Source organism: Canis lupus, chromosome 11, assembly GCF_011100685.1.
Source record: "Canis lupus familiaris isolate Mischka breed German Shepherd chromosome 11, alternate assembly UU_Cfam_GSD_1.0, whole genome shotgun sequence".
NCBI lineage: Eukaryota > Metazoa > Chordata > Mammalia > Carnivora > Canidae > Canis > Canis lupus.
In genome coordinates this window covers 14,931,850-15,003,938 of record NC_049232.1, presented here as the reverse complement: position 1 = coordinate 15,003,938, position 72,089 = coordinate 14,931,850, and the positions used below count along the sequence as shown (strand labels likewise).

Genomic DNA, 72,089 nt, shown 5'->3' with positions numbered 1-72,089 from the left:
TGATCCCAGGATCATGACCTGAGCCAAAGGCAGATGGTTAATCAACTGAGCCATCCAGGCAACTGACATTTTTGATTCATAAAACGGTAGTCTTAGCTTTATTTTTACATTCCTATTACTATCGCCTCTCTTAGCAAAAACTACTGTCCTAAATTTAGAGTGTTTTATATTCGAATGTGATTCTATACATTTGCCATATATCTAGTCAAAAAATATAGGGTATTTATAGTTACAGTTTTTCATAAATATTATCATCCTTTCCATAATCTTTGATGAATTACTCTGTTCATTCAGTGTTATGTTTTGGGTTTCCCTGTATTGCTGTATTTTAATTACTTTAAAGTATTCCCCTTTGCATAAGCATCAGCAGTAGCTTATTCACTCATTTTTCCATAAATGAACAATTCTTCCCAATTTTTTGCTTGAAATATGTGCTAAAATTATGCTCCTTACATATGATTCATTGTACTTGTGTTGGATTTTCCACATTGAATATATATAGAAGTATAATTGCTGAGTACTATGGTTTGCACATCTTGAATTCAAATAGGTGTTGTCAAATTTCTCTCAGATGTAGCTGTACATTCCCATAAGCAATTGGACCCATTCAGTTTTGCCAAGTAAATCAATATGACATGGTATTTCCTTGTTTTAATTTGTACTGAGAATCCACAAGGATGAATCACTCTTCATATGATCATTGGAATATTCAAGTTTCTTTTATAAACTATCTTTATATATCTTGCTTTTCTACTGGATTCTTTATATTGATTTTTGGATTTGTTTACATATTCTAAGTATAGCTCTAAATCAATTAAATTGCAAATAACTTTGACTTGTCTATGAACTTGGTTTATAGTGTCTTTTGTCATGAGGATTTTTTATATTTTAATTTGTAATGTAATATAACAATAGTTTCTATGGATTTGCACTTTATATGTCTTGTTTAAGAAATACTTTTCTTGGGGATCCCTGGGTGGCGCAGCGATTTGGCCCCTGCCTTTGGCCTAGGACGAGATCCTGGAGACCCGGAATCGAATCCCACATCGGGCTCCCGGTGCATGGAGCCTGCTTCTCCCTCTGCCTATGTCTCTGCCTCTCTCTCTCTCTGTGACTATCATAAATAAATAAACAAACAAACAAATAAATAAATAAATAAATACTTTTCTTGGGCAGCCTGTGTGGCTCAGTGGTTTAGCACCGGCTTCAGCCCAGGGCCTGATCCTGGAGACCCGGGATCAAGTCCCACGTTGGGCTCCCTGCATGGAGCCTGCTTCTCCCTCTGCCTGTGTCTCTGCCTCTCTCTCTCTCTCTCTATGTCTCTCATGAATAAATAAATAAAATATTAAAAAAATTTTTTTTAAAAAGAAATACTTTTCTTTACTCATATAATACATATATTTTACTGTGTTTTACTTGTTAGTATTCAGCTTTTAATCCCTCTAAGATTTGTGTATATGTGTGTTTGTATTTGTAGAGTGAAATATGGTTGTGGCTTTATATTATTCTAGCATTAGTTATGGAATTGTCCATTCTTTCCAAGTGATTTGGAATGGCATTTCCCTCATATATCACTTTTTGTTATATGATATGTGTATGTCTGTTTCTTGGCCCTTAATCCAGTTCATTTTAATTCTACATACCTCACTGAGTTGACTGGTATAGCTTTGTGATTTTAATTATGAGGGAGTGGTCCACCATTCTTTTCCTTCTTGAAAATTATCTTTGCCATTATATTTACTCTTTGATTCACTCTGATCTGATTTCTTTGGCCATTATTTTTTTAAAACACATTTTTGCAGTAATCATCAAGAAACCCCTATTAATAATATGGATTTTTTTTAAATATGTTCTCAATTGAACCGCTAAGCAACATTGAATACAAATTGACTGCTCTCTTCTTTACCAAAAAAAAAAAAAAAAAAAAAAAAAAAAAAAACCTCTTGGCAGGTATTCAAGGTCATCTACCATCTATGTTCAAGCTTCCAGTCTATCCTCCTCTACATTCCCTGGCCCCTCCCCACATTTCAAGCCCTAACACCCCTGTTACAATGCACTTCCATTCGTTCATTCCTTTGTGATTTTTTCTGTGCCTGAAGCAGCATCCCATCCAGCCTAGTAAAAACATGTACTTCCAAAAAGGCCACTTTGAACCTTTCCCAAATAGCCTTCAAGATGGATTTTTAAAAATAAAAATAAAATAAAAAAAAAACCAAAATTACATCACAGCTAGTTACAAAAGCATTCTTTACTTGAGAAGTTGTGAACAACTTGAAAGCAAGAACCACATGTTTTTGCTTTGGTTTCCTTAACATGCTACATGGTTCAGAGCAAACATTCTTTCATTTATTCATTCACACAACAAATGCCTACTGAGATCTACTGTGTACCAAATATTTTTCTACGCACTTGAGATACATCAGTGTATGAAATAGACAAAAGTCCTTGTTCAAAATCAGGGGGAAAGCTGAATTATACCATACCATATGCTAAATGTATTTCCTGATGTATAATTTTCTTATCTTCCTTTCATGTGAAGGGTGGCATCTGTATTTACAAAGCAATTATCATTTAAAATGTTTTAAGAGGTTTTTCTCACTAGTTGTAATTCTGAAGTTAAATTTAGAAAACTCCAGCATTAAAAAAAAGAAAAATTAATCATCAAAGGAATTAGATGAAAACAATGATTGATAGAATTTCTAAGTGCAGTAAGAAACTCTTGACCATAAACTTGCTTCCTATAGCAAGTATTTGTGTCTTTTGAATATGCTTCTGTTTTTATTTTTGTGACTCACCAATCAAATGATATTCAAACAGCAAATATGCAAAACCAAAGTCATTAAATGTGTATTTGTATTTGTAAGCTCAAAGGGAATGCTTTAAACAACAGATAGATCTATGGCCTAAGAGAGCTAAAAATTGCTTTTCTTTGTCCTAAACAGAACTCTGAAATTATTTTGGGGACAAACCCCCCACAAACTGTAATTTATAAAAACATTGTTCTGTTTATATATGCAAACTAACAATTGTTTGGCCAGGTCGTGTCTGAAAATACCTTTATCTCTTTCCATTCAGTAATTGCTGGACCGAGAAAGACCTTCATACAGGTCACGTTATTGCTTAATTAATTTAGCATTAAAGCATGACAGGGCGTGTTTTAGTGTCTATTAATGCACGCCTTGGGTGCCTTCAACTGCTTGAGGCATGTATTAATAGCCCAGTAAAGCATGCCCTAGAGTCACCTAGTGTCATTATAAAATGGTTATTTAATTTGGAGTTTTATTTTTAAACCTTATTTTCCAATGAATTTACACTCTGTATTCTTCCACTGCATGAAATAATTCTTACAGTTAGAATCCTTTTTCAAATTAATTTGCCATACAAGGGGGGAAAAGTCAGCAGCATTTAGCTTCCATGGTGTGAATATGTTATATATTTCTACACTTGCTACATAAACAGAAACAGAACAGTCAAGGAGGGTTTTGCCTACTATATAAATGTTTTTAGAAAAATTGTCTGATGAGCAGAGGAATAATTTTCTATTCAGTAGAACTGAGTTTTCTGTCACTAATCACTTTTATTGTTAGCCCTTATCTCAGTGACATAATTGGCTAGCTCTTTTCTTCTCTCTGAAATGCTGCTATAGGTTGAATAATAGCATCATATAACTTAAATAATGTAATGAAAGCATATGAGGGGAGTATTGGATACCCCAGTGCCTCATATTCCACTGATGATCCGTTGTCCGAAGCAATAACCCTCTCCCACCACGCCCCCTCATCTTGCTCAGGCAGTCCCGTTTGTGCCTAAAGCCTTCAGATTGACCTTACCTGGAATCGTCACCTTTGAAGTGAAAATCAGGACTTTTCAAGCTCCACCTCTACCAGTCCTCAGACCTGTATCAAAAGTCACATCACACAGAATGCTCTAGAGGGACTGAAATTTGTAACACCAAGTACAAAATCAAATCTGAGAGATGATAGCTTGCATATCAAAGCCATTGAGAGATTGCTTTTCTGTATATCAGCAAACATTTGGAAAATGTGTTTGACAAGGAGTGCTGAGGAGGTGGGTTGAGGGAAGGAAGACCATGATTTCTATCAGTGTAAAGTTTTAGGGAAGTACGCATAAGATAGATGACGCAATAATTACGTCCTGGCTTAAGTGTTGGAAATGGTTTGTTTGCCTGAATGATGATGTCTATCAAAATCTCTTAAACTCACATGGTAGACCTGTGCAGAAGGCACATGGGTCTGGCACAATGACAGTGATTATCATGAGCTTAATTAGGCCATATCTTCCATTGCAGCTGTTATTGTATATGTGGGCAAATCAACCCAGGCTCTGGTAACTGTTACACAGCTGCTGAGCTGGAAAATCTTTTTCCTTTTTTAACACTTACGTCAATGAGCAAAGAATATCGGAAGCCATGACTTTTACCTGGCAGATGGTTATTTAGATTCGTCAATCACATGAAGGCCACAACAGCTATAGTGATATGTCTATAGGACCTGGAAAGTAGTGTGTATTCTAGAATCCATGAAAGATAACATGACTGCTAGAGAGTAGAAAATAAATTCCATTAAAATAGTTAGAATTCTGGGAACTAGATGATGTTTCTGGACCCTGTTTATGTCAAAGTGCCTTTTTAAAGTGAAAGTTGGTTGCTATATCTTATATCCACTACCCTTTAAATAAACAAGCAAACAATAGAATGTTTTGTAGATCTGTTTGATGTTTGGAATCAGTTTATACCTGATAGATGAACAGAGTTTGGGAAATGCTTCCTGCTGGTCTGGGCTACAAGGCAAGGCACTGTGTCCTCTGAACCAGTGACTTGATGGTGCTAGGGTGTTTATAGGAGATTAGGAAGCTGTCTGAATTGGTAGAAAGACACAGCAGAATACTTACCATGGACACCCAATGATTTTGGAGCAAAGCCGTGCCTCTTCTCCTTATGAAAAACAGCTCCTGGCTTTGCCCTGGTCACACATGTAGACTGGATGCCTGGTCATCAGTTAACAGCTGCCTATGTAATCTGAGGTTTCCATTTTGAACTTTCCAGGAAGCAATAAAGTCAGAAGGCTAGCAACAGTTTATTATGAATTATAGTGATATACAGAGACCTAGCTTAAAAGCACAGATAACTTATGTGAGCATTCCCAATGGGCACACTTCTCTCAGATTGCCATCCCTACCCCAGTCAATACCTATGGCTTCATAGGTAGTTTCCATGACCTGAAGGGGATGTCTCTGAATTTGGATAACAGAAAATGTTGCACTACATGCTGACAGCCAGAGGCAGGTTATCGAGACTTTTGTAGCTATGGAGGTCTGAAAAACACTGGAAAAGGTCACCCTCCCTGTGGGCATAATTCCAAGTGGTGAATTTCATTATCCATTTTGTCTGATAAAGAGATGTCTGAAGCTACATATCTTCACTGATACAGAGCAGCAGCTAATTGTGTAATTGTGGAAGGAGTAGAATTTGGGGCGGGAGGGTGTTATTTTGTGAAAAAGAAGATTGTGTAAGAATGATCTGGGTGAGCTTCTGAGTTTAAAAATACGTATTTTTCCATGTGAGTGATCATGATGAGGCTCTGGTGTGGAAAAGAATTTCAACACTCGGGTAGATAGTGACATCCATACAACACTACGGTATGTATATCAGTCAACTTCTTTCCTGGCAGAAAAGGTGCTTCAGTGTTTTCTGAAAGAGTCATAAACAATGTAGCCATGGTATGAGGAATAAAATTTTGCATGAGTTCACCAATAGATATTTACTGTCACTGAGGCTGATTATCATCATTCATAGAGGACCAGTTGGCCAACAACAGTGACCAAGGCTGAGACTGGATACAGTCCTCTACCTTAGATGAGTCAGCCAGCCATATGACAATAGTTCAAATATATCCTTCTTCTTCTGGAATAGATGACTATATGTATTTATGTTCCCTTTATTTGTCTACCATGCTTCCGCTGAAGACCCTACCTGTGGACTTATTAAATGGCTTGTTTATCATCATATATGAAATATTTGGCCTTATGAAATGATGATAGATCTTTTGAAACCTGATTTCTGCAATTTCTGGAGGACTTTGTGAGATGGGCATCTGTTCTCTAGAATCTGGCATAGAACAAACCAGTGGCTGGTATTTTGTGATCATTCTCCTATGGCCAAAACACATGGGTCTGGGCAAAAAAGGGACAGAAGCAAGAGTAACTCCTTACTCTTACAGTCAATGATACACTTTCCAAATTTTGTTCCACATCATCTTTACCCTAGACTCTACTGATGTGGAGATATTAGGGCTTAATGTATGAATGCTTCCACCAGGGGACAATGGTTCCATCAAATTAGAAGTGGAGTCTGAGGGCACCTGGGTTGAGCATCTGCCTTTGGCTCGGGTCATGATCCTGGAGTCCTGGAATTGAGTCCCACATCAGGCTCTCCATGTGGAGCCTGCTTCTCCATCTGCCTATGTCTCTGTCTCTGTCTCTCTCTCTCTCATGAATAAATAAATAAAATCTTGAAAAAAAAAAAAGAAGCTGAGTCTGCCCATGGCCGCTGAACAAATAGGCAAAAAGGGAGTTTCTATACTTACTGGGGCACTTTTTCCTAGTTATCAAGAAAAATAAGATAACTGCTAAGCAATGGTAAAGAAGAATATTCCCTTGGGCAGGGACTGACTCTTAGAAATTATATAATATCCAATGCAGGCAGATTTCTTATGAATGAAGTTTTAAATAACCTCACCAGGCAAAGAATCTCAAATTAGCCGAGGTGCTACTGAAGGAAAATGAGTATAGAATGGGTAGCGGAAGAGGGAACTTACTAGTGCCAGCTATATCACCCAAATAATCCCAGAAATAAAGATTATTGTTTTTACAATACTTGCTGTGATTCTCCACCCACCCCTTACCTTCTCTTCTCTTCTTTCCTCGCTATCTTATGCAGGGTATATTGGAGATGATTAATATCACAATAGCTTTTAGTTGCAATTCTGTCATTATGTAGTGATAGAACTGGAGGGAGAGTGCTAGATTTGTTAACTGATGAGAATTTTGATTGTGCCTCTACGGGGAGAAGAAAAGTAAATTTGTGTTAAGCACTGGCATGTTATGGGGATGTTTAAGATGGAATATATTAATGTGGACAAAGCCAAAGCCTAGGCTTGAGTTGACATTTGTTATGTTTGCTAGTTGCCCAGAACCATTTGACTACCCTTCCTATGTTTGGTGAAGTTCCTGTAAGTACTTTGGAGAGATGGTGCTTAAACATCCCAGTAACTGTCTTTCCCAGCTTCCTTGGGCAGTATGACCAAAACCCTGTCAGTCTGACTATTAACTACAAGTTAACCCTTATTTACTATTAACCGTTAAATGAACTAGTTTTGACACTTATTGGGTATAGTACAACTGGGTTCTTCTTGGCTACAAAGATTTTTTTCACTGTTCGTGTATTGGAGATCCTAAACTGTAAAGAAGAGGATTGTTTGTTATACTTTCTCTTAAAAACAAGACAGATTTCTATGTCACATATTTCTTTTATTCAAATTGAAATTTCTACTTCATATGTAAGAATATACTGTTATCAAAAGACTCAGACCTCCACAAACTAATCTAAGTCCTACAGCTAGAACTACATTGAAGATTTTTTTTTCCCCACAAAGCTATTTTGCTTGGAGAAGCATCTCCAAAGCTGTTCTTATTATATTTGGAAGAGACCAAGAAGTGTGAACAAGTAAGTACTTGCTTTTGAGTTATGCCAAGAATTAGTCTAGCATTTTAGATTTCCGTGCAAAATAATTTCACAGGCTCTTGAATGAGACATGAACATGAATGCAACAAATCCCTTTATTATTACTCTTTCTTCACTTACTTGCCATGGTTTTTCAAATTGCTTGGGAAAAAATGCAGAACATTCCAGAACACTCTAGAGTTCTGTATTTTCTTTAAGGTTAATCCACTGTATCCATTTTGAAAACACTATTTTTAGAACAGTTAATATTCAAGTATTTATTATTGTCTTGGGTTTACATTAGAATAAAAGCATTTTTCTAGAAAAAAAAGTGATTTTGGCATCATTCATTAAATTATCTAAAATATAATCTGGCAACAGTATTGTGCAAAAAGTCAACTCTTAGAGGTTCCCAGGTTCAGAGTTGAGGATGAGCCAATATTTTTTTTTCCAAACACAAAGCTTTTTTTAGGGTTAATCACAGAGAAAATAATAACAGTACCAAAAGAATAAAAGTTGGAGTTGGTCTGTCTTTGGATATTAGGAAGCAAGTATGGGTATTATGCTGGGTACTTAGTGGTTTGAGAAGAGTCATGTGATAAGACGATACCAAAATAAGTTTTAAGTTAATCTGTTATTTTTTACCTAGCATGTGAGAAATGCAAAAGCTACAATCTATGACTTCATTCTTTATAGATTAAACCTGTTTTCTTAAAGGAGTCTGTCTGTCTCTTATTCTCTCTCTCTCTCTCTCTGGCTCTCTCGGGCTCTTCCTGGCTCTTTCTAACTCTTCTGGCAAACCTTAGTTTGAAGTTAAGTTTGAGTTGAGCCTGAGAAATTTCTGGCTTAGGACACATTTGGCTTAGAAAGAAGATTCCCATTCAACCTTTAGATCCAAGAAATCCTGCTGGACCAAAACAAATACCACTGCCGCCTACATACTTTTATTCCCTGACTTTCTAGTTCTCAGAGGTCAAGAGCAAGCATTATTAAAATGGGCATGCTAGGAAAGGGTAAATTCCATTTTACCGTAATTTATACTTTAATCTGCTCTGTCAATTGCAAATAGCTTGGTCTTACTTTACCTCCTTTTGTAAAATATCATACCCCTTATGAAACACAAATTTTATTTTTATTTAATCACAGCTGATTCCAAATCTATATGAGAATCTTTCCAGTGCTACATGGCAGTCATGTTGGTTTAAATGCCTGTAAAGTCTCCCTAGATAATCAGACTTCTCTTATGTCATCACATAGGCTTCCTGGGAAGAATGTTTAGAGAACTAAAGCAGGGGGGAGGGGAGGAGAGTTCTCAAGAACATTTCGTTGGAAATACAACTCTCTCCACTTTATAGCTGACTGAATATTGCGAATAACATAGGAACTAGCACACACACATCTTTGCAATATATTACTTTGTTTTTTCTCTCTGGCACATTTTTGGTAATTCTTCTGTCTCTATTCAGCAGTAGCTCCCCATATGTTGGCGGTGTCTCACATTCATTAGTCAGGCTGGGTCCTCTGTGACTTACAGTGTTTTCTTTCACAATAGCCATTGTGCTATGTATTTCTTGAACAGGGAACTAAAGCAATGCTTCCCATTTTCCTTCAATCACTAGCAGATGCACAACAGTCAGATCATTTCTCTTTAACTGGCCTAAGGGACTAAAGGAATTCAGAGGCATTCTAAACCAAGTGGTTCCTCCGCATTGCTTGAACCTAAGGCTAAGAATCTAGGGTAATATGATCTGACTCCTTCTGAAGTATTCATTTCCTTTCCTTTGTTTTTCTTCTGAGCATCAAACTTTGTAAACTCATTTATCTTTAAGCATTCATGCTACATGTGAATTGGTGTTGGAAGTACAGCATTGAAAACTAATATTGAACGTTCTACTAATGCCTATTAATGTTTTTGAAAAGATTCTCCAGCTTCGAATACCAGGCAGGTCCTTGCAGTCAAGAGGTCTAGGGTCAATTTATGCTCTGCAATCAGCCCCTAGATGACTTAAGACTGATAGAATTCTTAGGTCTCTAATTCCTCATCCATAGACTATGGCTTTTAGACACCAAAACCACGACCTTCCTCTTCCTTGTCACCCTGGCCTAACTCCTACCATTCAAAGTTACTATTAATTGCAAATCTGTATATGTGTGTATAAATGCGTACACACATACACACACCCATTAGGTCCCCACATGGATCTCGGAATCTAGAAAGGAGGAGGATTCAAGGGAGAATTTGAAAAAGAATATGATGAAGGAGAAATTAATGAAATTGGAGAGGCTTTGGACATGATTTTTGCACATGGATATTTGAGAAAACAGAAAAAAGAAGAGAAGGAAGGAATAGCCTAGAAAAGACAAAATAGAAGTATAAGAAGAAAAGAAATCCCAAACCTCATTTTTCTCCACTTTTTTTCTCTAACAAGAAAATTCTAGTGTAGAGACTTTTATTGATTTATCTCTGGCTTGAACACTGAACTCTAAGTTCTGTCCAAGAAAGAAAATTCCCTGTTGAGGATGGAGACCACATTTCTTTGCTGCTAGTAGTAACTGGTTAAACACAGAATATATTGGGGCCTGTAAGACTTAGATCATTCAATGAGTGTATTTTCCAAAAGTCACTTTACATGACATAGCCATTGAATTAGAATTACTCTCTGAGTTCCACAATTCTCACAGAACAGGCTTTTGTGATTTAGGGTGTTGATGTGAACCAAACCTTATTATTTTGCCAAGCAAATTGGCTCTTATTTTTAAAGCTATCCATATTCTTTTAAAAAAAAAAACCTGCTAAGTATTTCCTATTAATTTGCTTTTAACTTGCTATATGATTGTTTGGTAAATATTTGAGGTTCAGAGGTATTTCAGACAGTTTTGTTAGTCCTAGTTCAAGAGATAGGAAATTGTGTCCTGTAGTTTTGCACAGTACTTATGGGATCAGTACAAGTTGTGAGTCCAAATTTATAGTTAAAAAAAAAGCAATTCAAACATCTAAAATGCTATGTTATTTCCAAGCAAACTTATGATAATCCAGAAAACTGTTCCTAAAAACCATGCATTTACTGATACAATTAAATATTTTCTCCAATGTGTTGGTTTCCATTTTGCAAAAACCTTAATTTAGAAAAAAACTGTGCAGTTTTGATCACAGTCATGCACTTTCCTGAATGAAGCTTTTTTATTTCTGATTACTTGTTGAGAAAGGTAAACATTACATACATCAAACATGAAAGTTTAAAAATGCCATAGTTGTTTAAAAACAGTGCTCCTCATTGATGTTTAATTCATAGCTAATTACGTATCACAATGTAGGGAATGTCCAGTGTTAAAACTAGGAGTTTGGGTATCTCTATTGGTTTACATGTTTCCTGTGTCTGTTGCATATAAACTACTGGCTGAAATTGTTTGGCACACAATGTTTCTCTTACAGTACAGATATGTATTTCATTCTTAATTTTTTTTTTTACCGGACACAAACAAAAAGAAATAATATAGCTTAATAATACACGTAGATTCTACTTCTTGTTTTCTTGCTTTGCCCTTAATACACACAGCCAAACTTTTTCTATGCCAATATTATTTGGGGTTAGAAATTTTTAGAATGACATATAGCAGTTTATTAGAATGACAATTTGTACTGATAATTTACTGTAATAATACATTCATTATTATGAATTCATGCATGTAAAGTGCTCAGAACAGTGCTAGTCAATAACTTTAGCAAATTTTGTTGTATTTTGTTACTGTTAACCTGATTATCTTTACCTCCCTAGCCCCTACCCATTCCAAACAGGAAAGCAAAGTGGAAATCAGCCTGCCCAATCCATAAAAGAGAAAGGACAGGAGAGAATGGATTGCAGAATGAATTTAGGTGCATGGGGCATTCTTAGTAAGAGCTAACATTATTTTTGAGCACTTAGGTGTGCTTTTCATGAATTTCATTAGAGATTTCTCAAAAGAGCTCCAGGAAGTAGGTGTTATTGTTATTTCTATTTTAAAGATGAAGAAATTGAGATTGAAAGAGGTTAAATTGTCCATGGTTGCAAATTAGTAAATCAAAGAGCTGGAACCCAAGTCAAAAATTTTCACAGCCAAAGCTCCAAGCTTTTCTATACTGCCTTCTTGGGGCACCTGGCTGGCTCAATCTGTAGAGCATTCGACTATTGATTTTAGGGTTGTGAGTGCAAGTCCCACATTGGGCATGGGACCTATTTTTAAAAAAAGACTGCTTCCTTGTTCTAATCACTAGCTATGTTCTCAATTCTGTAGCTAACCCCGCACAGTGCCTAGCACATAGTTGGTGCTCAGTGAATTTGTGTTGAGTTTATTTGGTCCCCATGATGTATGTGGTTGTATATTTTATTATTTTGTAAGACATGATGAGTTGTAACATCAGCTATGGTTTAGACACAGCCAGGATGGAACACAGGGCTCTTACATCATGCTGCCCAAGAGGGTTGGCCTTTGTTATGAAGTATCCGTGGGTGTCAAAGAGTTTATCACTTTAATATCCCCAGTACATAAGACAGTGCTAGGTACCTGTAGTATCTTAATAAACATTTGTGCATCCGTGCACTTTAACAGATTATTTTCTCCCATGTTCATATCCCGACTTTTATCTATAGCATTCTCTGCCCTCATCCTTCTCTATCCTGCTTGGTGATCTTTCCCATCATTCTTGGATGCCTGACCCTTTCCTTCTCCAACCTTAAAACCCATAACTTTTCAGCTATGCAAACGTTTCCCAGGCCACCCCACTGGAAAACAATGCTTCCTCCTCTGAAATCTGAGAGCCTTTATTCTTTACACCACTCACTTGGCACTTATTGCTGACTGTAGCTGGCAATTTTCCAAATTTTGTAAGCTTTTTTTCCCTCCTCACTAGTTCTAAGTGCCTCCAGGGCCGGAACTATTTTATATAAATGTGTGTTTAACATAGTCACCAAATTAGTGCTTTTTACGTAGTGAGTTTTCAGTTTACTACAAAGACAGCTTTATTACCTGGTACGTTTCTGTGTGGAGGAAAAACATTTGATCCATGTAGCTCTTCAGTTAACTCAGGTGCAAAATGAAATTTCCATCTTAAAGAAGAACATTTCAGTCAAAGTCAGGCTGTGTGTGTATGTGTGTAAATAGTCTGAATGTATGTATTTAGGTTAAAAAAACTAAAATTGCAGAATTTTTTAAAGAAGCTTGTGCTGAATGACACATCATCAGGTCAAATTAGTACTTAGTAATTTAGGGAAGGGTGATAACAGCCCCAGTGAAATGAAATTTGGGTCTAGATGGCAGCATTTTCTATGCTACTATCACAATGGATATTTCACTACTAAATATAGTAAGAATGTTCTAAAAGTGATTTATTAATCCCAAGGGCTGGGGATGCTAAAAGACTTTGATCTTACCTATACATTGTAGTAGTTTTTTTTTTTTTAACCCTAAGATTAACCTCAAACCACAGTTAGTTCAAAGGACATTAAATTTGAAAAAAAAAAAGACATATAAATAGTCATCTCAATTATTGCCCAACCTCTACACCGTAATTCTTTATGTATTATTTTCTAGGGTTGATGCCTTTTACTTTGAGTCATCTATTCAGCTTCTCTAGGGATCCTGCTCAGAACGAAAGGCAAGAGCATGCTTCAGAGTAGATAAATCCATGCCTTCTGCTAGTCACTCTCCAGCAGAGTCTGCTCCTGACATCCTTTTAAATCATTTCTACTCTTTTATCCTGCATCCTTTTCCTTTTTAAACTTCTGTTCTTATCACAGAGTCCTTCTGCTAGGAAGTAGTGATTGTGCTAATCTCCACCTTTATAGGGAGTTGAAGATTTTATGTTTGTTTTGGTTTTGGTTAATTGGGTTACTTTATAGTGTATCCAAGTCTATTATATGAAAATGGATTAAACTTTTTACATACAGAAAAGCACAGTTAATTCTATATAAAGATAATTTCTTTCAAGTAAGTCAGCCCTATTTGAGTATCAGTGAAAGCAAATGCTGATTTAGAAGGATCAACAATCAATCCCAGGTTTCAAAACACTGCATTCTTAAAATGCCCCTGGCAATATATCATCACATACAAAAACTTCCAGATTCACCTGCTTTCTTAGTTTAAATGCGAAATGATTCCATACCACTGTTACCATTTTACTCCTCCAAACCTCCACCAATAAAAAAAAAAAAAATGGGAGGTACGATTGCTCTATGATTAATGGTTTATGCTTAGAATTTTCATAAAGCTAGTCGATCTGGCCTGTCTGAATTCTCTTCATCTTACCCTTTTTCTAGTCACTATATTTCATATTGCTTTGGATTTGGAAAGTTGTTCTGATTCCAGGTCAATATATAAGTAGGATATAGGGTATATTTTGGGGGCTTTCCAAAGTGTTTTTGTTTTGGAGAACTTTTTATAGTAGGATTAGCTTCTGGGAAGCTTGTACTTTTCAAAGGCCTTAGAACCAGTAAGTACAGTCACACCACAATTCCTTAATAGTAGAATGGGTGTGAATTTTGCATTTAGAAAACACCAGAAATACATTGGTCTTTCTGATCTACTTTCCTTCATCATAAATCTAGTACCACTTGGAAGGTAAATAAGAAGAAATATTGTCAAGACTCCAGTTTATCTTTTGCTGAAAGTATAGAAGGATACATAGAGAAAAATAACCTCTTGTTATCTTTCTCTTGTTTTCTCTCTGTAAGTTCCTCTCAAATTGTAGTTATAATGAAACATCACAAAGCTATTATGTTAAACAGCCAGAAAGAAGCTATTCACTTTGAAACCTCAGGGAAATTTACATTTTCTAAACATGGAAATCTTTCCTATATTTTCCAGTTATAAAGACACACACACACACACACACACACACACACGATATTGAAGTCTTTAGCAGACTGGTGAATCATTTCTCAGTAGAAAGTACAATTGTGGCCAATGGACTTACCTAAAGAAAGACAAATGATACAAAAAGACCTTCTGTTGTGACCAGCACCTGCAAGAGTTAAGTGCTGCTTCCCTCCTTCCTTCATATTGCATCCCACTGATCTGGAGCTCAGCCTATTGCCTGTTCAATACAGCTCCTAGCTTTTGCTTTGCCAGTGTCTGCCAAGATTTATCAGTTTTGGACAAAAATTGAGATTACATGAAGCTAAAGCAAGATGTGAGAGATGTGAACCCTAAAGTGACAGGGTCTTCCTTGGAGATGTTAATAGTCAACACATTCAGAAATATCATGGAAAAGGGATTGGATATGCCAGGGCCTATCTCTATCTTCTACACAGTGGCAGCTTTAATACTGAACATATATACAGAGAGCTTCAAACCTTTTCTTTCTCTTTTGTGGAGTGGGATTTTTTTTTTTCAACGGACTGGCAAAACAGAACCATATGGTTTTAGCAGTATAAGGGAAAAATCCTTTGTGGCTGCCTTATACTGAATTGCACTCCCTGAACTTGTTGTGTGTGCTACTGTGCATGAAAGGGGGCATATTTTACGCCCCTGTCCCCAAATAGGAGAGAGAGAGTTTAGGGGAGGTAGATTTTGAATTTGAGACAAAAATGATGGTGCTCTATTTTTTTATGAAATATACAGGGCAGAGAAGTCTACTGCTTGGAATATTTTTTAAAAAGAAAAGAAACCTCAACTGAATCGCATCAAAAAACAGACCCACAATAGTCCAGCTAAAATCTAACGGTGTCAAGTGTGTTAAGCCACTGGACAGCTTTGTCTTAGAGCTCCAAGAGCATTTTCTTGGTACAGAGGGGCAAGGTTTGTACTCAAAACTCACACCCCATGTCACATCACGGCTGCCCCAGGCTTCGTCTCATCTTTTCACTGTGTTCTCCATGCCTCAGAAATGAAAGGAAGAAACAAGAAAACTTGTCCCCCATAAGGCTGGTGTGAAGCAGGAGGGGGGAGGTGGGGCTGCAGGGGAGGAAGGAGGTTATGCCGTTCGCTGTCAGTCAGCACCAGAAAATGCCATTTATGTGGATCCAGTGCTCACTCAGGAAGCAGAAATCAAGTGCTCTGATGTGCCCCCCCTCCCCACCCCCCTACCCCCCCGCCGCACTTTGGCTCATTACCACTCTTTCTTTAAACTGCTGGGTAGACAGCTGGCAGCCAGTGCCTCAGAGGAGGCTGGGGTAAGGGAGCATATAAATTACTGTTGCATTTTACAGCGAAGATAAACTCAAACTGCAGGGTTATAGCCTGAAATGACATGAAGGGAAGGCTCCAGCAGGCCTCTCAAAAGAACAAGGAATGGAAAATGGATAGAAAGAGTTATTCAGGGAATATGGGATCATGGAGAAGGAAAAAAAAAATCTAAACAAGTTGTGCAAAATCTGCTGCTTTAGTGGGTCTTAAAGAGCTTATGTCAGCTTAATTCTGTGTGGTAGCATAATGTAAATCTATGGGAAATGGGGCTTTAGGCATCTCTGCTCTATTCCATTTCTGCAGATTGCCAAGCATGGCAATAAATGTCAAGTGATTATTTATTTGATCATTAGAAACTTCATTAGATTTTGATTTGATGCTCTTCAACCTCCCCGTTCCCTACCACCACCACCAAAAGGAAAGCTCAGTCTTGAAATTCAATCCAGCTAGTTTGATTGGAAAAAAAAATGTTATGAAATAAAATCTAGTAAATACCAGCATCTAGATGACAACATTCTGCATAAATATAGAACCTCCTCTCCAAGGAGCTTACAGCACTTCGCTGACGCGATGAGAGACACATTTTGGCAAGAGCGGTACAATTTTTGGAAGCCTTTTTTTAGTATTTTGTTAGATGGAAGGCTGTTTCTGAGGTGAGATCAAACCCCTCTGGCTACAGACAGAGTCTGATTGTATGTTCTTGGCTTAACAGTCTTAGCTTATAATGTATTTGAACTTTCACTCAGCTTTCTTGGACTTGATTTATTTGCAGATTATATTACCTGGGAAAAAGAGTTTGCAGGCCTTTAGTTGGCATGGGTAATTTGGTACTCGGCTGTCTGGTGCCTGCATGTTGGTCTGACCCTTGCTCAAAGCACAGAACCTGAGCCTTATTATCTTCATAAAAAAAGTGGGGGGGTCTTTTTACTGTCGACAACAGTGTCAGATATATGTTTACAACTGACTTTTTCACTGCAGTGTCAGTTTCTCCTGTGCCTTTCACACTACAATTTTCCTAGGGATCATGTATAGTGTGGAACACAAAGGAAGGAAGAGAGAAAGCACTGCAACTGGCTTGCTTCCTCAGGGAACAGTACTTGCATGTCAAAAGACCCACCAAATAGGAATTGGACTGACTTTCATAAAACCAGGGATTTAAGCACAGTGTGGGGTATGTATTATTGCCACAGAGCACATGCTGCAAAGAAGCATAAAGAGACAGGCTTTATCTCTCTGCCTGAAACCTTCTTGGAACCTTCTGGGAGTACACATTCTAAATCAAGAATCAAAACGTTTTCCTGGCACAACTGCAAATTGAAAATAGGCACTTGAACAACACAGGCAGAGATGTAGAAGAAGAATAACTTTGAAATGCCTACAACCCACCCCAAGCCACCCTGGGTCTTTCTGTAGACATGAGCAGTATTCATCTCCGCTAAAGGGTATGTAGCACTCGGTAGAAACAAATGACAGCTGACAAAAAGATCCATTAGATGCCTGAACTTGCCCCTTGCCAGCACAGAGTATTTTTCTTTTCTGTTTTTTTCCATCATAAAGAAAGGGCAGATATTTTTATTTCAAGGAGCACCCTATAGTCCTAGGGTTTTTTTTTTTCCCCCTAGGGTTGTTTTTTTTTTTTTTTTGATATTTTTTTGTTTTGTTTTCCCCTAGCACTTGCTAGTATATCACAATGGAAACAAGGACCCAAAAGGATGCATTTTTTCCATTAGTCTAAGTTGTATGAAACATGGAGGAAAACAAGCTTAGGAATGTATAATTGTGCTGCCTGTTTTAAAACAATAACAAGTTGGAAGTTAGGAAGTCCATCCCCTTTTTGTGGGGGAAGTTGCTATCAGAAACAAAACAAAACAAAACAAAATGTTTACTACTGCATATTGATCAATGACATTTATCAACTATGTTCCTGATGAAGAGCCCTGCACTAGGCTCAGCCAGCATAATGGAAAAGCAACAAGGGTCTGGGTCTAGTAAAGAAAATAAACAACCCAGGTGGAGCAGGTGAGTCCTTCCTGAGCAAAATCTTTGCTGAAGAAAAAGGGAAGTCAAACTTAAAGGGAGAGTGTGAGGCCAGAAGCCTTCCTGAGCAGACAAAGGGAGGTTAGGTGAGTGGTTCCTCCTTTGTGTCTGGGTTATTTGGAAGGATCTCAAAACCTTCTGGTGGAGACAACAGGAGAGAAGGAACACAATGTGCTAAGGCCAGAGGAAGGGGTGTGTCCTGGATAAGGAACAGGGAACCGCTGAGTTTTAACTGGATTATGGGATTCTATGGAGAATTCTATGGATTCTGTGGATTCTATGGGAGAAAAGTAATACCATCCATGAGAAAGGCAGGAGTCTGGGCAGAAGGCCCCTATAGCCAAGTTGAGACATGTCAGTCAGATACAGTAGGCAACAGGGAGCAATTATGATTTTGTGTCTAAAGCTTCTCTTCTATAGGAATGTGGGCAGGAGGGATCTTTGAACTAGGCTTTTTAAGACACAGATCAGCTACTCTATCTATGCATTTTGTTCTAGATGAATTGTCGATGAACATATTGTGTCCCTACATTCAATCTTGTGGGAGTGAGACATACAGGCTTAACTAATGCAGGGAGGTGACCAAGGATGTAGGGGAAAGAGCAGAGGGAGGATGAGAGCTGCAAGAAACAGACCTCACTAACTCAGAGCAGCCCTGAGGCTGGGACACAGGGAAAGCAGTTTCTCAATTCTGGGTCCAAAGGCAGTATGGGTGGAGAGGTGAAAGTAGCATGATGGAAGAGTCAGGAGATTTAAGGGTAAAATAAGCCAGTAGATATGGGTGGATTCTAAAGCTGTGTGAGCCAGCAAGTAAGAATGAACGCATAATCTGGTGTCTTGCCACAGATGAAATTTTTGTCCTTTTGTGTGTGTGTGTGTGTGTGTGTGTGTGTGTGTGCATGTTCCCTCTAACCAGGGAGGTTCCTACCAGATGATGAGATTCCAGATGATGGAGAAGACAGAAAATGACCTTTTTTTGAAAAAAAAAATTTTTATTTATTTATTCATGAAAGACTCAGAGAGAGAGGCAGAGGCTTAGGCAGAGGGAGAAGCAAGCTTTCTATTGGGAGCCCGATGTGGGGCTCCATCCCAGGACCCTGGGATCATGCCCTGAGCCAAAGGCAGATGCTCAACCACTCAGCCTCCCAGGTACCCCAGAAAATGACCTTGAGACAAGTGTTCCTTGCTCTTTGAAGGGCTACTAGGGTACTTATATAAATATAGAGCAAATATTTGTATAAATACTTAGGTATTTATAATATTTATAAATATTTATTTACATAGATATTTAGATAGTTACATAAATATAGAACAAGTTGTCATGTGTGTTAGCCTATTAAGACACATGTATTTTGAGTGACTTTTTAAAAACTTCTTTATTGATTATAATTGTTGAAGCTAGGTAAAGTGTATGTGAAAAGTCTTATATTATTCCCTTAACATGTGCATATATTTTGGATATTAACATTAAAATATGTATATGTGTAGATATGTAGCCAATATCTCTATAGAAAATGTGTGTATATATAATGTGCATGTATGTGTATATATTTGTATAATGTATATATGGTTGTATATATATACTGTATATGTATGTATATATGTGTGTAATGTGTGTATATAATGTGTATGTTTGTATATTTATGTGTATGTATATATAATGAGTATGTGTATATATATACTGTGTGTGTACATACGTGTGTATATAATGTATGTATGTGTATATATGTCTGAATGTATATATATGTGTATATATAATAAGTGTATATATACATAATGTGTGTATGTATCATGTGCATATATCTATATAATGTGTGAGTATATATATATAAAATATGTGTGTACATATAATATGTATATATATAATGTGTGTGTGTATAGCCATAAATGGGGGAATTGATGATATAAGGAAAGGGAGCTTGTAGTGGATCCTGGAACAAATCTTAACCTGTTGGGCTCCCTGGCGGGAGGCTATGTATTAAAATGGTTGAACTGTAACAGTGAAGCATGATACGAAAACATAACAGAGTAGGATTTCCTTCTCAGGTGCCTGGGTGGCTCAGGTGGTTAAGTGTCTGTCTCAGGCTCAGGTCATGATCCCAGGGTCCTGGGATGGAGCCCCACATTGGGCTCCCTGCTCCATGGGGAGTCTGTTTCTCCCTCTTCTTCTGCCCCTCCCCCTCCCTTTATGCCCCCCCTCCCAAATGAATAAATAAAATCTTAAACAAAAAAACTTTAAAAAATTGTCTGATAGCACAGGATTTGAAGCCAGGTGCTCTACCTTTGGAGTCCACACACTCAATGATTATATTTTCTGTTTACATCCTGTATGTGCAGCATGGATTCAGTAAATATTGATGAAGTGAGATTAGTCATGGTATAGAGTTGGACAAGCTTTTGAGGTGGGGCTGTGGTGGGAGAAATGGGTAAGTAGTACCTCCTTCTGTGAAGAAAGCTGTGTGGAGGTAGAGGTAATATGGAGATGGACTCATTTAAGCATACTCAACTTGTAGACAGAGGAAAGGGAGATGAGATTGGTCCTAGGACAGAAGCCGTAGGCAAGCAGTAGATAGTAGAATGTAGTAATGATAGTTGACAAGGAAATGGATAAAGATTTGGGGCAGGATGTTTTGAGACTTTAGGTTGGGCTTCTCCTTCAAACCAAATGCCAGAGAAAAACAAAACACGAATGTGGCCAGAAAATAAGGACAATCTAATCAGTGAAACCAATGGTGTATCATTTAGGAATATATTTGGCTGTAAAAGCCAGTATGTTAATAAAAACTAGCTTAAACATTGGAATGTATTTTATTTACGTAACAAGATATCCAGAGTTTCCCTGCTGGTAGTGTCAGTTTCCTTGCTCAAGGATTATATTAGGGTCATTTTTCCTTTCTGCTTTGACATCTTGGAATATTGGTTTTCATATCCATGCTTGTCTCATGGTCACAAGATATCTGCTCAAATCCAGCCATTACATCTGCAAGGGACACAGAAAGAAGCAGCAAAGAACAGAACCTGTCTCATCTGTCCTCTTTTACATAGAAAGGTTTCTGTGATGCTACTTTTCTCAGCTAAGATTCTGTTCAGATCTCATTGGCTAGAAGCAGGTCACGAGGTCATCTCTAATTGCCATGAATAACTTTCACATCACCAGAGCTAGGCAATTTTTGCACTGAATAAAGTAATTATTCTCTTAGGAAGTAATAAAGATTGTTTCTATCTGAGAAACAGATGAGAAACATATACATTTTCTGGTTAAAATAGGAAAAGTTATCTTTATTTTGTCACAAAATCTGTCATGTGGTTGACCATCAACTAAGTTCTATAATCACAAAGACTCATGCCCAGAAATGTTCCAGTATCATTCTTGGCCATCATTTATTATTTTACTATTTTATGCTTTATGACATTGCTGTTGTCCTGGTTTGCCAACTTAAATAACATATCACTGGGTAATTATAAGACAGTTTTCTCTGGAGCTTTAAAGGGTTTTTAAAGATAATATTATTGTGGCAACTTCTCAGTGTGATAATTTGGAGTCAGAGTCCTATTGGAGCTAGGAATGTAATACAGCTTCTCCAGCCAGTTAGAACAGTATGCAAATTGCAAATGTCTATGGAAAACATCCCACAGTTTCTTTCTGTGGGAGGAATTTTATCAATGTTTTTGTTCTATGTGTGTGTGTGAGGATGGGATGAAGTGGGGGAGAGACACAGAAAGAGAGAAGAAATAGATTGTTTATGATGCCTATTGATAAGGTTCGGGTACCGAGTTTCAATGTGAGATCCAAAATTCTTTCCTACCTTCCTATACTCCAAGACTTGTTGGTATTTCTTGGATTCCTGGGTGATTTTGGTATAATGGCCATATTTACTGTTGTGTTTAATGCTAGAATCAATTTCAACTAGACATTTCTGAAACTGCTGAAATTGCTAGCAATTTTTTTCTGGTATGTACAAATCTTAAATTAATGTAGTTGATATGCAGTGATCCAAATAAAAGCAGAAACAAAACACTTCTAATTCTATAATCTTACAAAATTAGATTTTCCATTCTCCCACAATTGTAGGTTAGTTCTCTCTTTATGTTAAACTTTTTCTTTCTTATGAAAAGCTATCACATTTGTAAGAGACTTCTCAGTCCCTTCCTATTTTAGTACAAGAGCAAGATGACCATATTTAGGAAATTATTACAAAATTGCTATAATTACTTATAACATGTATATTGGTTTATCATAATTGTTTATTGTTCTCTCTTCCCAACAGAAGCATGGCTTCTTTGTCGGCAATCAATTCACCATTTTTCAGTTTACACTTGTGTAAACAAGGACCAACAGGCCCTTTGGGGGAGGAAATAGGCTTCTGTCCTTAACTGACTTTTCATTTAGTCTGGGACCTGTGATAGACAAACATAGGAATGTTCTCATTGTGCTCGTCCATTTCTATCATTTGAGGGGAAAAGAAGTCAGCAATCTATTTTGGACTTTCATTCCAAATTCTCGCCTTCTCTGGGCTCCTGAATGGTCAATTATACCATCTCTTCAAGTGTCTTGCATCTCTTTCTCCCTACTTAGGTTTTTCTCTCAGACAATAAATGTTCTCAAATCTTTCTTATCCTAAAATTCCTTTTCCTGAATGTATCCCTCACTCCCTTCCTCATGACTGCCAATTTCCATTTCCATGTTTACATGTTCCAATGACTCTTCACCGCCATTATAATATGGCTTTCCCTGGATTAACAATAGTCAACAAGAAGCTGGGATGGATAAAGAGGCCTGGCATACACTCCACGTAGATAAATCTGTTCTATAGAAACAGGAGGGAGTCAGTGACACTGGGATATGTGATAAGACCAGAAACATTTATGGGGATAGACATAGGGCAATCCTCTGTCTCCCTGTTATATGGAACATAATTGCTGATGATTGTATCTATGAATGAGGGAGGGTCATATTAGAGTTGTTGGAAGCTTGGCTGAACCCCCCAGATTTGACATTAAGGTCACCTAACCTGAATCATCCTATGTGGACCAGGCTTATTTAGTCAACATCAATTTCTCATAGGTATAGTATGAATAGTACTATAATAAAGATTTAAGTATACTAGTACTCCAACAGTTATCCACTGGACACTCAAAAAAATATTTTCACATTCTCACAGGAAAAACTTGAGGACACTAGACCTGCAGTCCTAACAGCCACCCTGAATTATGTTATCTAGAGCTCAATGAGCTATGTTATTCTAGAAGAAATAATCCAGATATACAGAAATGCTAGGAAGGAAGAAACCTAGAAGACCAGACCCTTTGAGAAGTCAGTGTTTTATCCTTAAAAGATGGCTTATAATTCATACAGCAGATTTCAGGGTGGATTTTTGGAAAGGATAAGAAGCCAAGTTAAAAACTGGGGGGCAATCATGAGAAGACATGTAATGAAGGGTTTAGTTTCTGTACTGCTTTTCCTTTGAATTATGAAAGATTCAAAATCTTTTCTTTCCATATTGTGATCTCATGTTTTTGGACACCTCACTAAAGCCTGATATACATGTATGCCTTTTATAATGGATAAGAGGAGAAGACACATGGTGAGCCCAAGAGAGTTGGGGGACTCAGCATCATCTCTGGGTCAAGTGCTCTATCTTTCCACATACAATCACTAGATATGAAATTTTCTTAGAGGAGCAAAATGAACACATACTTCATTAGCATTCATTACCTTGGTGTCTGTTCCACATTCTTCTCTTCCAACATGTGCTTCTGGGGAGTCTATTTAATAGCCTTGGCATGAAACACAAGCACTACCATGCTGACTCCCAAACCATTATATTCAGCTGAGAGTTTATGCTCAGTCCAAGTTCAGTATGGTTCTGGACATCTCCACCTGGACATACTCTCTCAATCTGCTCCCAGTCAAGTTCTTTATTTTCTTTCTACCCCTCCACTATGTTCCTCTCTAAAAAGACTGAGTTTACACAGTGATTTAAGATAAACACAAGGTCTTCCATGTTTGTGTGTGTTTACTTATATCACAAAATATTTTGAAGTTAGTGGAAGCCATGTTCCACTAACATTCTATTTCTAACCCACATATCAACTTAAACACACCAGAAAACACAATAAATAAATAATGAACTTTAAAATACAGCAGATTTAACCAGCTCTTTTAGGTTCTTCAGCCCTGCCTCCTCTGCTTGAGTGAGAAGCCTCATATTCCAACACTATGGTATAGTAGAGAGTCTTTTAATACAACATTTTCTTCATTTTTTGCTCCATGATTTGTCCACTCTGTTCCTTCTAGCCAAAATACTTCCTCTTTTCCCCTTGTCTCTAAAATGTCAAGTGCTTAATAATCCCACAAAATTAAATCCATGTGTTATCTTTTCAGGAAGCAGTCTCTGACTCTCTGATTCTGACACTCTGACCATCAGACCTCCTCAGAAAATGCCTTTTTTCCATCAGCATGCTTACAAAACCTGTGATAACATTTCTAGGGGAGAATGTCTAAAGTTTTTTTGACTCAGTTTTCTCAAACTCAGATTGTCTTTTAAATTTGTATCTCTGTAACACAGCACAGCACCTTATACACAGTTGTTGCCTAAAAAGTGTTGAGTAACCAGAGAGAGAGCACATCTAGGGCTAAGTCATGAAGTATGGTCGCTAAGTGCAGAGTTGATACCACCAGTGGATATCTTTGTTGTTGAGTAGAGAGAAATCACCACTTACTTCAACTGGGAAGCATAATACACATACATCTAAATGCCCCCTCCTTTAGGTAATTTTTCACCAGCCCATGAGGATAAAGACATAGAAAAGCTCCCCAACACGTATCTTTAATTTTAGTATGGATTAATATGCATTTTTTATTCACACACAAGAACAACATTTTCCCCTAATGTTGCTAGTGTAAGCTTCGCTGATATATTCATGACACTTACCTTCAGCAAGAAATGATTCATCTCCCTGGATCTTACTCTGAGTCTGTAGTAGATCTGGAGAATTTTCTGAAGTTTCTTTTATGTCCAGCAAGACTGGCTGAGACTGGACATGAAAGCTGTCTAAATACTCTAATCTATTCCCAACCCACAGAAATGCTGGCTTCACACTCTCTCTGTTTGCTATTATGAATCATGATGCTGACAAGTAAGTCAGATTTATAACATTAAACAAAAGCTGATAGGAGTAACTTCTTCCTTCATCCATTGGGAAAGGACACTGGTGTTCTGTAGACCAGAGCTTCTCTTGCCAAGGTAAATGTAAAGCTGGAAAAAAGACTTAAAGATAGCCAGTTTGAATTTCATTTTTCCTGAGACAAACAAGATTCATTTTTTTTTTTTTTTGCCATGAGAAGTCCCCATCCTATTTTTCTTTAGAGCTGCTTGCTGCTTTCTATAAATTCCATTGCATTGTTGCTTTAAAGTCTATTCGTATTCTATTATTAGGTTGTTATTATCCTGGCCTTTATTATAATGAATCATAATACTCTGTGGCTACATGACATTTTTCTTCTTGGATCATCCTGCTTAGCCTCATAAAAGAAATTAATCAAGTTACACCTTTAAGGAAAGCATTAAGCTACTTCATTGTAAAAGCAAATTGTCTTTGTTTGCTCTGATTGCAATTGTGTGCAGTTTCCAAAAGAGGCATGTTAAAATATCAGGGGAGATTTCAAATTGTCCATTCCTTAAACTGACTGGCGGCCCCCCCTCCATCTTTTTTTAAAAAATAGTGTTTTGAAATGCTAAGTTATATGAGAAAGATGGATGCTTTTGAAGCACAACAGAGATCAGTGTATATATTAAATATGTATATATAAAGCTAGTCTTTTCCTAGTACAGTCCACAGTTTTTAGATGTTTGTCAAGAAGAGGTCTTGGTAATATTGAGCTGGCCAGGGTTCTCTTGTTCTCCTTGCCCAGAATGCTTGCAGGAGTCTATGCAGAAGCCACAGAGATGAAATGTTTCTGACAATATCTCATAATGTGACTCTTTGTCACCCCCTGCCACTTCTTCCACTTGATAATTGTTACAGTTCCATTCTCTGCAGAGGGAAACATGAAGGGAAGTAATTATCATATTTAATTTACATATGAGGGAGGAAATTTCTAATAATATCTATTGGGTTTAGATATCAATTTAGGTTTTTTTTTCCCTCCAGTGGAGATCTGCTAAGTACTTGGCACACTACCCCATTTCTTAAATTTATGCTTCAAATTTTCTGTGTCTAAAAGAAGAAAATGGTAAGGAGATAAAGAGGGAATTTCTGCCTTGAGCTGTCTTTAGCCCATCCACCTGCCATCTGTAATCATGGCTGTTCACAAATTCAGCATCACTTGGGTCCATATCAGTGCAATCTAGGCTGATAACAGATGATTCTCACATTGGAGACACTCCACATACAGTCAGGCCTTTGGCTGTATACCTTTTGACTTAGTGTCTGTGTGTGTCTAGAAGCAAGTAAAGAATAATCTTTAAAATTGCAGCCATAATCATGAAGTATATACACGCCTGGAAGACCTCAAAGCAATTTTTTCCTGTATGAAACAGATATTATTGATTTAGTCTTATTTGAGAAACAATTCATAACTGAGATGTGAAAAAGTATTAGAGAATGGGATCAAGAGTCACAACAGTCACTTCTAATTCCCATATACAATTCAGGTTCTTTTCTTTAACAATAATTTTGATGCACAGCAGGAGGGTGAATAATCCCCGCCCCCCACGCCCAACAAAGCTGTTCACATAAACTTGTGAACATGTTACATTACATAGTATGAGGGACTTCTCAGGTATGATTAAGTTAAATATTTCATGATGGAGAGATTTTCCTGGATTATCTGAGGGCACCCAATGTAGTTAAAAGGGTCCTCCCTCTTACAAGATAGGAAAGAGAATCAGTTATAGAAGAATCTGATGTGATGATTGAAACAGAGAAAGAGATTCTTGAAAATGCTACGTTGCTGACTTTGATGATGCAGGAAGGGGCCACAAGCCCAAGAATGCAAAGGAGCACTTGAAGCTGGAAAAAGCAAGGAAACAGCTTCTCCCCTGTGTTTGAAGGAACGCAGACTTGCCAACATCTTGATTTTAGCCAGTGAAAGCCATTTTGGACTTCTAATTTCTAGAACTATAAAATAATAAATCTGTGCTGTTTAAGCCACCTAGATTGTGGGTAACCTGCTATAATGGCAATGAGAGGCTAATATATTCACTAATTGTGATTAAAGGAGGTATAGGGATTAAGATTACATACTCTAGGTCTGGCCTGTCTGGGTTTGAATCTTGGTTCAGTAGGGGGACTTTGAGCAATTTAAATAGAGTCTTTGTGACTAGGTTTCCTTATCTTTAAAACAAGTACACCTATATCACATTAGGTGTTATAAGGATGAATTATAGAGAGCTAAGAATATGCTGCTACAAAATATGTCCTCAGTGTTGAGCCATTTGAGTTAAAAATAGCAAGAGTTAAGGAATCATAAATTAGGGGAATTTTATTTTTTAAAATAGGCATACAGCAGAATTTTTATTTTATTAATCACAGGATAATTAGCAATTCATAGCTAAAGCTAATATTATTGGCCTCCATCTCTTTATACGAAAAATGTGGATCTATATTACATCTGTAGATGTGGTACATCTCTCAATTTCCTATCAATTTTGATTCTCTGCCCATCATTGTGTAAAGACTACCCCTCTACTTCTGCTTAGGTTTTAGTTCATTATATAGGAGTTGTTTGGCTCCTGAGCTCTAATTTACAAAGTGAAATAAGATATCTATTCAGGGATTCTATAAAGTTTATTAATACTTAAATATATTGGATTTTAATTCATTTTACCAAAACTTATTGTCGTAGACAAACTATCATAAAAAATCCCCATAAACCAAAGACCTTGGTTTTCATGCCACTTATTGGGTGAATGAAGGAAAGAATAAAAGTATTAGAAGTAATAAAGGTGGAAGAGTTTGGTTACTCACTTGCCTCTTTGGGAGGCTTATTGACAGAAAATGTGTGGTTTCTTCATGTGTGATTAATGTTCTAATGGTCCTTTAGAAAAATAGATGGTAAGAATAAAAAAGGTTGACCCTACTCATGTTTAGAAGAAAACTTTCAGAGTCTTGATTATAAGATACAATAATGATAATTATCTGAACAAAACTACTCTACAATTACTTGTTGAATCTCAAAAGTGGAGAAAGGAAACAAAACATAATCAGATGAGTCAAAAGTGATCCTTTGTTTTCAGGACAATATATCACCTTGGTTGGTGAGAGGAGCAAAAACAGAGAGAAGGAGACACATCATTTTTTTTTTCTCCTCAAACTCTTAAAGATGTTTTCATCTCGAACATATCACCCTTGTCTTCCTGAGTAGCCAATACCTCTTTATCACCAGTTCTCCCCAAAACAAAACAATCAAGGACCCATATTAGATCATGAAAAACTCAAGAAAGAATGTTGGTAGTGAAACCAGACAGAGGATGAAAATACTGAGGGACTGAAAAACCCAGAAACATGCTAACCTTTTCAAAGTGAAGGCCAGTGAAGCCCCCCTTGCTCTGGAAAATATGGAGTGATTTCTCTGGATGTGTTATAGAAAACATCTGGACAGGAGGGACTTGATTTAATTTCTTCTAATTTGTTTTCTTCATGACTTCTTTGAAAAGACTTTTTTGATCAGAAGGATCACTCAAATAAATTTTATACCACCACAACAAGCCAGCATTACATGGAATCACACAATAATTGATACTGAAGTAACCTAATTATTTTCTCTGGTTTATTCCCAAAAGTCCTATTCAATTTGCTATAGTGTCACAAAGAATTTCAAAGAGGCCAAAGATGTAAAGAATTCTTCACTCACTCACTGAAAACGTATTGTGCAGTATGTAGTGTTAGGCACTCTGCCGGCCACTGGAATGTGTTAAAATAATTCCTTTTAATAGTAGATGAGAAAATTAGAAAATATTACTATTGTTAGATAATTTGTTTACAATTTGGGAAAGTAGCACAGGAACTGGATGGATAGGCTGAGGAAAGGCAACAGATAGCTTCCAACCAGAACACAAAAAATGAAACAATAGGGAAAGCTTTAGAGACAAGCACCCAGCATAGTTCAAAGATCTTATAAAAATCTTTACGGGTCCAAAATCATGAAATCTGACAAAATAGTGCAGATACCATGGGGTCACTTGAATTTTGTTTTATTTTTAATGTGTTTTCTTCCCATTGAATGATTATCTTAGGAGTCAACAATTTTGACAGCTTTGACATATTTGTATTTCTATTCTTCTTGGAGAAATAGTCATTTAGAAAACATTCTAACTGTTACGGAATGGATTTGGAAAAAAAATACCACTGAGACCCCTGAAACAGACCCCTAAACCTCCGTGTCAAATAAAAATGAGCCATCAATGTGTTTGCTGCTCCACTTGTGGGGCTAATCAGTCTGCTTAGCCTTAAAGGATGGTCAGGGTAGTTAATGAAGAGCCAGGGGAACTCGGTTCCATGGAGCAGAGAGCAGTTTACAGTGAATGCAGGGTGATGCAGCTTATGGCCAGTGCTAATACATTAATCCCAAATCAGTTAACCAGTAGAGTTTAAAGAACAACAACATCTAAATTGGGCTTTGAATAATTGATGACAGCAGCTGAACTATTAAAGAAAAATGTATCTTTCCTCAAGGAAGCCTATATCCCTGTAATTACTAAGCTTATTTTCTCTGATTGGATACAGTTTCTTACGAGAATATTTTTTTTTCCTCTGAAACATCAAGAGGAATTCCAGTGACATGTTTTTGATGGAAGGGATAGAAAAGTGATATGCTTTAAAAAGGCTGGTTTCAAAAACTGCAGCTCCCAATTTTGCTGTACACATAGGTATACAACAGGAGAGGAACAGACATTGAAGATTAACTTTTCTGCTGAGAGTTGGTTGGTGCGATGGTGGGATAATGAGGGTGTCCACCACCACACAGATTCTGAGATAAAAAGGAAATGATTTTTACATCAAATCGAAGGACAGGTTTTTAAATATAGTGATTACAAGGAATCTTATAAGAGAATGGAGTGTAATTCATTATAAACTTGTGAATCATTGCCTCTGATGACAGTGATCTCCCTAATCTTCTAGTTTTGACCCTCAGAAAGAGTATTGTTTGTGGAATCAATTTTTGCAGAAGTTTGAAACAGTGCATGATGTAAGTGACACTTCTGGATCAATTTTTCCTATTACCTCTTTTTCTTGTGCATTATAGATGTTACATTTTTAATAGTTTCCATAGAAACAGTTAATGTTGGACTTTTAAAACTGTAGTAGTAAGAGGTGAAAGAACAAGAAAGATAGTTTGGGAATGTATGACCAGCAGATGTGTTGAAATAAAGTTAAGGAATAATCGAATAGCACAAAGATTTCACAGATATGGCATAAGGCTTTACAACTTGAGGAGTAAAGATTGGACAAGAGAGAGTCTCAAGTCCAAAGTTTGGGCATTAAATTCTGATCCTTTTTACCTATGTGCATACAGTACCTCAGGATTCTGTGGTAGTCTTCTAGCTGTCACATGCTTTACTAATTTAATTTATATAAAATTTAATTTATATAAAAAGGCACAACAGAAATTGGTGATGCATTCCTTGTTTCAGTAAACCCATATAAAATGCCTATCATATGCTAGGCTCTCATCAGGGTGTTCAGGATCATTCCACAAAGCAGAGAACGTCCCTTCGCAGAGCTTACAGTTGGGATTCGGGTATAGATAGTAAATGGGGTAAAATGTTTTAATTGATATGTTTTGTGAAGAAAAGGGACACTTGAGTGAGCTAAGAGAGCTAGGCAGTTGGGTTATAATACTGACGAGGATGGTCAGGGGAAACTTACTGAGACCATGAGTAAATACTTACAAAGGAATTGTATCTGTGAGCCATGGAAGTAGCTGGGGAGACCTCTCAGGCAGTAGGGACTGTGCCAAGGCAAAAGACCACCTGCTTCTTCCTACTACAGCAGGAGTCTGGTGCGGCTAGAGTGGAGAAAGCAGGTTAGCAGGTTGTAGGTCAGAAAGGTAGCTCTAAGCCAGTCATTTGAGGTTTTAGATCATTATAAGGATTTTGGCTTGTACTCTGAGTGAAACAAGAAGCCAGCAGGTCACTAGTTCTTAAAGCATGGTCCCTGGCCCAGAACACCAGAATTGTCTGGGGAATTATAAGAAATATGAATGCTCAGGTCCCACCCACACCAAAATTTCTGGGGATGGAACCCCATACTCTAGGTTTTAATCGGTATTCTAAGTGATTCTAAAGCATGTTCAAAGTGGAGGACCACAGCAGTAGATGATTCCAAGCAAAATGACAAAATGATCTAACGTGGTCATTCATCTTAAGACTTCTAGAAATGGACCAAAATTTGGACATTTTTGAGAGTAGAAAGGATCCCTAAAAACTGATTTACAAAAGATTATAAGGTGAGATTTTCCTGGTCAAACCAGAACATGGGAGGCCATAAGTCACTTATTTATTCTGTAAACTAGTACAGGCCCTTCTTTAGAAAAGAGATCTAGGCACCAAGGCAGGCTTCTACCAATTGAAGAGAAGAGGAAGAAGGAAAGCACTACAAAGTACAGCTTCTCAGGCTGGGACATATTCCTCTCATGTGCAATATCCAGCCTGAAGTTCATGAGAAGGACATCTCACTTGAAAATATAGACAGCTTACCGTACATAATCTGCAATGATTTAAAACGAAGCTGGAGCTAGAATGGGATTTTTATGGAAGCCTGACCTTTGGTCTTACTCATTTCATTACCAAGTATTTTACTGCTGACATTTAGTCTAGGCCAAAGTTTGTTCCTACGCATTTTGAAGTCATGACATTTCATCATGTGGTATTTTGCTTTTGATTAAGGTGCTATAGCATTAGTTGCCTTGTAAATTTAATAGTGTTTCAATATTTTATATGAATATGCTCTTTTAGAAAAAAATATGGCTCTGTAAAGGTACTATCCAATATGATATACAATATCCAAACGAGGAATCTCTCAAGAGTAAAGTGTTGCTATTATCAAGGGTGGGCTGAAGTGCATTCTAACCAAGCCCCACCAGACACATAATATGTGAAAGCATGAAGTGCAGAGCCTAGGACCAGTGACCATGCTTCTTGTACTCTTACCTTCTCCCTGTAACACGGTGGAATGCTTCAGGTCTCAGGAGGGCTCATTTCAACTTGGCTGAACATAGAGATTGAAGATGACAATCTTCACTATTAAAAACATTGCCTAAGGAAAATGTAAACCAGCTAAAAATAGAAAGAAACATATAATTTAAGATTGAAAAGAGATTAAGGATGGAATCTCCTGCTTCTTAAAGGCAGCCCATGGACCACCTGCATAAAGGTCACCTGGAGAGTGCTGTAAACAGACAATCACAGGCTGTCTGCCAGACCTGCGGAATCAGAATCTCTGGGCAGGGGGTTTAGAAATCTGCATTTTTAATAAGCAGTCTAGGTGATTTCTATGCACAGTGAAGTTTTTGAAGCACTATGGTATGGACAGTGTCCAAAAGCAATATTATTATCCAGAGCTACAGAAGGTAAAGATAAGAACAATTATAATGCTAAGATAATTTTCCATGTTTAAACTATTTTGTTTTGAATGACTTAGTGTAGAGAGAAAGAGGTAAAAAAACGATATGCTAAAACCCAAAGGACTCACTGCAGCAAGTCGGAGGAAATGTTAAAAAGCTTGAGAAACAGCCAAATAATTGCTGGGGGGATGGAGGTTGGGGGTGCCTGCTTGGACCTCTCATGGGAATAACTTCACATTGCTAATTTACAATCACATGCTGCATCTGTCACTTTTACAAATCAATGAGAATGCCCACCCTTTAATAGTATGGGGCTGCTTGCAGTGGCTGCTGGTGTGGGCCATCTAGACAAGACCTTTCAGAATGTCAGGAAAGAACCTCAGTGACGCACATTAACACACACACACTCCTTTATGTCACTTCCAATTTACTTTATCTTAAATTGTCAGCAAGAAGAACTCACACCCATATTAATAACTAGAGGTTTGCATTTAGGCCAAGAAAAATAAACCCTGCTGATAGCTCTGCAGACAGCTGGTTTGTTCGAAGTAGAGCCAAAAAAAAAAAAAAAAAAAAAAGACATGGCTCTTTGTGGAAATTTTATAATATTTTGGGAAGGGACTAGTGGAAGAATGGTTTCAATGTCTTTGTTTAGGAAAGGCGTTTTGAGAAAATAATCAAGATTGTCATTAAACATGATTTTTTACTATAAACAGCAGGAAAAAGGGAAACGCTATTAAGGTAAAGTCATGATAAGTTTCAACCATCTGGAAATGGAACTATGTTGAAGAGCACCTAAAATATTCTTTTTTACTTTTCTAAAGACAAATGAAGAAATTAAGATGCTGCTTCTGTGAATCTAATTCTGATTAAGAAGCGAGAAATTATTCACAATGGGAAGTGGTTAAAGTGGAAATAAGCACCAACCATAACTAGACATGCGACTAAGGCATTTTAAAAAACAGATTTCAAAAGCACTTAAATGAAGAAATAAGATTTGCCTTTTGTATGAGCCTTAAAAGGGAATGTTGCTCAGAGAGTAGGGTAGGAAAACAAACTTCAGTTTGGATAGTCTACATTCAAATGGAGAAGAAAATATTTCTCAGGGAACTGATTTAGTTGCAGCAGAAGGTTTCCCAAAAGCAGGAAATTAAAAAAAAAATGTGGAAGAGGGGCACATAGCAAGGAATGAGAATAAAAGAGCTGCATAGACTTAGAAGAGCAGTATCAAGAAATGAGAGGCCAGAGTTACTGAGGCCTGAGGAACTGCTAAAGATAATAAAAGGCTGTGTAAGCTATGTTCAGAGTCACTGTGAGCAGAGAAGGGATAGGCTCCCTGCTCGGAGGAGTAGTACACTGGTAACAGATGACCAAAATGTTACCAGATAATTGATTTACTCATCTTTATATGCCTTATGCTGAGCACAGTGCCTGTCACCTATCAAGTGTACCACACATGTGGGGGAAAAGGATGGATGAAGAGTTCAGGTGGTGACAGTGATTTTGAAAATCGAAAAGCCATGGAGTAAACGGGAGTTTTACAGGAGAAATGTCAATACCAATATAAAACATGAAATTAATCAAAGAACTTGGTTATTTTTAAATTAGAGCTCTCTACAGACCTAGAGGAATGACATCCCAAGAAGGCAAGACTCTGCAGATCTGATATTAGAACCATCATTAACAACGTTCAAGATCAAAGTATAAAGGTTTCAGAGATGCAATCAGAGTACTAGCCCAAAATTTCATAAAAGGAAAGAGACGGATTTGGGGTATTTCAGAACAGTGATAGACTATTTCTGCCATAATACTACAACACCTTATGAAGTAGAGAACTTGGAATGATTTAGATTAAAAAGTGATATTTAGAGTCTATTAGATAAGGAAAGTGTGCTAAAAACTAGTACAACTTATTTTTAATAGTATTCCCTAATCTATTCATGAAAGAAATGCTATCATCATTGTGATTTCAGTAGATCATCCTGCCAAGCTTTTTATACTTAGAGAAAAGGTAGAGAGGTATAAACTCGATGATGATGCAAACAAATGGATTCATAATTCCCAACCATATTCCAATAGGACCAAAATAAGACATTCTCAAACTGTGCTACAGGACTCTGTGTTTGGCCTTGTCTTGTTCAATATTTTGATTGATGGTTTGAATTAAAAACAAACTGAATGGGTATTTATAAAATTTGAATATGACACAAAGCTAGAGACAAAAATAATAGTATACTGCTAGTCCAAGTAAAATGGCATATGCTTATCTTAATTCAGGTTGTTGTAACAAAGAACAGTAGACTGGATGGTTTATAAATAACAGAAATTTATTTCTCACAGTTCTGGAGGCTCCAAGTCTGAGATCACGATGCCAGCACATTCAAGTTCTGGTGAGGACTGTCTCTCTTCTAGGAGGCAGCCGGCCATCTGTTCCCTGTGTCCTCAAATGGTAAAAGCAGTGAGGGAGTTCTCTGGGGTCTCTATTATAAGAGCCAATCTCATTCAAGAGGACAGAGCCCTTATAACTTAATCACCTCAACAGTCTTCACCCGCCAATATCATCACATTGTTGGTTAGGATTTCAGCATATGAATTTGAGAGGGATAAAAACTTTGAGTAAATAACACCTCTTCTTTCTCCTTTCTACTAAGTCAACAACAAACACTAGAAACACAAGAGACAATCAGAGAACTCTGAAAGGTGATAGGATAGATTGAATAATGTCCCCCAAAGATATCTACATCCTAATACCTGGAATCCAAATGTACCTTACATAGTAAAAGGGATTTTGCAGATGTGATTACATTAAGGATCTGGAGATGAGGAGATTGTCCTGTATCATCTATAAGGGCCCAGTGTAAATCCTTCTAAAAGGAGGCCAGAGGGTCTGAGTTAGGAAAGGAAGGCTGTGTCATGAGGGAAGCATAAAGAATTTGAAGATGCTGTGCTGCTGGCTTTGAGTATGGAGAAAGGGGCCACAAGCCAAGGAAGGCAGGCAGCCACTGGAAACTGGAAAGGGCAGGAAACAGAGCTTCCAGAAGGAATCAGCCCAGGGTACACTTGGATTTTAGCCAAATGGAAGTGTTGGACTTCTGAGCTCCAGGACCATAGGAGAATAAATTTGTGTTACTGTAAGCTATCAAATTTCTGGTAGTTTGTTACAGCCTCAGTAGGAAACTAATATAGATAAGAGGAAGGAGAACTGATTAGGGACTCCAGTACTAGAGGAAAAACATAATTGGCAAGGTGTTTCATGACCTCCTCTTCACCACCCAACAGACGAAGGTGACTAGTACAGATTCCAATCCTTAACCTGGTGGCCCAGATCATTCCTCATCTTGACCAAACAGAATAGGACAACAGCTAAAATGAAATAGAATGACAACACTAAATGGCAGAATTTAGAGAAACTATGTCAGTGGTACAATGTCAGTGGAAATGTAAAATGATAATCCATCTGGAAAACACTTTGATAGTACCCTGTAATACTATACTTGCAACTCCCATACAATGCAGCAATCAACCTTTTGGGTGTTTGTCACAGAGAAATGAAATCTGTGCTCACACAAAAACCTGTATACAAATATTCCTAACAGCTTTATTCAACATAGCCTCAACTGAAAACAACCCAGATGTCTTTAAACAGATGACTGGTTAAATGAATTATAATGCACCTGTAGCATAAAATGTTAGTAATAAAAAAAAATGAGCTATTAATACATGAAACAATTTGGATGAATTTTGAGATAATTATGCTCAGTTTAGAAAAAGTCCATCTTGAAAGGTGTTTTGATTCCATTTATGTAACATTCTTACAATGACCAAATGATAGAAATCAAGAATAAATTAATTGTTGTCAGGGCTTAGGGATGGTGGGAAGAGGTGGCTATAGCTATAACAGATCATTTTGGAAAAGGAACTTTTTAAATGTTGACTATATCATATCTATATCTCACACATAGTATAGTTTTCAAGGCATTACTGTTCAGAGAAACTTGCAAAGGGTACATAGGATTTCTCTGTATTATGTCTTATAACTATATGGTGAATATATCTCAGAGTTTAGTTGGAAAAAAAGACTGAAAAAAATTCATAAGTGATATAATATTCATCAATGGTCCTAATAATGAATTTTTCACCTCTAATTTGTTATAAAAAGATTTTATTTATTCTTTTTCACAAATATTTTCACTGGGAATAGAATGCTAGGATGACCTTTTTGATTTTTTTCTCTGCCTTAAAGATGTCATCCTATCATCTTCTGGCTGGTATACGTTTGACCCTTAAAATATATGGGTTGAACTGTGGGCATCTACTTATACACAGATTTTTTACAGCATGGTTCTACAAATGTATTTTCTCTTCCTCATTTTTTTTAAGATCTTATTTATTTATTCATGAGACACACACACACACACACACACACACACACACACACACACACAGAGCAGAGGGAGAAGCAGGCTCCATGTAGGGAGCCTGACGTGGGACTTGATCCCAGGACTCCAGGATCATGCCCCAGGCTGAAGGCAGGTGCTAAACTGCTGAGCCATCCAGGGATCCCTTCCTTATGGTTTTCTTTCTTTTTTTTCCTGATCCTTATGGTTTTCTTAATAGCCTTTTCTTTCCTCAAGCTTATTTTACTCTAAGAATACAGTATATAAAACGTGTAACATACAAAAATATGTGTTCATCTACTGTTTATGTTATCGATAAGGTTTCAAGTCAACAATAGGGTGTTAGTAGTTAAGTGTTTGGAGACTCAGAAGTTATCTGTGGATTTTTTACTGTATTGGGGGAGTGGGCACCCCTAATCCTTGTGTTGTTCATGTGTCAACTATAGTTTTTGATGAAAAATGCTGTTACATTTTTGGTAAGGTTCCTTTTTTCTCTCTGGCTTCCTTTAGGACTTTGATTTTTCACATGCTTGAATAAGATACATTAAGGTGTGGTTGTTTTGTTACTTTGTCTGCTAGGGTTTCTCTGCACCAACCATTTCAGCAATCTGGAAAACCTGAGCTAAAATCGGGTTTTGGGGGATAATTCCATAAAAGTCAGTTGTAGGGAAACAGTTTTGAAGGCAGATTAAGAACCACTAAACAGTCCCTTCCTCCATAAAAGCACCAACAACAGTGCAAAATGGCCAAAATCAAAATTTTTCTGAGCTCTTCTAATTAATCAAAATCCTACAACAGTCAAGAAGCATTTATTCAAGAAAAATGGCTGAATGAATCTTGGTATGAACAGCAAGATAATGGCATGTGAACTTGCCTTATATCTATCCTCTTCTTCCCAGTTTCATGGAAGCCTTGAAAATTATTAGCTTCACAACCATGATAGCTGTGAAAACCAGAGTCTAGCAGCCACTGGAGGCACAAAATCAGTTTGGAGCTACACTAAAATCTCTATCGCTAAAGAATTGTTATCTTTGATTTACAAGACAGCTCTCTGTAAATGCTCATTTTAAAGGATTTGTCTCTATATGACCTGACTCAGACTTCCTCACTGGAAAAGTCCCTATCTGTAGAGTGTTGGTTGAAAATAATGTAAAAAGTTTAGGAAAAAAATTCTTAGAAAGTGTTAAAGAAGGACAGGAAGAAGGAAAAAAAAGGCAAAGTGGGGCGGGGGGAGAAAGATCATCTCAACTTCTATAAGGAAAATAGAAAGTACAGGTTGACAGGTGGAAAAACAATAGAGATATCAGGAAGCAAGGACTGAGAATGGACCCTTGTATCTAGCAATGTGGACATTATTATGTATCTTTACAAGAACACTTTTAATAAAGTGAGAGGTCTAGAGGTTAAGGGAGAATGGGAAATGAATTGCAAACAAGTATTTAAAATCTTAGAATTGTGATATTTTTGGTTTCCTCAGTACCTTAGTTAGCCACTTCATTTTGTAGGTGTGGAATGGTAACTCCAAGAAATTAACCAAAAGACATAGCTAGTTAGTGACAAAGAAGAAGCTAACACCCACGCTTTTCTTACTCCCATCTTAAATATCCTTCAGTTACACAAGATTGCTTCCTTCTGAAAAAAAAAGTAGATTATTATTACTCGTTTTTTATTACTTAGAAACAGAGATTCTGAACTTTAGAAATAAAATATTTTTGCTTTGTCCAAGAGGAAGCTGGCCATTATTTTGGTTATGACATTCGGGAAAAGACGAAAAACCAGAAATTACTCCCCACTTCCCTTTTTCATTACCACTCTCTTTTTCAAAAACGTAGGGGTGATTTGCCCCTAGTTACCATTATACAGACACTGTATTCAGTTATTCTTTGAACTGTGAATGTTGGCAGCCAAAGGACAATTTCATTTTTGTATTTTGATCACTTTTCTTTATGGACTTAACTCCACAAAAGAATATTATCTCTGGTTCTTAAATCTTTTGCTCAGAGTGAGTTGTATTTTGTTTTAGAATAATAAGAATTGAATTTCTCTTTTTACTTAAAATCAAAGCCTTTTAAAGGACTCTCTGCACCCCCTCCCGTTTTTGATGTTCTTTAGAGAATATATTCTGGTGAATAATATAAAGTTTTTATCTATGTATCACCCAGCTCAGCATGATCTTGTAGAAGAAAATGGAAAGAATAATCCACAGTGGTCAAGGAGCTAAAGACTAACTTGATCCATAATTAAGCAATACATTCACATGGCTGAGCAAAGAGCTTGCAGCTACCGCTCATCTCTGATGTTCTTTTACAAGGCTTATCTCCATTTGAAAGCTTTCTTTTAAAACATTTCTTTGGCAAGTAGTCTAAATTATTCACTGCTTCTAATATTAATTTTTGTTATATATTTCTAGCATATTCTATACAATGGGACAGAAACATTTTATGCAGATTTTTAATTAAGATTAGTCAAAGCCACCATGCTAATAATAATAACAAATAGACACAAACCATACATATACACTGTGTAGTTCTGGCTCATTAGATAGAATATGTAGCAAACAGCAATCAAAGCATCATTTCTTTGAACATTTACTTTAATTATGATACTATATACTACATATAATATTTATTCTAGGGGTGTGTAGAGGATTTTAAGATGAAAAAGTATAATTATGGTAATTATGATTTGAGGGCTTTCTTTCTTGAATATTTCCTTTGGAGATTTGTGTGCCATGAAAAAATATTAAGTAAAAAAAAAGGCTCTGGGCATGAACAAACACTTCGTATTTTAATAATCCTCATCGTATTCAATGCTGCTGCCATATTAGCATATTGTCATTTCTGCTTTTTTCTTTTTCTTAAAAAATCTATTTGCATAATTATGTAGAGTGCAATCTCTCTCAGGTTGTTCATGGGTATGGAGCACTTAGCATTGCATATTACTACAGGAGATCAGCTTCTGCAGATATTCATGACTTTTTGGATCTGAAAAAAAAATAACTATATAGTTTTTATTATTTCTGATTTTTTGTGAGGAGGAAACCTTTGGCACATTGGAACAGTGAATGTTCAATTGTCTTATTTTCTTTCTGAAATGCCATAGATGTCATATACAAATACATATGTCTAGACAGGTGTTAATTTTTGCTGTAATGATTAATAGTTCTATGAAATTCTGACTCTCCATTTCTCGGTTTTTATTCAGGTAATAAATGAGGTATGAATACATAATAAACAATACCAAAAAACTTAAATACTGGACTAGTTTGTAATGATCCTTAAATAACACATGCACGTAAACACATCCATACACACACCAATGTATACTTACATATGATCAATTGCCTACACAGGGAAAAATATTTCTTAAATTTGCAGTAAATAGTTTTTTTTTTTTTGCAGTAAATATTTTGAATGAAGTTGCTAATTTATAGCAATTTGTCGTATAATTATTTTATGGCCTTTATAAAAAAATAGCTACATGTGTATTTATTTATTTAGTTATTTTGATTTTTTAAAAATATTTTATTTATTTATTCATGAGAGACACAGACAGAGAAAGAGAGAGGCAGGGACACAGGCAGAGGGAGAAGCAGGCTCCATGCAGGGAGCCCGATGTAGGATTTGATCCCAGGACTCCAGGATCACGCCCTGGACCGAAGGCAGGCGCTAAACCGCTGAGCCACTCAGGGATCCCCTACATGTGTATTTAAAAAGAAAAAAAATGAAGCAAAATGGAAAGTTCCAGAAAAGAAAACAAAAATTTACTATAAATCTCACCATCCATCACTCACCAATCAGTTTTGGTGACTATCAACTTCATCTCCCTTTATTCATACGCAAGCAGTGTAAAAGATAGGAACAGTTTGACACATGACATAGCATCGTGCATAGTGCATAGTATTTTAAACTTAACATTAAGCTTAATATTATTGATTTTAACTGAAGAAAAGGACCTGAAGTGAGATTACAGAATTACTGAAGCTTGTGTGTGTGCCGCACACACGTGTATGTATGCAAGACATACATTTTAAAAACAGCTTTTAATTCAGAATAAAAGTATTTTATTTTTAGTGAAAATGTGAAGGTTAGTAAAAAAAATCTTATGTAGCTTACACAGTAAGTGGGAGAGCTGGAGGATTATGTTCATGACTAATGTTCGGTGAGGAATATGTAGAACCATATCAAAGATCCAATGGGATTAAAACATCACTTACCACCACTCCTCTCATTCATATCTGAGATGGTAGAGCTGTTACTTAATAAATATTACCACAGTCTGAACATATTTGGCCAGCCATTTAAGAAGGGGAACAAAACAAAGCCAATACACCAAATCCAACAACAAAATTAAACAAAACTGGGTTTCTCACATTTCTTGCCTTGGAATTGAAAGACTCATGGGAAAGCCTACCAGATCCTGGGCCATGTGCCTGCAACCAGCTGCAAGGTGAATGAGTGAATGTTCTTAGTTGTACCTCCAGTAAGATGGGACTCATGGTACGATAATTTATTAGGTTGTTGTCATTTTGAAGGATTGGATGGTCACCTATGATGGTTATCCATTCCACATCTCTTGTTTCCTGATAGTCTTAAATCTCTTTTTTCATTTTTCCTCCTTTTCATGGAGCACACTCAGTAATACTTACTGAGAAATTGTACTTGAGAGGTAATATTTTGATATTTGTATGTATAAAAAGAGTTATTTTAACTATATATTTCAAGACTGAAAAATATTTGACTCCCTGCTAAGAAATATGAAGAAGATACCACTCACACTTCCTCCCACATTTGCCCTTTTAGCTTCCATTTTTCCCATTTTTAATTATTTTATCATTTTAACATTTCTAAGAAGTATTAACATTCATATTATTTAATTAAAATTCCTTTAGCTCTTTAATCTTTAGTTTTGGCATACATGGATGCAACTCTGACTAACCATTCTTTTCTCTAGTTTCCATTTCCCTAAGCTCTTTATCATGTGTTATTTCTTGTTTGACTACATTTCAGTATGCAAGAGTGAGAAGTTCTATCTTTAACTTTAAACATGAAGGATAACTTCCTGCATATAAATTTGGGATAACAATGATTCTTAGAAATTTACGGATACCTCTACATTTTCTCGAGAACTGAACATTTCTTTGGAGACCTCTAACGACACCTGACATCCCCTTTGAATGCAACTTGCTCTTTCATTCGTGAATACCTATGTGATTCCTCCTTTATAGTTAAAGACTGAGGAATTTACCAGAGTTCCATGTATTTATATAGATTTCTCTGTATGCATTTTTCCTAGGAACACTCTAAGACAGTCTGTAGGTTCAAGGCTGCTGTATTTCAGTACAGGTTAACTGTGTACTTGAATGTTGTGTTACTTGTTTGTTCTCTTATATATTCAGATCTTGTTTACTTATGATAGAATTATACTGATAAATGCATTATAAGTTGAACATATCACGAAGTTGAAAATGCCTTTAATACACCTATAGAGGGATGCCGGGTGTCTCAGTGGTTGAGCGTCTGCCTTTGGCTCAGGTCATGATCCCAGAGTCCCAGGATCGAGTCCCAGATTGGGCTCCCTACATGGAGCCTGCTTCTCCCTCTGCCTGTGTCTCTGCCTCTTTCTGTGTCTTGCATGAATAAATAAATAAAATCCTAAAAAAAAGTACACCTATAGAACATCATAGCTTAAGCCCAGTCTACCCTAAACTTGTTCAGAACACTTATATTAGCCTACAGGGGAACAACATTATCTAACACTGGGTCTATTTTATATCAAACCATTGAATATCTCATGTAATTTATTGAAGACTGTACTGAGAGTAAGAAAACAGAACAGAATGATTACATGAGTACAGAATGGTTTTAAGTGTATTATTTGTTTACCTTTTTCATCATGTGGTTGACTGGGAGCTGTGGCTCTCTGCTGCTGCCCCTCATCAATAGAGAGGATTGTGTCACTTACTGGTAGCCTGGGAAAAGATCAAAATTCAAAATCTGAAGTACAGTTTCTAACTGAAGTCATTATACCATTGTAAAGTGAAAAAATTTTAAGTCAAACCATTAAGCGGAGAATGTATTTTAATATCTTTTGTTGTATCCATGTTTTTCCATAGTCATGTTCATGTTTTATTTTGTTTTCTGCTCTTATTTATGTGATTTACTTCAGCCCATCCACCATACTTTTGACTTTGTTTTCAGTTATGTTCATTTTTATATGGTGCTTTTAATGTGACTTTCAGTACACATGTTATATTTTTATTGTTCACTTGCATTTTTTCCCCTAAAATCTAGGATTTCCAACTCTTTCTGTCCTTTATATTTCATTTATTTGAACATTTGTGACTCTTTTTCTATTTTGACAAAGTAAAGTGACTATACTATCTAGTCTGTATCTGACATTACCTATGTTTCTTTGAATAATTCTTTTCATGATGTCTCTTCTTCAATTGGCCTTTTTAAATGTTCTCAATCTTCTATAAAAAGCATGCTTTAATGTGTGGTTTTTCTGTTAGAGCTTTTGTGGTTACTTAACGAAAGACACAACTACATGGCCCTGGTGGCCTTCCCCTTTTGATGGCTTAGCTGAGAGCTGGTTCAGTGGACTGAACTGGTCTGCAGAGAGGCAAGGTCTTTAGCTCATGTCAGCATTCCTGGTATGTAAGATTGTTTCCAGGGTTCTTGGTTTGCATATCTTGACTTCAGTATTCATATTCCCTAACATTGTTCCAGGGCCTAGAGATCACTTGAGGTATTATTGTTGCTTCTTGTAGGGATCAGCAAACACTACAACCCAAGGGCCAAATCTAGCCTGCTTCCTATTTTTGAATGGTATGTGAGCTAAGAATTGTTTTATATAGTTGAAAAAATCCAAAGGAGAATAATGCATGCAATATGAAAGTTATATAAACTTCAAAATTTAATATTTATAAGTAAAGCTTTATTGAAACCTGCCCTGCTTATTTGTTTATATACTGTCCATGTCTGCTTTTGTACTGCCACAGCAGAGTAGAGTAGTTGCAAGAGAGAACATAGGGCCCATATTTCTCTATAAAATGCATTCTATCTGGCCCTTTACATTAAAAGTTCCCTTTACTCAGAGAACTTAGATGTTCCCCATTAGCCATGTTAGGCTTACCTGTAAATATGCAACATGGTATTAGGCACATCCTCATTCTTGGAGTTCTCTGGTACATGTTCCACATGCTGACATGGTGAGACCCTCTATCCAAGAACTTTGGCTTTGTTGCAGATGGAATATTTTTGTCCATCCTGTGTTATAGAAAAATGAAAGAATGGAGAATTATACTCACCGTACTATTTCTCTGCTTATAAAATTTTCTTAGATAAGTTATATGTTATATTGGGATCATATGATGCTGTGGAATGTGCCTATGACCCTCTTGCAGGGTATTACTTATCATTGAATGTTAATTACTGCTAATGGAAATCATGTGGGGTCAAACTGCGCATGTCGTGGTGGCTGGAAGATCTAGAACACTCTTAAGTAATCTACTGCCTCTATTTCATTTTTGATGTTTTTGTATACACTTTTCCTTTTTTCTTTTTTGATCTTTATCTTCCCCACCATTCTGAGATATCAAAGTGGATCTCTACTGAGCCTTTTTAAAAAAATTTTTGGACAACCTGGATCTCATAATTAATCATGATCATTTTGTATGCCATCTTAACTGGGAAAATCTGTACCTTATCCCTGATCTCTCATTTTGATTATCATTTAACAGCAAGTGATCTTAAAAGTTTCTTCTTTAAGCCATGACATTTTCTTATTCCCTTTATGAGGGAATGTTTTCTTTTAGCCAGTAATTGGTTTCTGTTGGTGGTGAGATTTGAAGAAGCAGAGGAGAACACAGGCAACAACCTTTTTGAACTTGGCCACAGCAACTTCTTGCAAGATACATCTATGAAGGCAAGGGAAACAAAAGCAAAAATGAACTATTGGGACTTCATCAAGATAAAAAGCTTCTGCACAGCAAAAGAAACAGTCAACAAAAACTAAAGACAACCTACAGAATGGGAGAAGATACTTGCAAATTACATATCCAATAAAGGGCTAGTATCCAAGATGTATAAAGAACTTATCAAACTCAACAACCAAGAAACAAAAGTTCCAATCATGAAATAAACAGAAGACATGAACAGAAATTTCTCCAGAGAAGACATACACATGGCCAACAAGCACATGAGAAAATCCTCCACATCACTTGCCATCAGGGAAATACAAATCAAAACCACAATGAGATTAGTGAAAATTAACCAGTGAAAATGTTGAAAATTAACAAGACGGAAACAACAAATGTTGGAGAGGATGTGGAGAAGGGGGAGCCCTCTTGCACTGTTGGTGGGAATGCAAACTGGAACAGTCATTCTGGAAAACAGTGTGGACATTCCTCAAGACGTTAAAAATAGAGCTATCCTACGACCCAGCAATTGCACTACTGGATATTTACCCCAAAGATAACAGATGCAGTGAAATGTGGGGACACCTGCACCCCAATGTTTATAGCAGCAATGTCCACAATAGCAAAACTGTGGAAGGAGCCTCGATGTCCTTTGACAGATGAATGGATAAAGAAGATGCGGTCTATATATATATATATGTGTGTGTGTGTGTGTGTGTGTGTGTGTGTGTGTGTGTGTGTGTATACACAATGGAATATTACTCAACCATCAGAAAGGATGAATACCCACCATTTGCTTTGATGTGGATGGAACTGGAGGGTATTATGCTGAGTGAAGTAAGTCAATCAGAGAAGGACAATCATCACATGGTTTCACTCATATGGGGAATATAAGAAATAGTGAAAGGGATCATAGGGGAAAGGAGGGGAACTGAGAGGGAAAAATTAGAGAGGGAGACAAACCATGAGAGTCTCCTAACTCTGGGAAACAAACAAAGGGTTGTGGAAGGGGAGGTGGGCAGGGGATGGGGTAGCTGGGTAATGGGCACTGAGGAGGGCACTTGATGGGATGAGCACTGGGTGTTATACTATATATCAGCAAATCAAACCTAAAAAAATGTAAACCCCCCTAAAAAAAGAGTATAAGGATTTTTTCTTTTCTTTTCTTTTCTTTTCTTTTCTTTTCTTTTCTTTTCTTTTCTTTTCTTTTCTTTTCTTTCTTTTCTTTTCTTTTCTTTCTTTTTTCTTTTCTCTTTCTTTCTTTCTTTCTTTCTTTCTTTCTTTCTTTCTTTCTTTCTTTCTTCTTTCTTTCTCTTTCTTTCTTCTTTCTCTCTCCTTGTTTTAAAAATGATATTTATTTGGCAAAATGTTTTAGGGGTAGTAAGCAAGACCAAAGGAATAAAATGCTTAGGAATGTCAGTTCTTTATGGGACAATTATTTAGAGAACATAAAAAGAGATTTTGTTTGTTCATTTAAAGAAAACAGCCTTAATAACAACCACAAGATATGAAGCAGTGTAGATTCAAGATCTAATAGCATATTTTTAAAAAGATTTTATTTATTTATTCATGAGAGACTGAGAGAGAGAGAGAGAGGCAGAGACATAGGGAGAGGGAGAAGCAGGCTCCATGCAGGGAGCTCAATGTGGGACTCGATCCCGTGAGTCCAGTATCACACCCTGAGCCAAAGGCAGGCGCTTAACCACTGAGCCACCCAGGCATCCCAAGATCTATTAGCATATTTGAGATTTGAATAAATCTCTTTTAGAGATTTATCTTCTCCTGAGCACAAAAAAAAAAATCAAAATATTTATGGATGAGGTGATCAATATTTGAAAATTTTTTAATTGTTTTACCTTTGTTTGGAATTCACTTATGTCTAGTATCATTTTTAGGAAAAATATTAAAATTTTAACTATTACAAGTCAAACATTTTCTTTACTTCCTTTGAATTCATCTGTTTCCCCAGTTGAATAGGATTTGTGGGTATAAAGGAAAAGGATGGCACAGCACAAATTGGAAAAAAACTCTCATGACTAAGACAATTGAAAAAAGCAGATGTTTTTTGGATTATTTTCTTCTCAACACTTTAATGAGTGAGGATGTTGATAGCTATTGTTTTCTTTCCTGCCTTAGCAGTGGAGAATCATTAAAATGAAATGAAAAATGGAGCACCTGGTGGCTCAGTTGGTTAAGATCCAACTCTTGATTTTGGCTCAGGTCATGATGTTCAGGTTATGAGATCAAGCCCCACATCAAGCTCAGCACTCAATGCAGAGTCTGCTTGAGATTCTTTCTCTGCCTTTGCCCCACCCACCACTCATGTACTCTCTCTCTCTCTCAAATAAATATAATCTTTAAAAAAATGAAAAGAAAAACAATGCATACTGCAAAGATGTACAAAATTCTGCATTTCTACCGGTCCTAATTTGTAGATAAGTCTTGGAATATACTTACAGTGCCAGTTTTTTCCACATTGTCTACTGAAATCTATAGAATTAAGTTACAGTCTTCCATTATTAGTTACCATAGTAAACAAATTCTTTAATATATCTGAAGAATTTTCTCTCTCATTTAAAGTTAAGATATTTAATATTTATATATAGTTTGAGAACTTTTATGTTAACTTTTACATGAGTTAATTCAAAATGACAATTTAACTGGTAATAGATGGTTATGATTCTTGGGATATATTGTATGCAAATAAAGATCCTACATTTCCTGTTTGTTCAAGAAATAACACAGTATGACATAAATATTATGCCATTTCTCAATCATAGCGTTTTTATTATCTTCATTTTTATTGACTTCTATGTAGCTAACATATCACTATGAAAATTCATGAATAATATTTTCTATTTAGAAATCAGTCTGGGGATCCCTGGGTGGCTCAGCGGTTTAGCACCTGCCTTTGGCCCAGGGCGTGATCCTGGAGTCCCGAGATCGAATCCCACATTGGGCTCCCTGCATGGAGCCTGCTTCTCTGTCCTCCTGTGTCTCTGCCTCTCTCTCTCTCTCTCTCTCATAAATAAATAAATAAATAAATAAATAAATAAATAAATAAATAAATCTTAAAAAAAAAATCAGTCTCCACAGGGCAGCCCAGGTGGCTCAGTGGTTTAGCACTGCCTTTAGCCCAGGATGTGATCCTGGAGACCCGGGATTGAGTCCTACATCGGGCTTCCCTGCATGGATCCTGCTTCTCCCTCTGCCTGTGTCTCTGCCCACTCCCCCGCCCTGTGTCTCTCATGAATAAGTAAATAAAATCTTTTAAAAAAAGATGAAATCAGTCTGCACAGACAACATGATGATGGGAATGAAGGAGAATCTATAGCATCAATGAAATGGTAATATGTAGCTTTAATATTAATAAATTATTATATCCTCTTTGTAGGAAGGAATATTGAAATAGCTGTATTATTAATCATATATAACTAAAAGGAGAAAAGATTTTGAATAATTGAAGACAAAAAGGTATCTGAATATTTCCAATGTCTGCTAAATATAACCCTATCAATGGTAAATTATGTTATTTTGAGTCTCCAAACTTCCTTTCCCTCACAGATATTTTAATTAATTAATTAATCAATTATTTGTTGAAGTATACTTGACACACAATGTTAGGTTCATGTGTACAACATAGTGCTTTGACAACTCTATACATTATGCTCACCGCAAGTGTAGCGACCACCTGTCACTATACAACACTGTAACAATATCATTGGCTATATTCCCTATTGGGTACCTTTTATCATCATGACTTACTCATCCTAATTCCTTTCAACTCTTTTTTGTTCATTACTCCCACCCATCTGTCTTCTGGCAGCCATACTGTTCTCTGAATTTATGGGTCTAGTTTTGTTTTTTTTTTGTTTATTTTTTTGTTTTGTTTTATAGATCTCACATGTAAGTGAAATCATATGGTATTTGTCTTTCTCTGTTTGACGGACTTTACTTAGTCTAATACACTCTAGGTTTATCCATGTTGGTGCAAGTGGCAAGATCTCATTCTTTTTTATGGCTGAGTAATACATATATATTAGATTAGATTATATATAATATATATTATATATAGATTATATATAGATTAGATCATATAATAAATATATATAATATAGATTTTATATAGTTTAGATTATATAATATATAATATATATAAAATAAATTATATATATTAAATATATATTTATATATATTATATATTATATATATTATATGTATCACAACTTTTTATACATTCATCTTTTGATGACACTTAGTTGTTTCACTTGTCATATGACACACTCAGGGAAGATGACCACACAATGACTTCTACGTGAGTGTTCACAGCAGCATTATTCCTAACAAAAACTTTAAGCAACTTCACTCATCAAAAGTTGAATGGATAAACAAATTATAGTATCTCTATAATGGAAGACAATTTAGCAATAAAAATAAATGAATTACTGATACAAATAAAAACATAGATCAACTAGAAGACATTGGTTTTAATAAAAGAAGTATACACAAAATAATACATACCATATATTTGCATTTATAGGATGTCTAAAAGCAAGCAACCCTATCCTGTACTGACAGAAATCAGATCATGTTTGCTTGTGGCTGTTGGTGAGGGAATTGACTGAAACGGGACACAAGGTAACTTTGTGGGAGTGATGGAAATGTACGCTATTTTTATTGATATGAATATTACACAGATGTATACGTTTATCAAATTTGATATCATTTTAAGTGAGTACACTTTATTGCATCTTTAAAAAATGAGAATTAAATGTAAAAATAACAGCAACCCAGCAGACACACCATATTGGCTAAAGTTTGTAAAGTGACAGTTTCAAGTGTTGCTGAGCATGTGGAGCAATTTGAATTATATTTTACTGCTGGTGAGTAAATTGATGAAATCACTCTGGAAAAGAATTCAATAGTATTTACTTTAGACAAACTTTTGTATACTCTAAGACCCAGTGATTTCACTGTAGGGTAAATACCCAAAAGAAATGTAGAAAAATGTTTATAGCACCACTGTTTATAAAAGCCAAAAAGTGTAAGCAGTTTGAATGTTCATATATAGTGGAATGGATAAATAAATTACAACTGAGTATTACCCAGCACTGAAAATAAACAAACTACTACTACATACACCATAGATGAATCTCAAAAAAAAAAAAAAGTGTTGAGTGAAAGAAGCCAGACACAAAAGAGAATATACAATATGATTCCCTTATGTAAATATGTAGTGTTAGAAGTCAGGATAGTGGTTTCCTTGGTGGGGATAGTGACTGGTAGGGGCATAAAGGGATTTGAACAGATAATATTATAGTTTTGGGTGTTGGTTACCTAGGATATCTACTTTGTAAAAAGTTAGTGGAGCTTGATGCTTATATTTGTATACTTATCTATGTTATACTTCAATAAAAAGTTTATCTGAAAAGTTGAAAAACTGGATGGAAAAGAAGATGTTCATTCTTGTAGCAGTTTGAATATAATTCTGTAAATTCTGTGATGTCTATGAGAGAGTCCTGAGCCTTAGGTCTGAGAGGAAGTCACAGTTTTCATGGAGTACCCAGTGCTACCCTGGTTTCTGGGGGAGAACATGAAACAAAAAAACAAAATAAAACCCCAAAAATCTAAGCAAACCAATTTTATCCCAAAGATTGTAACATTTTTTTTGAGAGACAGAAGAAAAAATGATGAGTTATCTTAAATATCACTAGTGTACAAAAGGGCAGAAAAAAGTAATAACATATTTGGATGGGATTGTATATATTTCCAAAGGAGCAGATAATGATAGCCTATATAATTTCAACCTTGTCTTAGAAAATGACATCAAAGTACTTGGTAGTATTATACATAACATCGTGAAATGTTAGGATCGTGACTGATAAAGACACTGAGACCTCTGTTTGGTCCTTGTGGTACAGAGTTATTCCACACACAGAATTATTCTATTACATACAACATATATACAGCATGCACAAATAAAACTAGCACAGGCCCTTAGGGTCAAAAAAGAAAATATAATATCATTTTTTTAAAAGATAGAATTTTTAAAAGATACAATAATATCACCGTCATATTACTTTCACTGTGTTGTTGAAAGGGTTTTCTGAAATAATTTGAGGGGGAAAAATTTGTAATTCCCACTATATGTTAATTATTATCATTAAATCTTAGCCTTCACAGTAGCCAAAATCCAGCATAGCTCAAGTGCTAACTTTGACGTACATATTATGCTTTTCAATGAAGGTGTATGATATTGATACTTAACCATATGTATAAGCTAAGATTTACTCTGTGGACTTGGGAGTGATGAAAACTCAGTTATTGCTATTTTCTTTTATTTAGTTGGCACTTGTAGAAACACTCCTCTAGGCACTTGAATGACCAACTTTAAAGGTTTATAGATTTAATTTATACTTACCACATGCCCAAAGGGATCTGATGCCTCCACAAACTTAAGTAAGTTACACATTTGGAAAATCTTCAGATCAGCATGTTACAGAATAGGTTCTGCATGATATTAGTTCCATGGGAGGTTTAAAAAGGCTATGGAGGGGAAAAACTACACTGCGTGGTTAAATAAATTGAACACAAGTTAGTAGATTTAATTGGCAACATTGATTTCTTCAGCATAAGTAGTCAGGAAGACATGTACTTTGTGAATTCACAATACAAGAATGACATATCTAGAAAAAACTCCCTATTTCTCCTTTACTCACATCCACATAATTATGACATCAGGAGTATGGGGTTTTCCCCACACATCAAGCACTTCTCTGCAGTACCAGTTAAGTGTCTTACGATTCCATTCAATTCTGATACTAACCAGAGTTAGCAAAGACCCTATGGGTTAAGGGCTCAGTCTCATAAGACTGTTCCCCACTTTAGACACAGCCACAAGTATTAGGTCCTCACAGCTTCTGTCCAATTTAGCTGCAAATTGGAGGGTCCTATGACACCCCCTCCTTAGATTTGAGTAGTTGCTAGAATACTCCACCAGAGAAACAGTTACACTTATTTACCACTTTATTATATAATAAAGAATATGATCAAGTATATAGACAAACAGCTAGATGAAGAGATACATAGGATGAGGTCTAGAGGGGCCCCAAGCGCAGGAGCTTCTGTCCCCATGAGGCTAGAGTGCACCACCCTCCTGGTACCAACCTGAGACTTTATGGAAGCTTCATCAGATACGCAAATTGATTGTCTTCTCCATTTCCAGTCCCTCTGTGGAGAATAGGTGGTGGGTCTGAAAGTTCCGAGGTTCTTATCTTGATTTGGTCTTTCTAATGATGAGCCCTCATTGAAGAGTCACCTGGTTAGAACAAAAGACATTCCCTTCACCCGGGAAATACCAAGGGACTTATGAGCTTAGTGTCAGATGGTCCTGTCACTCAGGAAATTGTAAAAGTCTTAGGATTTCTCCATCAGTAACCAGCGGGTCAAAGCCTAAATTTTAAATCAAAAGATTTTCCTGGTGCCCCTATTTACAAGCTTTTAGGAGCTCTGTGTCAGGAACCAGGAATTATGTTTGTCAAATATATTTGGCCATTTGGTCAGAAACAGCTTTCTTCATGATACTTCGCTTAAGAATATAGTCCACCATATTTTGGTGGGGAAATGTTACTTTCAACCACAATATGAAAGAATGCCATTGAGGATCTTCCTGGTTATCCTCTTCAGTTAACTACTCTTAATTTCATATCCAGCTACCCCAAATCCCTTCTGATGACTGGTCAGGACTATAACTAACAGGCAAAATTGGGCTGGACTGCCTGCCAGAGGTACTCTCAGGAGGTACTGTGGTATGGCAGATGAGAAAAGAAATTTAACATTCAAAATTTTCTTCCCTTGTTGTACAAAAACCTTTCTCTATGCTGCCTCTGTTACCACCACCAAATAGTTCTTCAGCCAAGATCTCAGTGCCCAGAATATGAAAATCCATCTTCTGTCATCAATCTCAGGTTGGCTTGCATTTTTGCCCTCAGACTTACTGTCTTCTTTTTCTCATGGCATTGTGGCTGTCTGATTCAGTGGGCATCATAGGACAAACATGCTAGAGGAGGCCTCAGTATGTAAAGGATAGCAAAAGTACCAACAAAGAGTATGAAAGCAATTACCTTGCATATGAAATTACAAGTGTTAAGGCAATCTGAGGTCAGTAGAAATCTCCATCGTATTTCAAAAGCTTTGGGGGCTTACTATTGCTCTCCAGGAGTATTGCGATAATAAAAGCAGAACACAAGCCTGAGGACCTTTAAATGCTATTAGATTCACCATAAAAGGATTGTGAAATTAGAATTGTTTTGCTCTCAATTATGATTTAAATTCATTAAGATGACAAAATTCTGGTTTAAAATGATGGTTCAAGGCAGTCGATAGAAAGTAATGCTTCGAATATAGAAAATTGTTTTATGCTAAACTGTATGAAAAAAGTACAACACGCTGTTTAAGGCCCACGATGAATATGATCACATGAGCTCTACATACACAATCATGTGAGCAGGCATGTGAAGAGATACCTGAAATTAGATTTTTCTTTCTCTAAGAAATATTTTTATTCAGTTAAATGTAAAAGGGGGGAATGGTATAATTTTAATATGGTTTGTTGCAATGTATAAACACCTCATAAAAAAGGGATCATGAAAGCAGGAGATATAATTATGACTCCTTGGTGATCACCATCTAAAACTGTTAAAAAAGATTTCCAAAGTTGGCTTCTGTTCAGAAAAACTTTTGACTGCTTAACAATTATCACAACTTTAAAAATGCTCTATGACTGATGCTTTGATAATAATTAATGCTATGTGTGTCAGCTTTAGTTAGATATAATATAGGGAACTGAAGTATTATATTAGGGTATTAGCATAAATACAGCCACTAGAACAATATATACCCTCCTAAATATCAAAATAAAAAGCTGCTAGAAAGAAGAAAGAAAGGAAAGGAGGAAAGAAGGGAGGAAGGCAGGAAGGGAAGGAGGAGGAAAGGACACAACTTTGTAATGTTTCCCTAATCCTAAGGAAAGATTTTTAAATTCAATCTATTGAGAAGCAATTTTTTCACTCACCAGAAGTTTTCAGGAGATACAGAGCTAGAGAATTATGATTTGGGATGGTTCTCTTGCTTTATTGGTATTTCCTAAACAGTAATGTTAATTTGGACTATGTATTAGTTAGGGTTCTCCACAGAAATACAAGCAGTAGGATATCTTTTTGTCCCTCTATATATACGTTTGCATATATATGTGTTTGTCTATACATGTATTTTCATGCATATACATAAGGAGATTGGCTTATATAATTATGAAGGCCAAGAAGTCCCATAATCTGCTCTCTAAAAGCTGGAGAAACCAGGCAAGCTGGTAATATATTTCAGCACTAGTCCAAAGGCCCAGGAACCAGGGTAAAGTGATATTAGTCCCCATCTGAATACAAAAGACTGAGAATGGGAAGAACCAATGATCATAGTCCACAGGCTGAGGACCAGAGGTGTCAATGTCCAAGGGCAAGAGATCAATGTCCCAGCTCAGAAGAGAACAAAGTCACCCTTCCTCAGCCATTTGGTTCTATTGGCACCCTTAATGGATTGGATGATGTCCATCTATGTTGGTGAGGGAAATCTTTAATCAGTCTACTGATTCAATTGCTAATTTTTCCTGGGATTACCCTATAGATACACTCAAAAATAATGTTTTACCAGTTATCTGGGCAGCCCTTAGGCCAGTCAAGTTGACACATAAAATTAACCATCATAGCCTGTATGAATTTCCATTGTCACAGTGGCTGCAAACTTAGGATGTTGCCATCTGGAGACACTGAAATAGATTTCATTTCCCACCCTGTTTATCACTTCTCTGCCTGAGATGTTTTCATTTGAAAGAAGTGCTTCTTGTGAAAAGAAACTGTAAGAGGTCAAATTAAGGTAGTGAGGATAAAGGAAATCTGTCAAATGACAAAAACCAAATGCCTAATTAACTTAAACTCAAGTTAACAATTGCATGAAATCTTGGCCTTCTTTACTTCATTATTTTTACTGGGAAAATGAAATAATGAGTTCCATGTGTAGAACATTACCAAAAAAGTATACAGACCAGGTAATTTTATTAATTGCTATAAATTGCCATATTCATTTGTTATTGCACAAAATGTGCCAATCAAGTAACTTTGTTTTTTAGAATGGTTCTGTTTACTTAGCTTTATGTAGGCGTTACACTAATAATTTTCTGGGAGTAGATGAAGAGGGAGATAAAGGGATTACTATGGAAAGCATACTTGAAATGTCAGAGATAAATTTGAGTGTCCTGGAAGGAGGTATTTACTTTTTATACCTTTTTTTCAGTAACTTACCAAGGGGCTGGCATGGCCATTTGGGTTAGATTAAAAGAAAAGGATGATACTAACCATTGAACTATGGACATGTTCCCTTTCAGCAAGGATGCTTTCTTACTTAGGAAACCCCATTGTTAAACAATTATTTAAGTGTCCCTTACACTGTACTTCCCTTCCACTATTCAGTATGCTAATGGTGTATAGATGCTGAGTGTCCCTCTTAGAGCCTTTCACCTGGTGAGGCTGGTCTGTTCTTCCCACTGAAATAATCCTTTATTTAGAATAAGAGCTAAGAAAATAAATGTGCTTTGCTTTCTGTCTACATTGTTCATAACAAATATGATTTTACTTTATACTGGCACAAATAGTATATGCATCTACCCTCTTTGCCTCACAAAAAAGTTAGACTCTTTTCCATATATTATCTTATTGTAATCTCTATTCTAAGGTGAATTTAGATGTCCTTATTTTGTAAACAAGGAAATGTACACAGAATTCAACATCTATTCAGGGGGAAAATACCAAAAAACTAGAATTAGAAGGATATTTTCTAAACGTGGTTAAGGGAGTCTACAAAGACTTAGAGCTACCATCCTACTTGATGTTGAAGGACTTAAAGCTGTTCTCTTAAAAATGGAAATGAGGCTAGGATGTCTACTCTACTCAACATTTTATTAGAGATCCTAGCCAGTGCTACATGACAAGAAAAAGAAATAGAAGCTATACATATTTGAAAGCAAGATGTAAAACTGTTTGAGGATGATATGACTGTCTATGTAGAAAATCCTAATTCTTTTTTTTAAAAAAGCTATGAAACTAAGAGATGAATTTAGCAACATCTTAGAGTACAAGTTCAATATTAAAAAATCAATTACATCTTCATCTTATTTCCGTGGTAGGCAGAATAATACCCACCCCCCCACACCAATTTCTACACTCTAATCCTTGGAATTTGTGTATATGTTACCTTATATGACAAAAGCAACTTAACAAATGTGATGGAAAATTGTCCTGGATTATCTAGGTGGGCCCACTCTAATCCCAAACTAAGTGGGATCAAGATCTTAATCCTTAAAAGTAAAGAGTCTTTTCTGGGTGTGTTTGGAGAGATGTGAGGATGGAAGAAAGGTCAAAGAGATGCAACATTATTGGCTTTGATGATGCAGGAAGATGCCAGATGAGAAAAGAATGTAACCAACCTCTAAAAGCTAAAAAGGGCAACAAATGGATTCTTCCCTAGAACAGTCTAACTGACACTGTGTGAGACATGTGCTGGACTTCTGACCTACAGAAATATACTACAATAAGTGTTGTCTTAAGTCACCAGTGTTGTGGTAATATAATAATCAGCAATAGAAAAACTAAAACATCAGTAGTAAAGGAAAATAAAATTAAAGAGCAATGTAGTTTATAATAACATAAAAACTATGAGATACCAGACAACAAATTTAACAAAATAAATGTAATACCTGTAATGGAGAGCTACAAAATATTGTTGAAAGAAATTGGAGAAGATATAAATGAGTGGAGATGAATACCATATTCATGGATCAGAAGACTTAGCTGAAAATTGAAATTTTGAAATCAATAGCACCCCTGTGATTATAACCAAAGAACATAAAATATTTGGGAATAAGTTTAACAAAAGTATGCAGGACTATTACCTTAAGGCTAAAACATTTCTGAAGGAGATTAAAGATCTAAGTAAATGGAGAAATATATGTTGGTCTTGAATTTTAAAACTCAATGTTGTTACAGTATCTAATCTCCCACAATTATTTATAGATTCAATGCAATCTCAGTCAAAATTCACAAGGGTGAAGTCCCAATAGTTCATTTTTGCTTTTGCTTCTTTTGCCTTCGTGGATGTATCTTGCGAGAAGTTACTGTAGCCGAGTTCAAAATGGGTGTTGCTTGTGTTCTCCTCTAGGATTTTGATGGAATCTTGTCTCACATTTAGATCTTTCATCCATTTGAGTTTATCTTTGTGTATGGTGAAAGAGAGTGGTCTAGTTTCATTCTTCTGCATGTGGATGTCCAATTTTCCCAGCACCATTTATTGAAGAGATTGTCTCTCTTCCAATGGATAGTCTTTCCTCCTTTATCGAATATTAGTTGACCATAAAGTTGAGGGTCCACTTCTGGATTCTCTATTCTGTTCCATTGATCTATGTGTCTGTTTTTGTGCCAGTACCACACTGTCTTGATGACCACAGCTTTGTAGTACAACCTGAAATCTGGGATTGTGATGCCCCCAGCTATGGTTTTCTTTTTTAAAATTCCCCTGGCTATTCGGGGTCTTTTCTGATTCCACACAAATCTTAAAATCAAGATAAGAAGCTTTTGCACAGCAAAGGATACAGTCAACAAAACTAAAAGACAACCTACAGAATGGGAGAAGATATTTGCAAATGACGTATCAGATAAAGGGCTAGTTTCCAAGATCTATAAAGACCTTATTAAACTCAACACCAAAGAAACAAACAATCCAATCATGAAATGGGCAAAAGACATGAACAGAAATCTCACAGAAGAAGACATAGACATGGCCAACACACACATGAGAAAATGCTCTGCATCACTTGCCATCAGGGAAATACAAATCAAAACCACAATGAGATACCACCTCACACCAGTGAGAATGGGGAATATTAACAAGGCAGGAAACCACAAATTTGGAGAGGATTCGGAGAAAAGGGAACCCTCTTACACTGTTGGTGGGAATGTGAACTGGTGCAGCCACTCTGGAAAACTGTGGAGGTTCCTCAAAGAGTTAAAAATATACCTGCCCTACGACCCAGTAATTGCACTGTTTGGGATTTACCCCAAAGATACAGATGCAATGAAACGCCGGGACACCTGCACCCCGATGTTTATAGCAGCAATGTCCACAATAGCCAAACTGTGGAAGGAGCCTCGGTGTCCATCGAAAGATGAATGGATAAAAAAGATGTGGTCTATGTATACAATGGAATATTCCTCAGCCATTAGAAACGACAAATACCCACCATTTGCTTCGACGTGGATGGAACTGGAGGGTATTATGCTGAGTGAAGTAAGTCAATCGGAGAAGGACAAACATTATATGGTCTCATTCATTTGGGGAATATAAATAATAGTGAAAGGGAATAGAAAGGAAGGGAGAAGAAACGTGTGGGAAATATCAGAAAGGGAGACAGAACATGAAGACTCCTAACTCTGGGAAATGAACTAGGGGTGGTGGAAGGGGAGGAGGGCGGGGGGTGGGGGTGACTGGGTGATGGGCACTGAGGGGGCCACTTGACGGGATGAGCACTGGGTGTTATTCTGTATGTTGGTAAATTGAACACCAATAAAAAATAAATGTATTATTTAAAAAAATTCACAAGGGTTTGTGTGTGTGTGTGTGTGTGTGTGTGAGAGAGAGAGAGTGTGAGAGAGAGAGAGAAACTGAGAAGCTCATCCTAAAATTTATAGAGAAATGCAAAGGTTCTAGAATAGTCAAAATAATTTTGAAAAGAAGAACAAAACTGGATGACCTTTACTGCTTGATTTTAAGACTTAATATAAAGCAACAGTAAACAAGATTATATCTCATAGCTGTCAGGTTAAACATAGATAAGTGAAAAAAAGACTTTAATCTATAATTTATGAAGAATTTCTATGCCTTAATTATAAGGAAAAAAACCCTTATGAGTTGAATTATTACTTCTCAAAAGATACTGTGAAGTCCTAATTCCTATTACCTCAAAATATGACCTAATTTAGAAATCAGAACTTCTATGTGGAATGGTTAAAATGAGGTCATATTGGAGTAGAGTGGGCCTGTCATCCAGTATTACTAATGTCTTTGTAAGAGAAGAAGAGACACAGAGACTGGGTGGAGAGCAGCACCACAACATTAGAGGCAGAGACCTAAGTGCCGCAGCAATAAGCCGACCATCAGAAGCTAAGGAGAAGGAAGGAAGGATTCTGACCTACAGACCTCAGAGGGAGTGTGACTCTGCCCACACCTTGATTTTGGACTTCTAGCTTCTAAACTGTGAGACAAATACATTTCTGATATTTTAAGCTCTCCAGTTAGTTATACTTTGTTATGGCAACCCTAGAACACCAATACACAACCCAACAGTAGGACAAAAAATAGCCACATCCAAATGACAAATATGCATGTGTAAAGATGGTAAAAATTATTAGTCGTTCGGGAAATGCAGAGTAAACCATAGTGAGAAACCACTATGCACTCACAAAAATAAAAGAATTTAAATATTATCAAAGATGTGGAGCTAACAGGGTTCACACATTGCTGGGTAGAATAGCAAATTTTATACTCACTTGGGAAAAACAATGTGACAGTGTCTTATGAAATTAAATATACATATACCATATAACTCAGATTACTACTGTTTCAATAGTATTCAGTATTACCAATGCCCCCAATATTCTTTCTCTCTCTCTCTCTCTCAGACACACACACACGCACACACACACAGTCTTCTCAAATGCAGCTTTATTCATAATAATTTAAAACTGATAAAAACTGCAACAACTGAAAACAAACTATCCATCAACTGTTCTGTAATGTATAGATGTATGGTACACCTGTACCATAGAACAATATTCCACAATACAAAGGAATGGACTATGGATTCACACAACATGAGTGATTGCCAAATACATTATGCTAAGTAAAGCACTCAGACACAAAGCCAAAATGCTGTGTGATTTCTTTTATATAGGAATTTTTATATTAAAGTAAAACTGTAGAGACAGAAAACAAATTTGTGATGACCAGTGGATAGAACTGGCAGCAAAGACACGAGAGAGTATTTTTAGGCCATAAAAGGTGATCAATACCATGATGGTAGTGGGGTTTATTTACACTGTTCTATATATTTGCCAAAGCACATACAATTGAACAACTTCAGCAAATTTTGTTTTATGTATGTGACATCTGAATAAGAATTACAAAAATTAAGCATGGAATCTCTTTTGTCATGGCATCAATTTTATATAACTCTTTTGTCTTCCCATCCCTAACTACCTAACATTTCATGTTTAATACATACAGATGACTAAATAGAGTTTACTCAGAGCTAATAGTCATTTCTGGGTGGCATAGTTTGAACATTTATTTGTTAATTGTATTGGTTGAATTCTTCATAGTATAATACTTCATAAAAAAAACAAAGTCATTATTTTGGAATACATTTAAGAACAATATTGTATTTTTATACATTGTAGTAAAATATGCCTTTACACATTTTGTATTGAGCCCCTAAATGCCAGGAAATAGGACAAGAAAGCACATGATACATGATAGTCAATCGATGTATTAATGACTTAGGAAACATTTACTTTTTAATCTTATTGGTTAGATTTAATCTCTATTATATGAATTATTTTATGTTGGCATATATTGCTAATATAATTTGATGTTATCAAAATAAACACTTTGGTACATTCCTTACAGAATAAATTTATCTCTCAGATCATTATTTTGCTCTCAATTTTAATCCAAAGGTAGATAATATCTCAACTTCTTTAGCATTCTAGCAATGCATTATGTTTTTAAATTTTTTTTTTAATTTTTTATTTATTTATGATAGTCACAGAGAGAGAGAGAGAGAGAGGCAGAGACACAGGCAGAGGGAGAAGCAGGCTCCATGCACCGGGAGCCTGATGTGGGATTCGATCCCGGGTCTCCAGGATCGCGCCCTGGGCCAAAGGCAGGCGCCAAACCGCTGCGCCACCCAGGGATCCCTGCATTATGTTTTTAAAGTAATTCTATGGTGAAATGCATTTCTGTCTTAGAAAATGGAACCTATCTCCTCCTATATACATCAGTAAGTCGTGAAACCTTTTAGGGTTACTCAGTGTTATAAATGGTAGCCTATAAAGTTAGGAATAATTGCATCTGCAACCTACCTCAGAGTATAGCAGATATTAAAAATATTCCAAAAGATATTGCATGCTTAATGAGGTGGTTTTTGTATCATCTGATATACATAGTGCATTTATATGTCATCTACATTTATCTCATTTTATCTATCCATCCACCCATTATCTATCATCTACCTATCCATCCCTCCGTTCATCCATCCATCCACCCATCCATCCATTTAGTGTTATCTGTCATGATAACACTAAATGTCAGTGCTTTAAAATGTAATTACATGGATATAAGATGTAGGTATATCTAAGTTATGCAGAATATGTGCTTTCAAGGTACATGCAACACATTTTTGCTCTGAATGTAAGTATAGTCCCATAAGGTTAGATGGGATTGATATCAAAGTACTGATTTGTGAGGCATATTTACATATTAATATATTGCCTATATTTCCTTGGTCTATATTTATACAGGAGTAAGTTGTCCATCTATTAATATGACTTTAAGTGTGCTTCATCTGCTTAATGCTTTAGTTAGGAAGAATTCTAGGATTATTTTCAGAGTTCAGGGGTCCCAAACACATCTTCATCCTTTTTTGGCCTCTTTCCCATTTTAGTGCTTCTGACTCTTGTGTAGTGGGAAATTCCTACTTCAGAGGAAATCATCTGAAAGTAGAGGTGTAATAAGTTTAGGCCTGACACATATCTATGTTCTAAAGAGAAAATGGGCCAATAATGCTAAATCCGCAACTGATTGTGACACTGCAGACCCTTTGAAACCCATACAGAGGAGATTTGGTGTTTGTTTACAGGAGAGCTTTCAAACAGCCATCCAAATACATTACCGAGTCTTGTCTTTGACCTCTACTGACTGAAAATCCTAACCAAGTTAAAATGTTGCTATTGTAAAAAGTCAATGTATAGCAAATCTTCACTGAAAGTAGAAAAATAATCTCTAGCTATACATTCACATGTGGAGGGAGAATAGCTGACCTCTTCGAGGATACCTTGTGAAATATATTCATGAATCCATGTATCCATACAAATATGGAGGTTTATCCCCCCAATAAAACCAAATGACACTAGCATAAAGCAGTCCACATACCAAGCATGAAATGATTTCACTGGTATGCCAAAAGACAAATGATAAAACTGGAAAGTGAGATATGCAGGTTAAGCTAGTATGTCTTTGGAGCTGGCTGCATATGTAAAGCTTTCAACAGAATAATATTACACTTTACTGACAATGAAATGTCCATTACAAAGAAGAATAATCATTATCATTAAGTGAATTTCCTGCTGAGTACATTTTTCACTATGAGCAAGACTATCTCTTGGGACATTTGCAAGGTAGTCTCTGTAAAATTGTTTAGATGGGAGAAAGTAAGAGTATTGGTTGTTTGATTTAGTTGTCAAATAAGAAAATAACTTGAGAAATTTTAAAGCATGCTACCAAAGTAGCTTTTTTCTGACCGTGTAGGTTAAAATTATATATTTCTTTCTTGTATTTTCACCAATGTGTTTTGTTTCCTTTTTAAATTTAATTCCAATATAGTTCACATATAGTGTTATATTAGTTTCAAGTGTACAATATCATGACTCAACAATTTTATGCATTACTCAGTGCTCATTGTGATAAGTGTACTCTTAATCCCCTTCACCTATTTTACCCATTTGCCCACCCACCACGCCTCAGGTAGCCACTGATTTGTTCTCTACAGTTAAAGAGTGTTTCTTGGTTTGCCTATTTTTCCTTTGTTCATTTGTTTTGTTTCTTAAATTCCACATATGAATGAAATCATAAGGTACTTGTCTTTTTCTGACTGACTTATTTCACTGAGCATTATACACTCTAGATGTATTATGTGTTGTTACAAAAGGTAATATTTCCTCCCTCTATATAGCTGAGTAATATTTCATTGCCTGTATATGCCACTTCTTTATCCATCATTTACTGATGGATACTTGAGCTTCTTCCATAATTTGGCTATTGTAAATAATGCTGCAATAAACAGAGGGGTGCATATGTCCCTTCAAATCAGCGTTTTCATATTCTTTAGGCCAATATGCAGTAGTGAAATCAATGAATTATAGGGTAGTTATATTTTTAGAGGAACCTTCATACTGTTTTCTACGGTGTGCATCTCCACTAAGAGTGCATGAAGATTCCTTTTTCTCCATATCTTCACAAACATCTGTTGTGTCTTGAGTTTTTTTTTATTTTAGCCATTATGACAGGTGTGAGGTGATATCTCTTTGTGGTTTTGATTTGCATTTCCCTAATAATGACTGATGTTGAACATCTTTTCATGTGTCTATTGGCCATCTGTATGTCTTCTTTGGTGAAATGTCTGTTCATGACTTCTGACCATTTTTAATTTGGATTACTTGTTTTTTGGGTATTGAGTTCCATAAGTTCTTCTTATACTTTGGATACTAACCCTTTATCAGATATGTCATTTACAAATATCTTCTCCAGTTCGGTAGGTTGTCTGTTAGTTTTGCTGCTTATTTCCTTTGCTGTGCAGAAGCTTTTTATTTTGATGTTCCCAGTAGTTTTTTTTTTTTTTCCTAGTAGTTTATTTTTGCTTTTGGTTTCCTTACCTCAGGAGACATATATAGAAAAATGTTGCTACGGCTGATGTCAGAGATATTACTGCCCATGCTCTCTTCTAGGATTGTTATGGTTTCAGATCTTACATTTAGGTCCTTGATCCGTTTGAGTTTATTTTTCTGTATGGCATAACAAAATGGTCCAGTTTCATTCTTTTGCATGTAGCTGTCCAGTTTTTCCCAGTACCATTTGTTAAAAAGATTCTCTTTTGCCCATTGCATTTTGTTGAAGATTGATTGATGATATAGTCTTGGGATTATTTCTGGGATCTCTATTCTGTTCTCTTGATCGATCTATTTTCATCCTAGTACCATTGATTACTACAGCTTTGTAATATATCTGGAAATCTAGTATTGTTATACCTCCAGTACTATTCTTTTTCAAGATTGCTTTGGCTATTTGGGGTCTTCTTTGGTTCCATACAGGTTTTAGGACTGTTTGCTCTAGTTCTGTGAAAAACACTTGTAGTAGTTTGATAGGCATTGCATTAAATCCGTAAAGATTGCTTTAGGTGGTATGGACATTGTAATAATATTCTCAAAATTCATCAACATAGAATATCTTTTCATTTGTTTGTATTGTCTTCAATTTCTTTAAACAATATTTTATAGTTTTTGTTTGTTTGTTTGTTTTTAGCACAGGTCTTTCACCTTCTTGGTTAAGTTTATTCCTAGGTAATTTTTTTTGGGGGGGGAGTGCAATTGTAATTGTGATTTTTTTTTTAATTTCTCTTTCTGCTACTTCATTATTAGTGTATAGAAATGCAATGGATTTCTATATGTTGATTTTGTATCCTGTGACCTTACTGAATTCATTGATCAGTTCTAGTAGTTTTTTGGTGGAATCTTTAGGACTTTCTAAATATAGTATCACGTCATTTGAAAATACTGAAATTTTTACTTTTTACTTGTCAAATTGTATGCCTTCCACTTCTTTTTCTTGTCTGATTGCTGTGGCTTGGACTTCCAGTACTATGTTGAATAAAAGTGGTAAGAATGGACATCCTTGTCTTGTTCCTGATCTTAGGGGGAAAGCTTTCAATTTTCTACCACTGAGTATGATGTTACTTGTGAGTTTTCATATATGGCCTTTATTTTCTTGAGGTATGTTCTCTCTACACCTACTTTGTTGAAGGTTTTTATCATGAGTGTATGTTGTATTTTGTCAGTTGTTATTTCTGCATCTATTGAGATGATCATATGTTTTTGTCCTTTCTCTTGTTGATGTGATGTATCATGTTGACTAATTTGCAAATATTGAACCAGTTTCATCCCAGTAATAAATCCCTCTAGATTGTGGTGAATGATTTTTTAATGTATTGTTGGATTTGGTTTGCTAATATTTTGTTGAGGATTTTTGCATCTATGTTCATCAGAGGTCCTGGCTAGTTCTCCCTGTTTATAGTGTCTTTATTGGTTTTAGCATCAGGATAATTCTGGCCTCATAGAATGAATTTGGAAGCTTCCTCTTTTCTTCTATTTATTGGAATAGCTTGGGAAGAATAGATATTAACTCTTCTTTAAATATTTGGTAGAGTTTGCCTATGAAGCCATCTGGTTCTTAACTTTTATTGGGAGTTTTTTGATTACTGATTCAATTTCATTGCTGGTAAGTGGTGTGCTCAAACTTTCTCTTTATTCCTGCTTCATTTTTGGAAGGTTGTATGTTTCTAAGAATTTATCCATTTCTTCTAGATTGTCCAATTTGTTGGCATTTAATTTTTCATAATATTCTCTTATAATCCTTTGTATTTCTTGCTGTTGGTTGTCATTTCTCCTCTCTGGCTTTATTTATATGAGTTCTCTCTCTCTCTCTCCCTCCCTCCCTCTCTCATATTTTTTCTTATTTTATTTTTGAGGAGTTTTGCTAAAAGTTTATCAATTTTGCTGATCTTTTCAAAGAACCAGCTCCTGGTTTCATTGGTCTGTTCTATTGGTATTTTTTTAGTTTCTATTTCACTCATTTCTGTTCTAATCTTTATTTTCTTTCTTCTACTGGTTTTGGGGTTTGTTTGATCTTTAAGGGTGAGGACTCCGTTTCTTCTCTGGTTCTCCCTTGAGCCTACTGATTTTTAAAGTTCCAGGGTTTAAATCCCACTGATTGTAAGAATTCCTGAAATTTGGTCCCTCTGGTTTTCAAAGCCAAATGTTATGAGTATTCATCTTATCCATGCAGGCTCCCTGTGCCTAGGATGCCTGATATAACAGTCTTTTCCTTTCCCCTCTCTGTGTATCCACAGTATCCCTCCCTCTCGTGTATTGTCTGTTGGCCTGTCTATCTCCTGACTGCTTCTCCACCCTTCCTGCCCTCTTCGATGTGGCCTCTTCTCTATATTTAGCTGTGGAGAGTTAGTTCTGCTAATCTTCAGGTCATTTTCTAGGTTGTTTGCACTCATGTAGCTGTAAACTATTTGTATCCATGGGAGAAAGGTTGCTTAGGGCCCTCCTTTTCTACCATCTTCCCCATAAGTCGTCATCAATATATTTTATTTTTATTTTTTTATCAATGTATTTTAAAAAGGAAAAGAACAGAGATGTTGAAATTCTACATGAAATACATGAATAGTATTACAGATGAATACTCCTCATCATCCTTATATTTACAGACATCTATATATATAGCAAAGCAACCACCCCCAAAGTTGCATTAGTCAAAGAAAACTTAGACAAATATGTTTTGAGATATGTATTTATTCTAACACTTAAAATATGAATAAAAGTGAATTTTTTAGTCATGGAAAGCTCTATCTTTTCTAAATCATGGATATTTGGTAATTTATTTCACATCCTTTGCTTGGCTATTTTTTCTGACCTTCACAAGATTTTCATAAATACCGATAAAGACCTCTCAAAATACTTCTATTTAATTCTACAATTTTCAAAATTTATCTGACATTAGCTCTTCTAAAGAGATACAGGAACAAAAATTGTACAGATTTTGCTTGTCCCCTAGCTCTCCTTTGCCTTGAGAAGAATCTAGTTGGTGGAGTAAGAAATACCCGTATTTGTTTAAAGAGAACATTCATGAATACAATGGATTTATAATCTCATCACATCCAAACATGTATTTCCTGGAGAAAAACTGTTATAATAGTAAAAATTACTTAACAATTTATCAGTGATTATTATGGACAAGGCACTATTTTGAGTGTCTAGTTGAATTATTTTATTCAATTCTCATAACTCCCCTGTAAGGTACCTTTGTTATCTCTATTTCAAAGAAACAGAAATTGAAACCCAGAAGAATTAGGTGATTTTCTGGTAAACAAAGACGCCAGGATTCAACTCCAACTGATTCTAGTGCCCATACTTTAACCCGTTATTCATCAGTACTTCACTGTGAGTAAATCAGCAACAATTAACCAGGTTCCCATTGCATGAAGAGGGAGAAGAAATGCTTGCTGAGTGTGTATAGTTGTCTTGGTTGGATATGTTAGCTAAATTATTTGATCTTGACCTGTATTAGTTTTGCTTATTTGTATCCAACAAAGGAGTTGGAAGGAAAGTAAATGTAAAGAAGCCATCTGGTTTCCCTAGAGTTTGGCCACTAATCATAAGGTTCCTTAAAATCAGATTTCTATATTTAAACTAATAGCTTTGTTTTACCATATAATATTCAGGAAAATATTGATACTCATAGCTAATACTAATTACTCTTAATCTGTAGTGGGTAATGAGCTAAATTTGATGTTCACTAGCTTATTTAACTGTACATCTGTGCTTGCTGTGCAGGACTCCAAAGCCCAGCCATATTCTCAAATATTATGCCAAAGTTTCCCAAGAATGAGGATTATATCTATAAGATCAACTGTTTCTCTTGTGTGTATGTGATAGGGGTGGAGGTTTGGCGTGCAAACCACTCTGTAATTAATGCATACCCAATCAGTTTGGTTAAACAATGTGATCACAATGACCAGCTCAGGAAACAGTTTTATTATTTCAATCAGCAATGGAATTAGATCTACTCAGCAATGACCTAATCAACTTCTCGGCAGTAAACTACATAATAGAGAAAAACTGTTGGCCATTTACTTAGAGCTGTATTGATAGGTATTATTTTAATAGAATATTACAAGCTCATTTTAGAGGATGGAAGCTGCTTTTTTGGTATCTAGAATGTATGTGTGCCAATATCTGAGAAATAAATCTGTGATTTTATAACTTTCATGTCCTATTTGCAAAAATATCAGTGTATTTTATAATGGTTTAGTCTAATCAACTCTCAATTTTGGTCCACTCAGCTGAGTTAGTTCCTGTACTTTGTATTTGGTCAGCTACTGCTCTGTGTCTTCATTCAAGAAAGTGGCTTTGTTTCTGTTTTCCTACAAAGTTTTATTATACTTTGCATTTCCCCTATATCTTGGCCTTACAATCAGAATATCATGAATATCATGAATTTTATATTTAGGCAGTGAAAAAATTCAGTGCATTAACAATCCATTCCTAAAATTACAACAAAATAGAATATAATATAATGCTTCATTACTGTTAAAACTAAAAATTTTGAATCTCAGCTGGTCATTTGTTACCGTAGCAGTTCTATATTGCATCCCTTTCTTTATACATGCAGATTTTTAATAGAGAAATGTTCATAGGACATTTAATCTCTGGTATATCAGAAACATTTCACATACTCAGAAAGAACCAGATCAGAAAGATAGCTCTTCATAGATCATTGAGATGGAGGATTCTCAAGAGGTTATTTAATCCACAGCCTTACAATTTAAACCTGAATAGAAAAATAATAGTATTCTAACTTTTCCTCAGCTTGTTCTTTAAAATCAGCAAGAACAGCATTATGTGCTAACACATAGTATAACCACCTCCTTTATATTCAGAATGCTCTTCAGAGTTCTCATAAATCTCTGTATTTAAATTCAGTATTCAAATGGATCTCAATGGAGACCTAAAATCTCATCTTCTACCAAATCCACACTGTCTAGCTAATACTCCTGAGACTGTTACTGCCTCTCTACAATGTAACTGCCATCTAACTCTTTTCCAGACTTCTCTCACACCTACTATCATTATAAATGAGCCCTGAGTAGTATTTCTCCCAGTACCCACTGTATTCCTATAGCCCTAGACCTAGAAGATACTCCATCTTTGCTAAAATCAAGCCCAGTTCTATGTCATCTCCACCATAAAGACTTCCTTCAACATGCCCTCCAAAAGTGGTGTGCTCTTTATGCTTCTGTCTGGTACCGTGCATCTCCCGTTTCTTATTCTGAATGTCAAATGTGTGTCATTTGCTGGACTAATGGAACTGGTCCACAGAAGGTGATGAGATATGCTGGACTTCCTAAAGATCTCTAATAGTTACACTTACTGTTGACACGGAAATAGAAGAAGAGAGTCACATTTTTCTTTGATAAATTTCCTTTATTTTTTAGCTAGTCTTTTTCTGCTCATTTCTTAGTAATTTTCATTTAATTTTTTATCCTACCTTTGAGATATTTTATTAAACTCTGTATTTCAGCAATACTGACTATAATTGTTGTTTCGTGTGTGAGAGACTAAAAAGTCGTATAATCCTCACAATCCTAATAGTATTAGACTCAAATATTTTCAAATCAAAAACTAGACTTACATTCTCACTTACTATGCAAATGAGTCAAAATTGCATAGCTCTTCACCTCTACAATAGAAAAGGAAGTAGCAAGACCTCATTACATAGGCAGAAAGTGGAATAAATGTAGTTCCTAAAAATGTCAGAATAAAATTTTATAATCTGATGATTTACAGTTCATTCTATGGTTTTAGTGTGTAAAGGATAAGCATATCTAGTGGAAACGGATGAATTGGGTCAAGTAAAATTGGAACCTATTAAAATTCCAGCCTGAACCTTTGAGGTATAGAGAAGCTTGGCCACCCAAGTGATATATTATATAGCCCATTATTTGCTTCTGAATTTCCTATTTTTCATCTGACCAAGAAAATGGAAGGCTCAAGAATCCTTCCCTGAAACGCTTCACTTTGGATTCCAGTTAAGGAGAGATTAAAAATCATGGAGTAATATTTGCCTATGTGAGGTTTCAAAGAAATCCTTAATGCAAAGAATTTTGCATAACTCAGATTCTTGCATTTATTTTCAAACTCACTTTGTCATATGATGCCTAAAAACTAAAGGCATGTTTCTATTCAAGATTATTATTTTGTCATTAAAACAAAGGCACCAAAACAAGCTTGCATTTACTACCCATTCAAAGCAGGAAATCTACATGCTTCTCACTTGTTTGGAACAACTTGTTTCAAAAGATGCAGTATATTTATATGCATAAGGCACTATCCCCCTAATTATAATTTCCTTTTGCCTATTTAAGAAAAACACAACAGATGTATTTCTACCAACTCTTGGACTGTCACATGGCAAAAGAACAATTGAATAAATGCTTTAAATAAATGTTCAAGCACTTCAACATGAATAATTTTTCAGCATATCCTTGTTGCCATATTATAGCATTTAACCCTAATGCTATCTTTGTTGAGAATGCAGATGATGAACAAGATGGTTTGCATTCTACTCAGATCACTTTCCTCTGTGATCAGTAAGCATCAGAAACAGAATCTACAGATAGCAGAGCAATTGCATTTTAAATGTCACATAGCTGCCTTTATTATTCCAGCTGGCTTGTGGAAAGAAAGGTCCCTCTGTTAATGAGACTAACACTGTCAGCCCCATTATAATAGATTTAAGCAAATAAATAACATGTTTGCCATTTCTTCTCTTGTTTTTCAAGCACTATTTTTGTCACTGATCTCATTGCTACAGACATTTGAGTGGAATAACTATAATTGTTGCATAGCTTAGGAAATGAAAAGTACACATGGAGTCTGTATTTATTTTAGACAATTCAGCATATTAATCCAAATTGTCCCCAAAGCCTATGCTCCTCATGGTTCTTGCTCACATTTGCCATCAACGCCAATATGACAAAAAGATACAATGGGTTAGGTTTAGTGGTTCACTAATGTGTGGCGGTACCTACTGCACACTTGACAAGAGAGGAATAATAACCATATAGCTTCAAAAGGAACAAAGTCTACTGCAAGTTAAAGAATGGAATGATACAAGATCTTTCTAAATTACTGCCAAAAATTGATTTGAAAATAAAATCCACCAATCTTTGGTCTTACGTGATTCAGAGAAATTAAAAATCCACCTGAAAAAAATTCCATCTGTATTGAGAAGACATAAATATTATTTTATGAAAAAGTCATGCTTTTCTAATTAACCACAATAAGTTAGCATCTTTAGAAAACACTGACTCTTGTTAAAAGGGTAAACCGTACCATATAATCGATAGTGTCTTATTCCTTTCCAATTTAGCAATTCTCTTATAGGCACTACATGAGGCACAGCATGGTTCTTTAAGGCATTGAGCTTTTTACCATCTACAGACTCTCTCTGGGTTACCTAATGAAAATGAACAGCATAGCATATCTTTAAATATCACCTTAGACTCATGATGGCCAAATCTAGAGTTCTTGTCTTATCTGTCCCTGTAACTCCAAATGCAGATATCCAACTGCTTAGTTGCCCTTTTTGACTGTTTAAAAGACATCTCAAATATAACTCTCTGTACAGTTTACCCAAACTTTTCTTTACTCATCATTCCCATTCAGTAACTAACTATTCACTCACTCTAGGCAAAAATCTCACAATAATTGTATACTTGTCTTTTCCTCTCCTCAGACCCTCCTAACACACACAACCACATCCTTAAAACACACCTGTTGGTTCTGTCTCCATCCTACCCCCTTTTATCTTCTCTTATCTGTATTATTAACACTGTGGTGCCAACTATAGCCTTTTTTAAAGAACTTGGACTCCTTCCTTAGCTTCCTATCTGGTCCTACCTACTCTTTTCTCCACCTTTCCCCCAACTCTTTGCCTTTCTTTCTAGAATCAAGAGTCTCTGAGTATCATTTTATAATGAACAATCTCAGAATTTCCTAAAATTCCTTTAAACAGAAAAAGAGAATAGTGGAAATCTCATATTCACATTTTTTTTATCCTGCAGATTATGCAAGTTCTGAGAATAAAAAAAGTGCCTCACGTACTCATCGATTTAAATGCATTTAGGGAACACACCATAGGTTTCTTGATGTGCAGTTGAATGAATCTGGAAACCATTCTATGAAACATAATCTCTAGCCTAAACTCTTAATTCTCATTCTTTTTAAGTCTGTTGTGTCATAATGATTAGGTATTTAATTATAACATTTATATTGCTAAATTACATATCATTTTATTTTGGTTTAATGAAGCTATAAGCCCTAAATCATTCTAAATATTGAAGGACTTCCAGAGTTATACATCTAGTTAAGACTGAGAAAAACAGTGTCTTCTCAATTATCTTTTTTGTTCAATAATTTAGGAATAATACCACTCATAATTACCCAATGTTAAAAAGGAAATGATGTTTTTTTTCGTCTACCTGGG

The 72,089-nt window shown here is 36.0% G+C and overlaps 1 long non-coding RNA gene across 2 annotated transcripts; it reads right to left on the bottom strand.

Moving 5' to 3' along the window:
- Positions 1-24,884: 24,884 nt before the first annotated feature.
- On the bottom strand, positions 24,885-51,447 carry LOC111097925. 2 transcript variants are annotated; one of them, XR_005366354.1, is made up of 7 exons: positions 51,247-51,447; positions 44,611-44,825; positions 44,042-44,175; positions 42,790-42,875; positions 32,095-32,220; positions 30,835-30,950; positions 24,885-25,975 (listed from the first exon to the last, which is right to left on the bottom strand). It is a non-coding gene; the product is annotated as an uncharacterized LOC111097925 (long non-coding RNA). The 2 variants fall into 2 exon arrangements; XR_005366355.1 differs by lacking the exon at positions 44,611-44,825.
- Positions 51,448-72,089: the final 20,642 nt, after the last annotated feature.